Source organism: Miscanthus floridulus, chromosome 8 (assembly GCF_019320115.1).
Source record: "Miscanthus floridulus cultivar M001 chromosome 8, ASM1932011v1, whole genome shotgun sequence".
NCBI classification, from domain to species: domain Eukaryota; kingdom Viridiplantae; phylum Streptophyta; class Magnoliopsida; order Poales; family Poaceae; genus Miscanthus; species Miscanthus floridulus.
In genome coordinates this window covers 17,909,436-17,981,524 of record NC_089587.1, presented here as the reverse complement: position 1 = coordinate 17,981,524, position 72,089 = coordinate 17,909,436, and the positions used below count along the sequence as shown (strand labels likewise).

The 72,089-nt window shown below is 46.6% G+C and overlaps 1 pseudogene; it reads left to right on the top strand.

Moving 5' to 3' along the window:
- The first annotated feature begins 60,050 nt into the window (after positions 1-60,050).
- On the top strand, positions 60,051-65,345 carry LOC136475868 (cation-transporting ATPase HMA5-like; annotated as a pseudogene).
- Positions 65,346-72,089: the final 6,744 nt, after the last annotated feature.

Sequence of the window (72,089 nt, the reverse complement as noted above, 5' to 3'; positions counted from 1 at the left end):
AACATAAAGTTATTACAACCCAAGTTCAAACTGAAATAGCGGAAGCAAATAGTTTTAAAGCCACACACACACTTTTGGTTCAGATACAGTGCCAGTAGGTAGTCATCTCCAACAAAAGCATCAGATGAGAGATACGGAGTGACCATTGCCTTTGGTCCTAGTTGTCACCCATCATCGGGTACAGGCAGTTAATGCAATAGCCGTAGTACATTTGACCATCTGCAACAACAATGGGAACAACGCCCTGAGTACGAGAAGGTACTCAGCTAGACTTACCCATCTTAAACCAAAATAAAGCGATACCAAGGATTATGCAAGGCTTTCTTTAGTGGGCTAGATGACTCGTTTGTGAAAAGCATAAGCTATCATGAAGAAACTATTCTAAGTACTTTGCATCATCTTTATTATGACCTATCCATCTAGGTAAGCACCTATACTATAGCAATCACTTGATTAACCAATAACATCCAGTTACCAACTTAGATTTAGCATATCCCATACCATCCAGATAACCATCAGCGTTCCATCATAATTACTACGATGCTGTAGCTTGAGTCAAGTGCTCACTATCCTGGAGCGATGGCGATTCGAATCGATTCCTAACCAGCTGGTGATTTATTCCTCACACAAACCACACTCACCGATCAAGTGAGCTACAGATCACTAATGACACTTTCCAAGTAGCCGCGGGATAACAGTCATGGACCGCACTACCCAGGGACCGCCCAACAGCCAGGACGCACCTTAGGCTCACTCTTTGCGTCCCCGTCATACCCCCTTCAACACCAGTTTGCCAATCTGAGTTTATCCCGACTCAAATAGTGTCACCAGCTTCACAGTCGAAAGGCATTTTATTCGGCCAGCTAAATGTGAGGCATGCGTTCAACATGACAAGAGGGACGAGCAACGATCGGTCCTTAATCGACAGAGACGGAAAACTAACAGCATCCCAGAACTCTGTCTGGTTGCCTCCAACTTTTCCGTTCGGTCTCCAATTATCCATCACACATGGTTAATTCCAGGCTATCATTCTTTCCATAGCTAAATTCTTCCAGTAACCGCCTATAAATGTAGGTGACCGGAAATCACCGATCGCTACCGATCTAAGCAAGGCTAAGCAGTTATTCGATCCCCGACCTAACAGGGTAAAAAGGTAATAAGGTAGGCAAGGATAGTAATAAATGCATCAACGGTTTCAATCAACTCCTACAACTTAATGCAATAATATATAAACTCATATATAGAAAGAATTGCTTTTATAAAGTAGGAGGCTTAGAATGCTCCGGGGCTTGCCTTGTTCGAATGAACTAGGTTGACGATCCACGCACTCGGGCAAGTCCTCTCCTTGCTCCTCTTCCTTTGGCACCTCATGCGCTTGGATTTCTTATGAATCTGTCTCGGTCTGCTCTTCCTGAACTGTTACTAGCAACTCCTCTTGCGATCCTGTATGTGATGAGGACATCGCCACGCTGGCCACACCGACGCCATGGTCTTCCCCAAGTTGCAATTCGTTCCCAACTCAGCTGCCACGTCGCCCTCGGATTCAGCAGACACGTCGTCACTGTTTCGGTCATAACTTTCTCATACGACATCGAAACGGGCCGTTCTTGGATGCGTTGGAAAGGGGACAACGACGCCGTCGTTTTGGATCTGGTCCCAGATCCAGAAGGTCCGTGGATCATTCTGTGTGACCACGGCAAGGTGCTGCGTCACCTATTTGGGCCAACTTGGCCATGTATCGTGTTGGGCCTTAAGCCCAAGTTGTGGGCGCCCAACCCCTGGCCGTCCCCAACCCTAGGTCGAGTCTTAGACTATAAACACAGCCGACGCCACTGCTACACAATTGGGTTTTGTTTAGAGTTTAGTTTTCCATCGAGAAACTGAATCGTTCATTGTAACTGTGGTGACAAATCCTTTTACAGTGATCCAGGGCCCCCGTTCTTGATCTCCTCTACTGTGTCGATTAGTCCTTTAGAACCGAGTTCTTGAACCCTCTATTGATATTCGCGTCATTCATATTTGCAATATCAGATTGCGTGTTTTACCTTCTTGCTTGTGCTCTTCGATTCGCTTGCAGGAAAAGCCTTCTTGGTGAGGTCAATCAAGTTGTGCTTGGTTGATAACCAACGGAGCAGTGGTGTAACGGTTGCAGGGTTCGAATCGCGTCTGATTTGAAGCCGGATCGCCAACGTCGAGATCTCCACAAATCGAACTTACCGGCTACCTCTCGGAAGATTGGGCCTGTACTCATCAATTGGTATCAGATATTTCAGGTTTACCGCGAGGTATAATCTCGTTTGCCTTAGATTCATATTTGTTCATTACCAAGAGTCTACAAAAAGCCCAAAAATATTTCAATTTCTGGTGTCCTATCGCCCTTTGTGCCTTTGCAATTTCGTTTTAGATTCGTGTTGTTGAGTTTGTGTCCGTGGTCGAGTCTTGTTGATGGTTTAGGATTGTGTTCATGGTCGTAGTTCAATCTCCCATTGCTGTGAATTTTGTTTTCTACCGCTATACCATCCGCTGTTCCCAAACAACAAGTCGAAGCCACCACATTACTCGACTTGCCCCGCTAGCCGCCTTGTGTAACTTCTCGCCGCCGCGCAAACCCTAGACAGGTTGCCAGCCACTCTTATTTTGCCTGCATCGCAGCCCTCCTTACATCATTAGGCAAATACCTACTGCTGTTAGTCACAGTGACGATCCTGTGATCGGTGTTAGAGTTTCGGGACGCTTTGCCCTAACTGCCGCCGCCGTGTTGTGCCTCCCGGAAAACATACCTTGAGATACCTTCGGTAAAACAGGCATAACTTTTCGCTCGTTTATCCGAGAAATCTGAAATTTTTTCAGCAGCTTCTTGACACCATTTGGAGCCGACCCAAACTCGGCTTCACCCTGTTTGGTTTCATCAGAATTGCCAAAAAAATCGGGAAAATATAGAAAAAAAATTGTCAAAGTTTTTGCACGCTTTTCAGAGAACGTGCTGAATTTCTGTAGACCACATCCCACCTCAGTTGTAGGTGCCAATTTTTGTGGTTGCATCTTTTGTGATCCTTGTTTAGAGAAAAGTATATAAAAAATAGTGAAAAAAAGTAAAAAAGTTCGTTTCCTATTAGTGCCTTTTGGGAAAAAAGGAGAAATCCGGGTTGCTTGTTCTGTGAGTTCTTTTGATCGTCCTTTGTTTTCACCTTGTTGCGCTACGTCTCGTCACGTCTTAGCCAGCACCTATGATTTGTACTTTGGATCTGGATTGAACAATCATTAATCTGCATTCGTTAATTGCTAATCCTTGCTGTCATATTGTGTGCCTATCCATAGCTCCACATATTCTTCTGTCAGCACAGGTTCATCTTGCAACTATTACCCACGCTCCACAACAGATTGCTTCGCCACTTTGGTTTTGCTCCTGTTTGGCGTTGGTAAGAATACAGGCAAGACGGTGGTAAGCCGCTTGTGATTTTGCATTCCACTTTCACCACCATCACCACCACCACTTGTTTCCTTTTAGTTGATAGGGATAATACTTTGGTGTTGTCTTTTTCTATCTTCTAACCATGGCAGGAACTCCGACGGACTTCAATGAGTGCATATCCAAGGGCGAGCTTACAACGTTCATGACTGAACAACGCAATCTTATGACCGAGCTGACGCGCAACGTGAACAATCTGGTCACCCGCATTGAACAGCTTGAGCAACGCCCTCCACCTTATCGTGCTGATGATGAAGATGCAGATGCTTTTGGTGATGAAGATGCGTATGCTGACGGTGGTGGCCGTCGCCGCCTCAACTTCAATCGTCGTGGTATGGAAGGTAATAATCATGGTAATAATGATCCTTTTGCTAAAATTAAATTTAGTCTACCTCCTTTTGCTGGTAATGTTGATCCAGAGGCATATTTAGATTGGGAGCTTGCTGTTCAACAAAAAATTGATTCTCATAATGTTCCTACTGAGCATAGAGTTAGACTTGCTACTAGTGAGTTTACTAATTTTGCTTTGTTCTGGTGGAGTGATCTTTGCAATGCCAATAATGCTGCTGCTGTGCCTCAAACTTGGAATGTTTTAAAGCAACGTATGAAATCTCGTTTTGTTCCTCCTTATTACCAACGTGATTTACGTTTGAAACTACAAACTTTAAAACAAGGTGATAAAGGAGTAGAAGCATACTATCAAGAATTGCTTATTGGTTTAGCACGTTGTGGTATAAATGAAGATGATAATGATGCTAGTGCTAGATTTTTTGGTGGTTTAAACCGTGATATACAGAACATACTTGATTACAAAGAATGGCGCAATTCTTCCCAATTGTATCATCTTGCTATTAAGGTAGAACGAGAAGTACAGGGACGCAAACAACACCAGCCTTTCAGGTCTAACAATGGGAGGAATTTTCAGCAGCGTTCCGAGCCGGAGACGCCCAAGCTTCCTGTTGCACCACAGCCATCTACACCTCCATTTTCTTCCGGGGTAAGTAAATTGTCTAATGTGCAGTTTCCACAGCTGAAGAAAGGTGCCACTCCAGGTGCTTCTACTAGCTCCTCCTCGTCCAGTTCTGAAATCATTTGCCACCGATGCAAAGGCATGGGACATGTCATGAAGGAGTGCCCCAGTCGTCACGCTTTCATTGCTACCGAGGATGGATATGTAAGTGCTAGTGATGTTGAAGATGATTTAGCCCTTGCTGCTAACATTGATGCAGATCCCATCGAGGGCGATTAAGACAAGGAGGCCATCACCATTGACTCCGTGGCTGCTACCGCGGACTACCCTAGCCTTCTTGTGCAGCGTGTGTTGAGTACACGTGTGGGACATGAAGAAGAGATGAAGATCCAACGCCACAATTTGTTCCATATGTATCTCATTATGCAGGGTTGTCGTGTTCTCACTATCATTGATGGTGGGAGTTGCAACAACTTGGTGAGTTCAGATTTGGTTGACAAGCTTGGCTTGACCACACGACAACATTCGTATCCATATAAACTTCAATGGTTCAATAATAGTGGTAAGACTAAGGTAACTAAATCAGCACGCATTAGCTTTTTCACAGGCTCTTATCATGATACTGCTGATTTTGATGTTGTCCCTATGCAAGCTTGTTCCATTTTGTTAGGTCGACCATGGGAATTTGATAATGATGCTTTACACCATGGAAGAACTAATACATACACTATCATACATAAGGACACGAAAATTACATTGCTGCCTTTGTCTCCTACGGATATTATTAAACATGCTAATGAGATTAAAAATAAACCTCCAACAAATATTGCTAAAAATAATGGGATTAAGTTAAAAGGAGGTACTTTTCTTGCTACAACTTCTGCTACTGCTGAGTTATGTGATAATCCTGATGCACCATGTTATACTATGTTTTGTCAACCTTTTATGTCTGGTGCATTGCCTGCTGTCACTAACCTTTTGCAGGAGTTCGCTAATGATGGGATGGAGTCGAGGATGACTCCAATTCTAGAAGGAGGGGATGATGAGGACATCGCCAAGATGGAGTCGAGGACGACTCCAATTTGAGAAGGGGAGGATGACGAGGACATCGCCACGCTGGACACACCGACGCCATGGTCTTCCCCAAGTTGCAATTCGTTCCCAACTCAGCTGCCACGTCGCCCTCGGATTCAGCAGACACGTCATCACTGTTTCGGTCATAACTTTCTCATACGACATCGAAACAGGCCGTTCTTGGATGCGTTGGAAAGGGGACGACGACGCCGTTGTTTTGGATCTAGTCCCAGCTCCAGAAGGTCCGTGGATCATTCTGTGTGACCATGGCAAGGTGCTACATTACCTATTTGGGCCAACTTGGCCATGTATCGTGTCGGGCCTTAAGCCCAAGTTGTGGGCGCCCAACCCCTGACCGTCCCTAACCTTAGGTCGAGTCTTAGACTATAAACACAGCCGCTGCCGCTGCTACACAATTGGGTTTTGTTTAGAGTTTAGTTTTCCATCGAGAAACTGAATCGTTCATTGTAACTGTGGTGACAAATCCTTTTACAGTGATCCAGGGCCCCCGTTCTTGATCTCCTCCACTGTGTCGATTAGTCCTTTGGAACCGAGTTCTTGAACCCTCTATTGATATTCGCGTCATTCATATTTGCAATATCAGATTGCGTGTTTTACCTTCTTGCTTGTGCTCTTCGATTTGCTTGTAGGAAAAGCCTTCTTGGCGAGGTCAATCAAGTTGTGCTTGGTTGATAACCAACGGAGCAGTGATGTAACGGTTACAGGGTTCGAATCGCGTCTGATTTGAAGCCGGATCGCCAACGTCGAGATCTCCACAAATTGAACTTACCGGCTACCTCTCGGAAGATCGGGCCTGTACTCATCAGTATGATGCAGATGTATGAGTGCTCATGCATAGGTGCATTGGAGAGATGACATAAAATGATCATGATGCATGGAATGTAGATGAACATGTTTAACTTTATTGGACATAGTAGAAGTAAAGCTCTTCTACAAGGTAGCTAACATCATCCAAGAACATGTACTACTATACTACTACTACAACCACTGTACTAACATGCCAAGTCACCACAACAAGCTAAGATGCTTCAAAGATACACCAAAGCAAACATTATTAACTAAACATGCATTAAAGAAGATTATTTTATTTCATTTTAAACTAGGGCTACAACAGCAACATATATTTCTAGTGCTCATAAAATTATGAGAAAATTACAGTAGCTTCCTTAGCCAATAATTAGTCTACCATAAAATTTTCATTGCATTTGGATAAGTATAACAGCCTACACAAAAATGACAAGCTATGACATAAATATGAGCATGAAAATACTTTGTATTATGAAAAGTATCAAACAATAGATTTAATATTTTTCCTATGTTCTACACAGTAAACAATCACTGTACAAAAATTATCATACACATGTTTTATACAATTTTTGCTCTCTATCAAAATAACAAAAATCATCAATTAAAGGCACTTGAACTACACATCAATATTTCTCTATAGAACATGCATGACATATATTTTTCCTACAAAGTACATCACTAAAGAAGATTAACAAAACTAGAACCATATTTTTCTGATAATTATTCTATTTACTAGACATTTTCTAAGATAACAGCAAATACAAGAATTAAATAAAACCCTATACAAAAGTATCACAAAACTGACATGCAACTTTTTTATATTGTAGATCTACTTCTAAGAAACACAACAAAATTGGTCTCACTTGATTTGGAGCTAAAATGAGCAAACTATGGATTTTTGAAGCCTTTACAACATTTTCTAGAAATCATTTCTTAAAAACCCTTTTTGAAAACCGAGGCATAAACGCTAGATCCACCCAGATCTCTACCCAGACTTGCACCCCTGCAGCTGACAGTGGCCCCTAAGGCCGACTGGGCCCCACCTGTCAGTCGAACCGAAAACAGAGGAGATCACCGGCGGCGAGAGCTCACCGACGGTGAGGTCTCTGGCCAGCTAAGGTGACCAGCGCTGCTCCCCACCCACGCGTGAACCCAACGGTGCCCGTGGCATGGGCCAAGGAGCTCAGGAAGCCGGCCGCTACCGTGCATGGCGGAGCGGCGGCGCGGGTCGTCGCCGGTGGGGCGTCCCTGGCCACGGCATGGTGAGTGGAGGCGCTCGGGAGCCTCAGTGACGCGGTGTGGTGCTCGTGCGTGAGAAAAGAGAGTGAGAAGGAGGATGGAGGGGTGAGGTCCACGGAGCGGAGCACTCCGGCGAGGAGGAGCTCACTCCGGTGAGCGATTCACGACTGGTGAAAGCTTACCAAGGTGAACCGACACGAGCTGGCGCGAGAGGAAAATGGGAGAGAGTGAGAATGGAGCGGGAGGCTCGGACAGGGGGACTTGAAGGCGGGGCGGGGCCGGTCGGAACGGGGTAGGCCGGCGGTGCCACGCGGCGAGCTCGCCGGCGCATGGCCGCCACGCGGCTCGCGCGTCCTGGTACGGTCGGAGCGCAGGCGCGTCACGCGCAACGCACGTGAGCGGGGAGCGCACGGCGTGGGCCTGGGCCGACAAAGCGGCTGCTGGGCCAGGCCGAAGCACGCGGCGCTATGGGCCGAATCCACGAGCGGGCCAGAAGGGAGGCGGCGGCCCATTAAGGTGAAAATGTGATTTTTTCCTTTTTATTTTCTTCTCTAAATTCATTCAAATGAATTTTTGAACCTTTTCAAAGCAGTTTCAAAAGTTGGACCCAAAATAAAAGTTGCTCAGAAAAATGTACTCTACAACTTTGCCAAAAAGAGTAAGGCCAAAATCCAATTAGATTTTGAACTATAGATTTAAAGTTAATTTAAATCAAAACCCCTATTTTAGAATATTATTTTTAAAAGCAAAATTTGAGAAAACTTTGAATATACATTTTTGCTCCAAATTGCATTCTAATTACTTCTAAGTTGTCTAAGTGATCAATCAAGGTTCACACATGGCAAAAGAAATATAGCATCCAATCTATTAAAACAAAACTATGCAACATACATGTTTCATTAGCATGTTTCAATTCTATATTTCATGTCATGCTTATGAATGCATAATAATGATTATGCTCATGATTTGCAAAATGTTAATGCATGCTTAACACCGAGGTGTTACAGCCCTCCCCCCTTATAAGAATGTCGTCCCGAGATTTTGAGTTACGAACCATTTGTTATAAAAATCCTTATAAGCGTTTTGCAGATATTCTCCTATTTCCCACGTCGCATCACCATCATCGTGATGACTCCACTATATCTTATATGTTCTCACCACTTTATTCCTAGTGACTCGGTCCTTAGTGTCCAAAACTTGAACCGGTTGCTCACAGTATTCCAAGTCTGATTTGATCCGAATTCCCTGAGGTTCTATTCTCTCTTCCAGAATACGCAATCACTTCTTCAACTATGATACATGGAAGACTATAAAGATCGAACCAATCGCTTCTGGTAACTGTAACTTATAAGCCATGGGACCCTTCTTCTCGATGATCTTGTACGGTCCTACAAACCTAGGAGCGAGCTTTCTCTTTACTCCAAACCATTGTACTTTCTTCATTAGAGTAACCTTTAGATAAACATAGCCACCTACCTCAAACTCAAGCGGTCTCCTTCTCTTATCGGCATAACCCTTCTGACATGACTGTGCCACTTTCATGTTTTGTTGGATAATACGGACCTTTTTTAGCCTCGTCAACAAAATCGATTCCGTAAAACCTTCTCTCTCTAGGCTCAACCCAATTCAACGGTGTCCTACATTTCCTGCCATACAATACTTCAAATGGAGCCATCTTGATACTCTCTTAGTAACTGTTGTTGTAAGCGAACTCTGCCAAAGGTAACCATGATTCCCATGAACCCTTAGATGATAACACACAAGCTCTAAGCATATCTTCAAGAATAGCATTAACTCGCTCTGTCTGCCCATCTGTCTGTGGGTGGTAAGCTATACTACGAACCAAGCTAGTACCCAAACCTTTATGAAGATGCTCCCAAAAATGAGCAGTAAACTGTGACCCATGGTCAGACACGATAGTCTTTGGTATACCATGTAATCGAACAATCTCTGCAATGTACTTCTCAGCATACTGAGGGGGTCAAAAAGTGTTCTTGACGGGTAAAAAGTGAGCTGATTTGGTAAGGCGATCTACAATCACCCAAATCGAATCATTCCCCTTTGGTGTGGTGGGAAGACCGGTGATAAAATCCATACTTATATCATCCCATTTCCAATCTGGTATTGACAAAGGTTGCAACATTCCTACGGGTCTCATGTGAAGAGCTTTCACTCTACAACACATGTCACAACGAGCAACATATGCTGCAATCTCCTTCTTCATCTTCATCCACCAATAACAAGGTCTCAATTCTTGGTACATTTTGTTACTTCTAGGATGGATAGACAACTTAGAGTGATGAGCTTCATCCATCAATTTGTTCTTGAGCTCTCGATCTTTAGGTACAACCAGACGGTCCTTAAACCATAACACTCCTTATTCATCCACTCTAAAGTGCTTGGTCAGTTCTTTCTTCATTTTCTCCTTGGTATGGAATATTCCCTTATCTGTTTTCTGACCCTCAATGATCTTGCTCTCCAAGGTACAACTAACCTGGATATTATGCAACACAGCAGGGTGCAACAAATTGAACCCATCTTCAAACAACGGTTGCATAGCAAGAGAATGTGACTTCCTACTTAAGGCATCTGCTACTACATTTGCCTTTCCCGGATGATAGTGCACATTCAGATTATAATCCTTTATAAGCTCTAACCATCTTCTCTATCGCATATTCAACTCAGACTGAGTAAATATGTACTTGAGACTCTTATGATCTGTAAAGATATTGCACATATTCCCAAGCAAGTAGTGTCTCTAAATCTTTAAAGCATGCACAATGGCCGCAAGCTCTAAATCATGCGTAGGATAGTTAACCTCATGCTTCCTCAACTGACGTGAGGCATAAGCAATGACCCTTCCATCTTGCATCAGAACACATCCTAAACTATTCTTTGATGCATCACAAAACACATCAAACGACTTCTCTATATCCGGTTGCGCCAGAACAGGAGCAGTGGTTAGCAAATTCCACAAGGTGCAAAAAGCTGCCTCATACTCCTCTGTCCAAACGAACTTATGATCCTTCTGTAGCAAACTTGTCATTGGCTTGGCAATCTTCGAGAAGTCCAGTATAAAACAATGATAGTAATCGGCTAATCTAAGAAAACTCTGAACCTCATGAACTGTGCTTGGTGCCTTCTAATCCATAACCTCTTGTACCTTACTAGGATCCACTGAGATTCCATTCTCAGATAACACATGACCGAGAAAAGGAACTATCTTCAGCCAGAACTCACATTTACTAAACTTAGCATACAGCTGGTGATCTCTGAGTCTAGTCAAGACAATTCTTAGATGCTCTGCATGATCCTGTTCGTTCTCTGAGTATACTAGAATGTCATCAATGAACACAATCACAAACTTATCCAACTTCGGTATAAAGACCGAATTCATCAGATACATAAAGTATGCAGGAGCATTTGTCAAACCAAAGGATATGACAAGATACTCATACAAACCATATCTGGTGGAGAACACGGTCTTGGGTATATCTTGTGGTCTAATCTTGATCTGATGGTACCCTGATCTCAAATCTATCTTGGAGAACACCTTGGCTTTTGACAATTGATCAAACAAGATATCAATCCGAGGTAGAGGATACTTGTTTTTAATTGTCACCGCATTCAGTGGCCGGTAGTCCATGCACATCCGTAAGGAGTTATCCTTCTTCTTCTTCACAAACAGTATGGGACATCCACATTCCAATGAACTTGGATGAATTAAACCCTTAGTCAACAGATCTTGGAGTTGTTTCTTCAACTCGGCTAATTCATTTGGAGGCATCCGATAAGGCCTTCTTGAGATCGGTGGTGTTCCAGGGATTAACTCAATGGCAAACTCAACATCTCTGTCCGATGGAAGACCGGGTAACTCATCTGGAAACACGTCCAAAAACTCACACACTACTGGAATCTTGGCTAGAAGAGTAGTTTAGACTGCACAAGTTGTACTGGCCAGATCTATTCTCTGAGGTAAGATTACTTGAAATGTACCTTCTCCAACAGGTTCCTTGAGAGAAATGCTTCTTTCTCCAACATCAATTACTACTCCCATCTTATTCATCCAGTTCATTCCCATAATCACATCCAGAACTTGCCCTGGCATAACTATCAAGTTAAGCTTATACTGCCTGTCTATGATACTCAGGGTTACCCCCTGGATTATCTAATTAGTTAATAGATCAGCCCAAGCTGAACTTATCCGATAAGCACATTCCAATTCAACTATCTTTTGCTCATACTTTCTTGCAAATGCTTGACTTATGAATGAATGAGATGATCCAGAATCAAACAAAACGACTGCAGGATGATTGTTGATAGAAAACATACCGGTTGTCACGGGCTCTCCTTCTGGGATGTCATCAATGGTGGTGTGGTGCACACGAGCTTGGTACTGATTCTGCTGCTTCTTGGGATATGGGCAAAACTTCACAAAGTGCCCAGGTTGATTGCAGTTGAAACACGGTCCTCTTACTTGAGTAGCAACTCCAAATGAACTGCCTTGTCTAGTCTTGGCTTGTGGCACCGCCATCTTGAATGGCTTCTGATTCCTCTGAGGTTGTTGGCATTCTGATTCCTCCGTTGGGGTGGCCTAAACCTTACACTAGGGGTAGGCGGACGATACGCAGAATGATTTGCCATCGGGGCCCTTGGCTGGGACAGACCTGACTCAAAAGCCCTCTTATGAGTCTTGGATGTAGCATATACATTGTTGTTCTTTTCTTGCTTTAAGCAGTCACTAACAAAGTCATTGAAACCAGTTCTTGTGTTGGTACCCACGTGCTTCATCATCTTAGGATTCAGACCTCTTTTGAAACTAGCGATCTTTTTGGCATCGGTATTCACCATGTCAGAGGCATAGCGACTTAGATTGTTGAATGCATGTAGATACTGTGTCATAGTTTAGGTGCCTTGATTCAGTGCTAGAAATTCTCTAAACTTCATTTCTGTCAAACCAGGTGGAATGTAAACTCCACGAAAAGCCTATGTGAATTCCCTCCAAGTAATGTGGGCACTGGGAGAAAAAGTGGTGCGGTGGTGCTTCCACCATATTCCTATAGGGCCTTGTAGCTGATGAGCTGCATACTCAGTCTTCAACACTTCTGTCATCCTTAGAACATGAAACTTATCTTCCATGGTGTTTATCCACTCTTCTGCATTGGCCAGCTGCTACTCCAGCTCAACCTGTCGAGCTCTTAGAACATCTTCTGTAGACCAGGCTTCATTCCTCTGGTGGAGCACATGGATCAACATGCGCTCAACGTTCCTGTTGGCGGTGGTCAGACGCTCAACCTGCTCTCTCAGTGCACGTACGTCTCCCTCATAGACTCTAGTCCTCTAGGTCGCCTGATCCCTCTGACGAGTCAACTGAGCCATCTCTGCATTGAGCCTCTCAATCTCGGCGTCATGATCCCTCTAAAGCTGACGTCGGTCATCGTGGGCCTGACCAAGAGCACCAGACACACATCTCAGGCTACCTTCTACTCCATCAAAAGCCTTCATCACTACGAACATGGCGCTCATAGCAGGGTTATCACTATTCTATCCTTCTGTTGCACCAATCTCTAGAGATCTTCCTCTTGCTTGCTGCCATGAGTCAGTGGAGGGGTTGCCCCTCAAAAAGACTCCAACTATAGCGGCTGCCAACTCCTGAGGAAAACGATCCATGATATCCCTCAGTATCCCAAAGGTTGCCCTGTCAGCTGCTTCTTCAGCGGTCCTGCCAGTTGACTCATAACGCCAACTAGTCCACTCAGAACTGTCACCTCAGGGATGAACAATGGCCTCCATAGTAACCAAGAGACCTTCCCCCAACTGCTCATTTGTCCAGAAATAGCGGGGCTCCATTCCATCAGGATAGCCTACATAGCTGAGCACTCTCCATAAGAGTGTAGGCATCCCAAACTCTCCAAGAAACATGTGGTGCTGACGGGTACGTGGAGCAAGCTGATGGTGGGGAGCTCTGCCTCCGGTGGACTTGCGAGCGGTCTGCTTTGTGCGTGCCATCTGTAGTAAATTTTGTTTTATTACTCATGTGAGAACAAGGTTAAGTTGTCATTTTTATCAAAATGAGATAATCAACTTATAAGGGGAGGAACAATGCCATGAATGATATGTAACAACATGATGCATACACGTTTCGTACGTTCTCACAAACTTAGGAAAAATAACAATTGCTAGCGGCATAGACGGTGGCATACAACGGTCTCTCATAAACGCAGCTAATACGTACTACACGATAGCGCTGTTATGTACCTACAAAAGATCCGCTTCAGCCCAAACCCTAACAGTATGAAAAATATGCACGAAAGCAGTAAAGTAATCTACTCGCTCTACACGCATCCCCAGATACGCGTACAACGGTAGCAACAACCCGAACCATCGTCCTATCGACGGCATCGTCACCACAGGACGGAATTCCCCACACATTGGATACCTTCATACAAACACGCGTATGGCATGTAAATAATCCGGTATCATATAAGCACTTTCCTAGATCGACAGTGTATCCGATCATGCTCTAACAACTCTCACTTACCGAGGCATAGAGGCAATGGATCCATACATTACCACTCAAGTGAATGGCACTCATACAATAGCACGCCGTATGAGCAACGAAATAGAAATATGATGCAAAGACCCCCAAGTCAGTACTTAAATAAGCCACCTAGAGTCCTTAACTGGGCATACAGGATATAACCACTGGCACACTATTAAGTTTTAAAACTCAGTTTTAAACACAATTTTGGTTTTAAATACTCATGGGAACAGTAACCTGCTAAACCTTGCTCTGATACCAGCTGTAACAGAACCGACCAATTATACGAGATTAAGTAAGGAAATCTTCCGCCGAAGCAGATAATTTAGCAAACTTAAGCCCGTATAACCCGGTAGTCCGTGAAACCACGAAGGATTTCAAACCAATCGACATACAAACCAAGATCGTACAAGTTTAGCAATCACCGTCCCATGTTACATAAAGTTCACAATGACAATTGGATACATCAAAGTTTAGAATATAAAGTTATTACAATCCAAGTTCAAACTGAAATAGCGGAAGCAAATAGTTTTAAAGCCACACACACACTTTTGGTTCAGATACAGTGTCAGTAGGTAGTCATCTCCAACAAAAGCATCAGATGAGAGACACGGAGTGACCATTGCCCTTGTTCCTAGTTGTCACCCATCGCCAGGTACAGGCAGTTAATGCAATAGCCGTAGTACATTTGACCATCTGCAACAACAATGGGAACAACGCCCTGAGTACGAGAAGGTACTCAGCTAGACTTATCCGTCTTAAACCAAAATAAAGCGACACCAAGGATTATGCAAGGCTTTCTTTAGTGGGCTAGATGACTCGTTTGTGAAAAGCATAAGCTATCATGAAGAAACCATTCTAAGTACTTTGCATCATCTTTATTATGACCTATCCATCTAGGTAAGCACCTATACTATAGCAATCACTTGATTAACCAATAACATCCAGTTACCAACTTAGATTTAGCATATCCCATACCATCCAGATAACCATCAGTGTTCCATCATAATTACTACGATGTTGTAGCTCAAGTCAAGTGCTCACTATCCTGGAGCGATGGTGATTCGAATCGATTCCTAACCAACTGGTGATTTATTCCTCACACAAACCACACTCACCGATCAAGTGAGCTACAGACCACTAATGACACTTTTCAAGTAGCCGCGGGATAACAGTCATGGACCGCACTACCCAGGGACCGCCCGATAGCCAACCTAGCTTCGCGGTCGAAAGGTACTTTATTCGGCCAGCTAAATGTGAGGCATGCATTCAACATGACAAGAGGGACGAGCAACGATCGGTCCTTAATCAACACAGATGGAAAACTAACAGCACTCCAGAACCCTGTCTGGTTGCCTCCAACTTTTCCGTTCGGTCTCCAATTATTCATCACACATGGTTAATTCCAGGATATCATTCTTTCCATAGCTAAATTCTTCCAGTAACCACCTATAAATGTAGGTGACCGGAAATTACCGATCGCTACCGGTCTAAGCAAGGCTAAGCAGTTATTCGATCCCGACCTAACAGGGCAAAAAGGTAATAAGGTAGACAAGGATAGTAATAAATGCATCAACGGTTTCAATCAACTCCTACAACTTAATGCAACAATATATAAACTCATATATAGAAAGAATTGCTTTTATAAAGTAGGAGGCTTAGAATGCTCTAGGGCTTGCCTCGTTCGAACGAACTAGGTTGATGATCCACGCACTCGGGCAAGTCCTCTCCTTGCTCCTCTTCCTCTAGCACCTCCTACGCCTGGATTTCTTATGGATCTGTCCCGGTCTGCTCTTCCTGAACTGCTACTAGCAACTCCTCCTATGATCCTGTATGATGCAGATGTATGAGTGCTCATGCATAGGTACATCAGAGAGATGACATGAAATGATCATGATGCATGGAATGTAGATGAACATGTTTAACTTTATTGGACATAGTAGAAGTAAAGCTCTTCTACAAGGTAGCCAACATCATCCAAGAATATGTACTACTATACTACTACTACAACCACTGTACTAACATGCCAAGTCACCACAGCAAGCTAAGATGCTTCAAAGATACACCAAAGCAAACATTATTAACTAAACATGCATTAAAGAAGATTACTTTATTTCATTTTAAACTAGGGCTATAACAGCAACATATATTTCTAGTGCTCATAAAATTATGAGAAAATTATAGTAGCTTCCTTGGCCAATAATTAGTCTACCATAAAATTTTCGTTGCATTTGGATAAGTATAACAGCCTACACAAAAATGACAAGCTATGACATAAATATGAGCATGAAAATACTTTGTATTATGAAAAGTATCAAACAACAGATTTAATATTTTTCCTATGTTCTACACAGTAAACAATCACTACACAAAAATTATCATACACATGTTTTATACAATTTTTGCTCTCTATCAAAATAACAAAAATCATCAATTAAAGGCACTTGAACTACACATCAATATTTCTCTATAGAACATGCATGACATATATTTTTCCTACAAAGTACATCACTAAAGGAGATTAACAAAACTAGAACCATATTTTTCTGATAATTATTCTATTTACTAGACATTTTCTAAGATAACAGCAAATACAAGAATTAAATAAAACCCTATACAAAAGTATCACAAAACTGACATGCAACTTTTTTATATTGTAGATCTACTTCTAAGAAACACAACAAAATTAGTCTCACTTGATTTGGAGCTAAAATGAGCAAACTATGGATTTTTGAAGCCTTTACAACATTTTCAGGAAATCATTTCTTAAAAACCCTTTTTGAAAACCGATGCATAAACGCTAGATCCACCCGGATCTCTACCCAGACTTGCACCCCTATGGCTGACAGTGGCCCCTAAGGCCGACTGGGCCCCACCCGTCAGTCGAACCGAAAATATAGGAGATCACCGTCGACGAGAGCTCGCCGACGGTGAGGTCTCCAGCCAGCTAAGGTGACCAGCGCTGCTCCCCACCCTCGCGTGAACCCAACAGTGCCCGTGGCATGGGCCAAGGAGCTCGAGAAGCCGGCCGCTGCCGTGCATGGCGGAGCGGCGGCGCGGGTCGTCGCCGGTGGGGCATCCCCGGCCACGGCACGGTGAGTGGAGGCGCTCGAGAGCCTCAGTGATGCGGTGTGGTGCTCGTGCACGAGAAAAGAGAGCGAGAAGGAGGACGGAGGGGCGAGGTCCATAGAGCGGAGCACTTCGGTGAGGAGGAGCTCACTCCGGTGAGCGATTCACGATCGGTGAAAGCTTACCAAGGTGAACCGACACGAGCACGGGGTGTGCGAGGTGGAGGTGGAGCTCAGGGCGAGACAGAGCGGTCGATGGCGAGCTAGGTTGGCCGGGCGAGCCAACTCCGGTGAGGCGCTGGTGCGGGCGGTGGCGGAGGCGAGCGCGTGCGCTGCTGCTGGCGCGAGAGGAAAATGGGAGAGAGCGAGAATGGAGAGGGAGGCTCGGACAGGGGGACTTGAAGGCGGGGCAGGGCCGGTCGGAATGGGGTAGGCCGGTGGTGCCACGCGGCGAGCTCGCCGGCGCATGGCCACCACGCGGCTCGCGTGTCCTGGCGCGGTCAGAGCGCTGGCGCGTCACGCGTGACGCACGTGAGCGGGGAGCGTGCGGCGTGGGCCTAGGCTGGCAAAGCGGCTGCTGGGCCAGGGCAAAGCGCGCGGCGCTGCGGGCCGAATCGACGAGCGGGCCAGAAGGGAGGCGGCGGCCCATTAAGGTGAAAATGTGATTTTTTTCCTTTTTATTTTCTTCTCCAAATTCATTCAAATGAATTTTTGAACCTTTTTAAAGCAGTTTCAAAAGTTGGACCCAAAATAAAAGTTGCTCAGAAAAATGTACTCTACAACTTTGCCAAAAAGAGTAAGGCCAAAATCCAATTAGATTTTGAACTATAGATTTAAAGTTAATTTAAATCAAAAACCCTATTTTAGAAGATTATTTTTAAAAGCAAAATTTGAGAAAACTTTGAATATACATTTTTGCTCCAAATTGCATTCTAATTACTTCTAAGTTGTCTAAGTGATCAATCAAGGTTCACACATGGCAAAAGAAATATAGCATCCAATCTATTAAAACAAAACTATCCAACATACATGTTTCATTAGTATGTTTCAATTCTATATTTCATATCATGCTTATGAATGCATAATAATGATTATGCTCATGATTTGCAAAAAGTTAATGCATGCTTAACACCGAGGTGTTACATCTATCTTCCTCTTAGAACTTTAAAAACTCCAAAAATTTAGATGTTTCTCTGCTTAGGGGTATCATTGTTATTACCGACAGTCATATTCATCAAAATCTTTATCTCACTCAGTTTCTTACAAAATATGTATCTCACTCTTAATGAAGAGTACACATTCATCAACATCTTTATCTCACTCTTTGTCGGTGTTTTTGGACCATCGACGAGTAAATTTGTATTTGCGCGTCTGACTCAGATGGTATGCTCAGATGATATGAGGGTTTATACAGGTTTAGGCAGAACATCCCTATGTCTAGTTCGCTATTGCTCATGTTACCGGCACTTTGTTTGTAGTAGGGGTTACAAAGAGACGAGAGAGGGAGATGATCCTAGGTCTATGGTGGAAGGAGTGAACGGGTGTTGAGAGCTCGCTTGCCGCTCAGCCGTGTGCTCATGTCATGCTCTTGTATTCAGATCTCTCCTTTCATGGGGTGCCCTACTTTCCCTTTTATAGATGAAAGGAAAGCGTGAGTTATAGAGGAGGAAATGGAGAAGAACGAGAGAGAGAAGAAGGCACCTAGGGTTGTCGGGTCCTTCTTCTTCTTCATGTGGGTCCCACCGATTTTGTAGATGTCAATAGGGATGGCTCCATGTCGTGGCCCTGCTCATCACTAGCACCATGTGTAGGCGTCATCTGCCGGTCATGGCGTTCCACTCTGTCCTGGCGGATGTCGTGGTGAACTAACGCGCCTATCAGCGTTCATACGAGGATTAGGCAGAACAACACCGGCACGCCCGATATTGTTCTTGATGTGAATCCCTAGGTATGACTCGTCATGGCTATGAGTTACATTAAGGCGTGCCAGCCTCTTCCCTAATGTCAGAGTTTTGACCTAGGCCCATACGCTTGGGCCTAGAGTGGTTGACGGTGGTATGGGTCCCCGTCAAATGAGGTAGAAAGCCGTGTCCTCGACGTCGGGCGAGACGGAGCCTATGACCTTGGGTGAGACAAAAACCATGTTCTTAGGGTCAGGCGAGATGGAGCCCACACCTAAGGGGTAGGGCGAGATGGAGCCTACACCTAAGGGGTCGGGCGAGACAGAGCCTGTGGCCTCGAGGTTGGGCGAGACGGAGCCCGTGGCCTTGGGCGAGACGGAACCCGCATCCTTGGGGTCGGACAAAATGGAGCCTACACCCAAGGGGTTGGGTGAGATAGAGCCCATGGCCTTGGGGTCAGGCGAGATCTTTTAATATGTCTCAAGCCATTCAGAGAAGTCAGCGTGGGTGCTAACTTTCTTGCTTTGGGTATCCCTAATATCCATACCGGACAGTATCCCCTAAGCCTGCGGAGGAGTAGAATACTCCTTTGAAGGGTTTTTTTGGATGGGAGGACTCTAAAGGCCTTGGCCTTCTTTTTGAGCCCATGGCATGTCCTTGTAGGACGATGATTCCCTTTTGTCGTGATCGGTCTTCTTGGGGGCATGTAACCGTAGGATTCGAGAGGTCAGAAAGAATTTTCTTGATTTCGATCCCCTAGGATCCAATCGGTCCACGGTCATACTACGACTGCGCATTTGGTCTCCTTGTGAGTCCAACTTCCCTCGAGCCCCCGTGCGTAGTAGGGGTCCGGTCAAGGGTCGGCTCATCTTTGTGATCATCATCCCTCAAGCGTTTTTTTTGATAAACAGAGGGGCTGAGCCATGCCACGTTTTTCCTCGATGGACAAAACATGGTGCTTGGTGAGCTGTTAACGGGCTAGTTCGAGTGGGGCCCCAGCTTCCCATTCACGAGGGTCTAGCATGGGTCAGCTGGTGATCGACTCTAGACTCTTGGTGGCCAATCCATATAGTTGTTGGGTCCGTTTAGCTAGTCCCAAGGGCTCGTTGCATTTCTCCGAGGAAAAACCATGGACTAGGAACCGACCAAGACTCAAACGTGGACCGGGATGCCTACGATGCTCATGTGCCTGGGTACTAGCCGCTAGTGGGTCCATCCCTTTCTACCCCTTGCTCTAAGGGTGTCCCGGAGAGGCTGTGAATCCATCGGCGGGCCAGCCTTCGAACTCCTGGTCCTGAATAGGCCATAGGAGCATTTTTAGCTCTGTATCCCTCCTTACCTACGATGGTTCTTAGCCCATCGATCAGGCGAACCATCATCCAACGTGTCCTTCAAGGGCACTACTAGAGATAGCGTGTGCATGATCTTCAAAGGGAGGTGAGATTACATGGTGCAACGGGCGCGTGAACCTAGCCGGACAGTTTGCCTTCTCACCCCACTTCGTCCTACAAATAGCGGCCTCCCCCTTTATGTTTCTACACACCAAAACCACAGCCTTACCTTCTCCATTTATCTACCGTTGCCATTCAGATCTGCCATGATTGTTAATCCATCGCTAGAACCCTAGATCTGTAGCTTTCGCTTCTCCGCTGCTGCCTTTGCTTCTCCATAGCTGCCTCCATCCTCCATGGATTTATGGTACCGCTCCGATGTTACCCATGCACATATGGAGGGCCTCATCAAGCATGGTCTTCTCCATAGGAGGACCAGTGCAATGGAGTGGCTTGTGCCCGACTGTGAGGATGCACCGGCACCGCTCGATGGCTACGTCGTCTCCTTTGCGCCGTTCCATGAGCATGGACTCGCGGTTCCTCCCCACCTATTCTTTCAGGGTCTGCTGCACCACTATCAGATCGAGGTACAACACTTGAACCCCAATGGGATCCAACACATCACAGCCATCATCGTGATGTGTGAGGGGTACCTCGAGATCGATCCCCACTTTGAGTTGTGGAGATATTTCTTCTCTGTCTCCAAGATCAAGAAGGAGAGAGGCCAGGAGAGCCCGGTGCCGATGGGATGAATGGGCATCCACCTCCGGGGGCAACAGGTGGCCGAGTACATGCCCTGCCATCTCTCTAGATCCAACAAGGGGTGGTAGTCACATTGGTTCTACCTGAAGAACGACCCTACCGCTCCCTTGCTGGTCTTCTCTAGGCGCTTGGTCGAAGAGGTACCGCCGTCATGGCCATGGTGGCCACTCATCAAGGAGAAGAAGAGGATGCACGACCTCCTTGAGGCCATCATGTTCCTGAAGACCCACAGCCTCCGCAGGGCCAGCGTCATCAGGGGTATCACACGAGGTGGGTGGCGCCACTGATGGCGCGCGTCCTCCCACTGTATGGGATGACGCCTGACATGTAGCTTGTTGGGACGACGCTCGCCTAGGGGCTGCTCTATCACAATGAGGTCATGTAGCACATCAAGTTGGCCATAGGGGAGGCCGACGCCATGTTCCTAATCCTAGGGCATCCCATGATGTGGCCGGACACGGGCTTCATCGATCTACCGGTGGGGTTAGTTTTTTTAGACTCTATCTTGCCGCTGCCAAAGCATGTGGCCATGAGGGCGGCGAACCATGTCGTGAATGAACAAAGGAAGAAGAAGAAGGACAACGAGGAGAAGAAACGGTGATCGAAGCAGTGAGCAAAGCTACAGCAAAGGAAGCGGCCTCAAGGTTCATCGGGAGAACAGGAGGAAGAAGAAGAAGACAAGGAGGAGGAGGAGGATGGCTCTGGGTCACCCATCTTGTGGGATGATCTGGCCACCAGGGATGAGGACCCACCTTCACCATAGACGGGGCCCTTCCTATAGCATGCCATGGGGCAGGAGGGGGAGGAAGTGCCCCTGGAGCCGACAGAATCAAACCACCTGACCTCATCCGGACCTTCGACGGCGGCCTCAAAACAGGTGGAATCAGGCCACCTTGCCTTGTTTGGGCCTTCGACGATGGCCCCGGAGCCAGGGGAATCAGACCATCCTGCTCCATCTAGGCCATCTATGATGGCCCTGAAGCCGACAGAAATAGGTCACCCCGCTCCATCCGAGCACTCGGTGGCGCCTCTGGAGTTGGCGAGAGGCGGGCGTTCTAATTTGTCTGAGCTCTCTGAGCTAAGGGAGGGCTCGAAGTGGCAACATGTCGATGAGGAGCAGCCGAGGTCGAGCAAGCCAGCCCCAAAACATCCTTGCATGATGGTGTTAGGGTGAGTCAAGAGTTTTTTTGTCCTTTTGTCTTAACAAATTTTTGCCCTGAACTAACCACCATGTCCCTTGAAGCATTGGAGGACGTGGGACTCTCCTGTGGCTTGCTTTGAAAAAGATCCTCTTCCGGCAAACATGCCAGGAGCTAGCTGGTGCCGCACTGGTGGTGAGCGTGAGTGGCGTTAAGGCGGCCATGGCATCGACCGGGGAGGCACGGCCAATGCCTATGTCCATGGGAGAGTAGGCAGAGGAGGGCGCATCTAGGGTGCCCATGGTGGGTGTGGCATGGTCGGTCATGTCCTAGACGTTGTAGGCGGCACGGCTAGAGCCGTCGTTCGAGCAGGTGAATGAAAGGGGGCACACCTGAGGCATCCTTCGCGGTCTTAGTGATCGGGTAGACCTCTGTGTCTATGTCACCCACCTCCTCTATCACAAGAGGAGCCACTCTGGAGAAGCTGCCGCTGCAAGAGAGGTCGACGTGGGGATGTCTCGGTCTCTGGTCCGGGTGGCTGCCCTCAATGACATAGCAGGGGAGAGGGAATGGGGGAGTGTCCACATGGAGGTTGGGAATGTGGTTGGTGCCCTAACCACCATGCTGAGCTCGATGCGTGACATTGTTGCCCCGGTTGGCCAGGTATGATATGACCATGCTTTCGACCCTCATGTTCTCTTTCTGTGCCTCTAAGTCTTGTCTTCTTCATAGATCCTTATGGCTCATAGCTAGGAGAAGTCCCAGTTCCTTGCCGAGGAGACGCGGTGGAGTGAGGGGCTGGCCGCACAGCTCACTTTTGCCCATCAGGAGGTGGCTGAGCTTGCCCCTACGCTCGAGAGGTGGCTGACCTCCGAGTCAGGGAGAAGGATGCTCGCGATGACGCCCATGAGGCCGAGGAGAAGCTCGTGGCCCTAATCAAGAGGGTGCGCACGGACACCATGGAGGCCGAGCAGCTATGGAAGGAGCAGGATGATTTGCTCTGGGCCATAGAGGAGCTCCGCATGGGGATTGACCTAGCTTGCCAGGAGCACGCCGACGCTCTATAGCGGATCCACAACCTCGAGGATAAGCTTTAGGGGGAGAGGGACCTAAAGATTGTAGCCGAGGGCATGTCCACCAGGCTTGCCATGGAGGTCGGTCAGTGCTAAGAAGAGGTCCAGCGCCTAGAGGCCGAGGTTAGCCATGATGAGGTGTGCAGGCTTTGGGCGGATGTGAATGGTAAAACTCCGGTTTACCTTGTTGTCTTTCTCCCTAGAATCCATGGTAAGCCTTTTGATACGGTTGGTACTTGACTTGGGTAGGTCTCAATGACAAGCTCGGGGTAGTGGTGAAGAGCCATGGCCTAGAGAAGGAGCTCAGCAAGGTGAAGGACACCCTCCAGAAGGAGCATGACGAACACGATAACCTATGCGTCACCGTCTAGCTGGTCTGCAACGAGCTCGAGCTGGCCTAGGAGCAGGAGACAAGCTCGCTCGCGGTTCATGCCACCTGAATCATAGACCAGGCATGTGATATGGCAAGGAGTGTGCTTCACTTTGGTGTTCACTAATCGTTCATGATCGCCCGTTCTCATTACGAGAACATCGATCTAGCGACGATGAGCCAAGGCTTCACGCCCGTCTATACCAACATCAAGCTCAACGACATCGAGAAGGAGGTGGCCCCCTAGCGCATGACCTTTCTACCAAGATAGAAGATGAAATCATCCCCCCAAGGGGTTAGTTTAGTCAGATAGGTTAGGCGATGCATTTGTAATAAGCGGACAAGTTCCAACCCTTTTGTTTTATTTAAACAAGCTTGTTCTTTTATTTTGGTTGAACAATTTTATTCTTTCTCCCTTTTTATGTGTAAAAAGGGTTAATGTGTTTTGCCCCTTACTATTGTTTAACACTGTAGAGCTCGAGGTATGGGTGAAAAACTTTGATCACGCTAGTAAGCAAGAGTGCCATAGCCGCTAGGGCATAGATTTCTTGTAGTCCGGCCAGTTTTACTCAGCGTTCATTTCCATAGACCTTGCCTCTAGGTTTTTAACTTGAGAAAGGGTCAGGCACAGAGCGGCTGTGAACCCATCGGAGGGCTAGCCTTCGAAGTCCTAGGCCTGAATGGGCCGTAGGAGCATTTTTAGCTCCGTATCCCTCATTACCTATGACGCTTCTCGCGCCTGTCTACACCGATGCCGAACTAGACGACATCAAGAAGGAGGCGTCCCCTCTATCACAGGACTTACCTACCAAGATAGAGGATGGGATCATCCCCCCAAGAAATTAGTTAGGTAGATAAGCCAGGTGGCGAACTTGTAATAAGTGGACAAGCTCTAAATTTTGTTGTGGGCATACAAATTTTTAGCTCTTCTCCCCTTTTTGTATAAAAAGGTTAATGTGTTTCGACCCTTTCCATCATTAAGGCTATAAAGCTTGGGGTGTAGGTGAAAAAACTCTGATCACGCTGGTGAGCAAAAATGCCGTAGCCGTTGGGGCGTAGGTTTCTTAGAGTCCGACCAGTTTTACTCAACGTTTGTTTTCGCAACCCTTGCTTCTAGATCTTAACGTGAGAAAGGGTCAGGCATAGAGAATGTCTACCGGATAGATATACTCTTTAATGCGTTCCTACTCTTTTCGTAGTTAAGGCTAAAAAGCTCAGGGTGCGGCCAAAAACTCTGATCACGCTGGGAGCAAAAATGTCGTAGCCGCTGGGACATAGGTTTCTTGCGGTTTGACCAGTTTTACTCAGCATTTGTTTTCGTAACCCTTGCTTCTAGATCTTAATGTGAGAAAGGATCGGGCATAGAGAATGTCTACTGGATAGATATACTTTTTAATGTGTTCTAACTCTTTTCGTAGTTAAGGCTAAAAAGCTTGGGGTGTGGGCAAAAAACTCTAATCACGTTGGTGAGCAAAAACACCATAGCCACTGGGGCATCAGTTTCTTGCGGTCCGACCAGTTTTACTCAATGTTTGTTTCTGTAACCCTTGCTTCTAGATCTTAACATGAGAAAGGGTTGGGCATAGAGAATGTCTATCGGATAGATATGCTCTTATCAACCCTCGAGTGAGGCCTGACCCCTTGTTGTTGCTGGGGTTGGGTGTCACTAATGATTGAGAAGTCGATAGCGAAACTGATAAGAGAAAGCATGCGTAGATTAAGGGTAAAAGCGACGTAGCTGTTCGATGTTCTAGGCATTGACGAAGACTTCACCATCGATGGTCTTGAGCTTATAGGTGCCTGGTCGGAGCACCTCCATGATGATGTATGGTCCCTCCCACGATGGAGAGAGCTTGTGGTGGTTCTTGTTGCTCTAGACGAGGTGGAGCACTAGGTCCCCGATGTTGAAGGTCCGACCCCATACTCAACGGCTATGGTACCGGCACAACTGAAAGGATCTAATAATGCCTAGAGGAGGGGTGAATAGGCATATCTAAAAATTAACTGCAAATGCTAAGTACAAATTTGTTAGTCAATGTCGGAAGTCTCGGCATTAGGGTCGGAACTCTCGACGTCGTTAGAAGTTCCGGCACAAACATCAGCAGTCCCGACGCCTACATGAACTACAAAAGTAGTGCCAAATTTAACTTTGTGGATAAATAATCTTCCAACCCCACTTCCCTGTGGTTTGGTGAAGAGGTTGGGTCACTCCCTTGACTCTGTAATTCCTCCAAACTATAGATCAAGTCCAAACCCTAAAATGAAGTTCAAGAGAGAGAGAGAGACAAACAAATACAAGTAATCTCTAGCAATCACAACAACAAGCACACAAGACACAAGGATTTATCCTGAGGTTCGGTAACCCCACAAAGGAGGTCCTTCGTCCTCGTTGTTGAGGTGACCACAAAGGTCGGAGTCTATTCCAACTCCTTGCCTCTCTCAAAGTGACCACAAAGGTCACTTGAGCTTTTCACTAAGAAATCAAATGGTAATACAAACTTCCCAAGGCTCTTCCACAAGATGGAAGCTAGGGCAATGCCTAGCCGGCTAGGGGCAAAGCCCCAAGAGTAATAGATGCAAAACCAACTGGCTTGACAAAGAAATCAAGTGCTCAAGCTTGCCAAAGTGATTCTCTCACTTAATCCACTCTCCTTTCACTCAAAACCCTAAGGGAATCGAAGATTAGAGCAAAGGAGGGAGGAGAGGGGTGCCTTTGTTGCTTGGGAGCTATTGAGACGATGTTAGGTCAGCTGTGAATTAGTCCATTATGGTTAGAAGTGAAGAGAGGGCTATTTATACTCCTAGTAAAAATCTAACTATTCAGATCTACGTCGGAAGTTCCGACGTAGATCTCGAGACTTCCGACGTTAACAGAAAACACTGTTCACATAGGGTCAGAAGTTCGCACGTGAAAGACAATGTCGGAACTCCCGACAAATGTCGAGACTTCCGACGGTCGGGACTCTCGACGTACGTTGAGACTTCCAACGTGCACAGACAGCCAGCCAACCAGCAACGCCCTAGGTGTTGGGACTCCCAACATGGGTCGAGACTTCCAACTGTCGGAAGTTTCGATGTAAATCGGGACTTTCGACGAGCGTAGATAGCCGGCCAGCAGAACCTCCGGTGTCGGAACTCTTGGCTTGGGTCAGGACTTCCGACTGTCGGGAGTTTTGACTCATGTCGGGACTTCTGACGTCCACAGTCACCGCGTTGGCTAAGTGACTAGGAGTCAGAACTTCTGGCATGAGTCAGAACTCTAGCTCGTGGAGTGCTAGAGTGTCTCTCTTTTTATTTTTATTTTTATGCTTGAGCACTCTATCTTCCTCAGACTAACTAAGTTTGCATCCCTCTTTATAGTGCGGCAGATTCTAAACTCAAAAACAAAAATAAAACCTTTGGAGAGCGTTTTGAGTTCGTCCGCCTTTACAACTTCAAAAATTGAGGGATACCATTTCATCTTTATCAACTCTTTGAATCTTTCATGGGACTAATAGCTGCAACATATCTCATTAAGATCACATTAGTCCCAAATTTGGATGTCATCAATACACCAAAACCCACATAGGGGGCAAATGCACTTTCAATCTCTCCCTTTTTGGTAATTGATGACAACCAACTTAGGCTTTTATAAGAATGAAAGAATTTAAAGCTTTTGAAACACAAAATTTATGAGGAGCTCCCCCTTGATGTATGCATGAATTTGAATTTCAATTATAATCATCTATGCATGATTTGCATACATCAAGACCAAAGCTCCTCCTAAATTTTGCAATCCGTGGGGTGGAACAAATGTGTGTGAACAAATATATATCCGTGAGAAGGAATACAATATGACATGTTATTTCACACAACAAGTAAAAGAGAGTATGATGGCCAAGATTTCAAGGTAAAAACTCGAAGCATCACATGGCCATCCAAAATACATCCACCATCACAAGTAGAGACAAGCACAAGGTAATAAGATAGATAGAAAACCATTACTTGTCCTACAATCATTCATCACAAACATATATAAATAGTTGTTCATCATAAGCTAGCCACCACACGATATAGTGCATACACGTTAAAGGTTTTAAAGTCTTGAAACTAAATAACCAACTAACTTATTACAAGAGTGAGCAAAGCCTAACACTTCCCCTTTGTCAACAAGTGCCAAAAGGGTTAGACCACATGAAAAACCGTGATACGATGTGAGGTCCTGATCTTCACGACGTAGGATCAATCACCAGATAACTAGCTAAAGAATAGCTGGATAACTTGCTGCAAGCAGCGATAACTAGTGCAACCTGGCAAATAAAACTCAAAGCCAACCATCATCTTTAACCGGCAACCTAAATCGAGGATTCGCCCAACCACACTCTCAAAGAACCAACCAACATAACCTATAATCAATCAAGGCAAACCTTGAAGGGAGTAGGAGCACCAATTGGGAGCGGATGAAGCCGCCGCTTCTGTAAATCCCGCGAAGGAAATCACAAGAGCAAAGGGGTAGAGATCACTCTCAATATTTGTTAGCACACAGCTGAACAAAGGGGGGTTATGTATTTCGATTATCAAAAAAGTCCTCTTTTGCTTAGGAGTACATGGATTTTTATACTAGGAACAACCCTCCTAGATAGGTATAAACACGAAAAGGAAAAGAAAGGGTAGTCTATGTGAACAAGCATCCACGAAAAGAGTTTCTAACTAGTTTCCGCGTGGCTGTTGGTCTTCTGCACAGTCTTCAGTGTTTTGGTAATAACTCTATCTTGAAAAATCCAAATGATGTGTTGTTGGTTGCGTTGGAAAGCTAACTTTATAAGGTTTCACACCATGTATAGCATGCACCACAAAACATTGTAGAATGGTACAGTTTAATATGAGAAGTTGTACCAATATCATGTCCTGAGAAGACTGTTAACCCTCTGAGCAGTCTGCACTAAAGCTGGTCGGATCTACACTAAAACTAGTCAGATCTGGTCAGCCTTGAAGCATTAGAAACTAGATTTCACAAGCTTTCCAAAAAGTCCTCATGGACCTCCATAGCCTTCGGGAATAAAAAGTTATGATATTTTCTTCTTGACAGTTCTGTCAGTTTCAAGAGGTCTAACCAGTATATATTAAGCTGGTCAGATTTCATTAGTTAGAAATCCAAACTGGTTGGCATTAGCATCATTGGAAAGTAGACTCGACAAGCTTCCCAAAATGTGCTCATTCACCTTCATAGCTCCTGGAAATCAAAAGTTATGAATATTTCTTTCCGACTGTTCTGCAGGACTGGACTGGTTCGAGTGTGGTTCTTCTCTGTGGTCATCACCTTGTGTGTTCTTGCCATACTCTTTAGTGAACCTGAGCAACAACAACGTGCACGACTTAGGCAGTATATAATTCTCATTAATATTAAATTGAACTTCATAAAGTAGCGCGTTCACCTCTTGTTATAGCTTCTTTGCTCGACTACGTGTAATTGGGCCACCAAAGGCTTGGACTGGTGTCGATGTAGGTGATACTTGAGTTGGTGTTACTTGAATTGGAGGTTGTAACATGTTGGTTGATGACGTGGTCATATCAAACCAACAACTCATCCTCGTAGTCATCATCCTCATCTTGGTCACCATCATCATCACCATCGTCGTCTTCATCATCATCCTCCTCCATTTATTCCTCATCCTCTTCAGTAGCCTTGCCCTTGCCATGAGGGCGAGAAGCCGCATCATCTTCATATGCCACACAAGCCTCATTATATAAAGCCAATGGATCATGGGGAGGCACAAACGGCGGCGAGGGAGAAGACACATTGCCTACATGCTGTTCCAACCGATAGAGCCTCTCTTGCATATCGTGCTCACGTTGAGCACTACCACAACACTGTCCAAACATGTATATCATGAGGAACTTGAACTTGTTGGGCTTCTTACCAGAGGAGGAAGAAGAGAGGTAATGGAGACAGGGATCCCGATCTTCCGTCGGGTGATGGTAACTATCGTTATGGCAGAGAATGACACACCGATCTGGCTTCAGATAGAAAGATCAAACCCTGCAATCTTAGCACCACAGCTCCTCTGGTTATCAACCAAGTCATGGACCAGGTTGACCTCGCCAAGAAGGCTAATCCCTGCCTGCGCAACGAAGAACATAAGCAAGAACAAGAAAGAACGCAACCAAATTGCAGATGAATGATTATCTCACGAAGTTGGGGTCTCACAAACTAATGAACGGTGAAACTATTCTTGACAGAATAATCTAAGCAAAACTCGAACCCTAATGGAGGGGCGGCAGCTATTTATGAAGACTCTAGGGTCATGCAAGACCCCTAGACGCGCCCCTAATGGGCCCAAACTCGATACATGGTCCAACGGACCAAAAGACGGTGTCGCAGCACCCTGGCAGATTCTGAACACTGACTTGTTTCGTCGATTCCTGTTGATTTCAAATAGCTTTTGACGTGAAACCACTTGGATTGGCTTTCTTATCAAATTAGCTTTCCATCCATATATGGATCATCGAAAATAGAGTCCGGATGCGTCCTGGCTGACCAGTTTAAGGCAGACTGATCCTGGAGGCCGAGGCAGGCTCGAATTCTTGTTGGACTAGGCCTCCGGCTTGTGTTGGACGTCCTTGCTGGTCATCATCACCTCCACCACTTCCTCTAAGTCCTTCATGACTCTCTCCAATGTTCCTAAGCAAGATAACATCATTAGGTAGTAGTCTATTCTCAAAAGTATGAAAAGTATCGCTTAAGAACGAGCTCACCTCTAAATTGAGTTGTCGCTTTCGAGCCCGAGTCATTGGACCTTGCATGATGGTTGGAGGATCAGCGGGTACCTTTGAAGAAGTGATGTCCTCATCAAGAGGGGCTCGGCACTAGAAGAGCGAACAACAACAGCAGCAGGTAGTGAAGCACCACGACGAGAGCGAGAACCCAAAACACCTTTGCCTTTGGCTTTGGCTACATCATCCTTCATCTTCAATTCTTTTGCAGTAGTGATGGATGTCTTGTTGGAGATCTTGAGGAGATTGTGTTGAGTGTCTATGGGGAACTAGATGTCGGACACTTTCCCAATCATATGCATGATGTATGGTGCATAGGGAAGATGCTTCACCAGATCCTTAGTAGCATCATGTATCTTGTTCCAAATGTACCGGCTGATGGAAAATTTCTAAAAATCATCTCCAAAACGCTGAAGCACCTTCTGAGAATCATCACAAAGGAAGGTGGAGTCACCTCGCTTTAGATACAAAATCTATCTCAGAATGTTATTAAGGACATAGTAATAGGGCTTCAGATATACTATCTGTCCATCAGTTGTATGTCCATCAAGATACATATGTTGGTACTCCTCTAAAGCCACATCCTCATACTCAGCCAATTCAGGTGCAGTGCGGTCGGCTTGACTGAAACCAAGATGGCGAGAGAAAGCAATGAAGTCCACTTTATAATGCTTGCCTTTTGTTGTCCAATGGATAAAGTCAATAGACCTGTAGGGTCTCGCTCATGATGATAGGAAGCATAAAACTGACAGATAAGCTCATTGTTCCAATGCTTCCTAAACTCTAGCAAGTAGAACAGCCCCATTGAGCATATATCATGAACCATCTGCTCTAGCTTGGGCTCCTTGAACTTACCAAGAGAGTTGCATTAATGCACTTCATCTGAAGGACCGGTGACTCCCTCTTCTTCAAAAACTTTAGATAGATGATGGAATCATAAAAGTCATAATGGAACGGGTGCCAGAAGCGATACTCAAGCTGGAGATCCTTCTCATCCTCAGCATAAAGGTTTTTCCCCTCATGGACCTGATGTCCCTAACCCAATGACAGTAGTCAACTGGTAGAGGAGGTGTCCAGCCACTAGCAGGATTAGGAGCCATGGTGGGCTCCCGCATGATTGATGAAATGCCTGGGAAGGGAATGAGCTTAGTGACGAAGCCCAAGCCATGAGTCAGGGTGTGAATTGGTGGAGCAGCAATGGTGTGGTCGGCTCACTCAAGAGCTTCTTCTTCAGCATCAACAATCGGAACATCCCCAACATAGGCCGGAGCAGGAGGAGGAGCTACAGTAGATGATCCTTGATCATCATGGCAACGAGCAACACAGGAACCACCAGCAGTAGCACGGGGACCACCAGCACCAACACGGGGACATGCCATTTTGGTGTGGCCAGACAACTTGGGGACAGCGGTATGGTCCTGATTCTTCTTGGACCTCTTCTCCTTGTGACGCGATGGACTGCCACCATCTATGACTGTGGAAAACATGAAGGGAAACTAAGAAACAAGACAACGAGAAGTGAACGAACATCGAGAAGTGAAGAAACATGAATGGAGTGTTCACCATCGGGTCGGGAGTCCCGACCATTACCGGGAGTTCCGACAGCTGGAAGTTCTAGCCGACGTCAGGAGTTCCGATGGTCAAAACCTTCGACGGTCGCGGGGACTTCTGATGCACATGGTGATCATCCCATTCATGGGGCTTCAAATCACAACACACATTCATACAAGGAAGATAGAGGAGTAGAGAGGGAGAAAGAATAGAGGCAAATTGCAAGGTACATTGCATTAGGGTTAGGGCACCACGGTAGTACCTTGAATCGAGGAAAGAGGACAGAGAAAGATGAAATCCGTAGTCCACGAACAAATTGACGAGCACTAGCACCACCATGAATGAAATCCCCACCACCGATCCGAGGAAGAAGATCAAAGCATGGGCGGTGGAAGGGGGCGGAGAGGGTAGAAGTGCTGGTAGGACTCCTGGCAACACAACCGGAAGGGATGGGATCGGTACTCCTGGTGGCCCAGAGCAGGCCGGAGCCATAGGCGGGCAGGTAGGGCGCGATGTGGCAGCGCGAGGAGAAGCGAGGGCGGCGCGAGGAGAGGGATGGCGATAGGAGTGCGGGGATGGAGAGAATAACTACAGTAAAATAGGACCAGGCCAGGTATAAATGATGCGGTCAAACGACGCAGCGCGGTCAAAACCCAGATCTACGTCGGGACTCCCGGTGCTGGGGCCAAAACTTCCGACAGTCGGGAGTCCCGGCGCGAGTCGTGACTTCCGGTCATCGGGAGTTCCGACCTACGTCGGGACTTTCGACACAGGGAAACTAAAAAACACCTCAACTTGAGCTCACTATACCATGTGGGGCAAAAAATGATGGACACTAACATTTTCACAAGTGGCTAGATTTCATTCAATCAACACAAAGCAGTAGTCACTCATGAAAATCATAAAATAGATTTTGAAAGTGTCACACAATATTTTTCTTAATTCTTTTCTCCTAACTAGATCAAACAAAGTGTGTGTGCAAGACATCAAACCACGTTACGAGAATCATTGATATTTAGTTCACTCCTCAAAGCACAAAATCTTGCACACATGCACACGCTAAGCATAATATCGGGCCTAGATGCACAAAGGTAAAGAAAGGATACAATCATGGAGCGATATACCTTTTGATCGACGTCCTATCCTTCTTGATCAAGATCAAGATATCCATTGGTTGGCATGGGTGTCTTGATGGGCTTGGCCTTGTCCAAGTTACACTTTTTCAACATGTCGTTGGTGTACTTGGTTTGACTTATGAACGTGCCATCCTTTAGTTGCTTGATTTGAAATCCAAGGAAGAACTTCAACTCTCTCATCATGGACATCTCGAACCTATTTGTCATAATCCTACTAAATTCCTCACAAAAGGCCATATTAGTACTACCAAATATCATGTCATCGACATATATTTGGCAAACAAAGATATCATTATTGACTTTGCAAGTAAACAAAGTAGAATCGGCCTTTCCTATCTCAAAACCTTGTTTGAGTAGGAAATCCTTCAAGCAATCATACCAAGCTCTAGGGGCTTGTTTGAGCCCATTGAGCGCCTTGTCGAGCTTGTAGACGTGGTTTGGATACTTGAGGTCTTCAAAGCCTGGTGGTTGCTCTACATACACTACCTCGGATAGGGGGGCATTGAGAAATGCACTCTTCACGTCCATTTGATATAGCTTTAAATCATGATGAGCGACATAGGCAAATAGAATGCGAATTGATTCTAGCCTAGCCACCGGTGCATAGGTCTCCCCAAAATCCAAGCCTTCAATTTGAGTGAATCCTTGAGCCACTAACCTTGCCTTGTTCTTTGTTACCATGCCATGCTCATCTTGCTTCTTATGGAAGACCCACTTGGTTCCAATCACATTTTGCTTGGGCCTTTCCACCAAGGACCGGACTTCATTCTGAGTGAAGTTGTTTAACTCCTCTTGCATGGCTATCATCCAATCCAGATCATCAAGTGCCTCTTCCACCCTATGAGGTTCCAAAGGAGAAACAAACGAGTAATGGTCACAAAAACTTACCAAACGAGAACATGTAGTTACCCCTCATCGAATGCTCCCCAATATGTTATCAACGGGATGATCCCGTTGAATGGATTGATGCACTCTAGGATGTGGCACTTGAGTTGATCTTTGGATGGGGCCATCATCGTCGTCATCATGGTCATGATCGATTGGAGGATCACAACCATAAGCTTGTGGAGGGTTGATTTCACTTCTTTCTTCATTGTTGAGTTGAGGTTGAGCTTGCTCATTGTTGACACCATCTTCATGAGAATGACCTTATGCTTCATTTGATATCCCATCTTGATTATTTCTTGTTGCGGAAGCTTCACCATGTTCATTGGATGAAACATGATGAATGGTTGGATCAAGATTATCATGCACAACATGGTCTTCAGCTTTGTCTTTGACGAGCTTTACTTCACCAATGGCAAGCTTCTTGATTGCTTTGTGTGTAGCTTCTTCATTACCTACAATCTCAACATTGACTTGCTCCTTTTGAGAGCCATCGGTTTCATCAAAAGTCACATCTACCGCGATTTCAACCAAACCGGTGGTTTTATTGAAAACACGATATCCATGTTTGTTAGTACCATAACGAAGCATGAAACCTTCGTCAACCTTTGGTGCAAACTTAGAGCTTTTGGATTTCTTGTTAAGTATGAAACACTTGGATCTAAAAACTCTAACGTAGTGCACCTTAGGCTTTTTACCGGTTAGAAGTTCGTAGGTGGTCTTTTCTCTTTTCTTGTGAAGATATAAGCGGTTGATGGCATGGCATGCCGTATTGACTGCTTCCGCCCAATAGTTGGTTGGAGTCTTGTATTCATCCAACATTGCTCTTGTGGCTTCTATGTGCGTTCGGTTCTTCCTCTCCACAATACTATTTTGTTATGGAGTGTATGGAACCGAAAACTCATGCTTGATTTCTTCTTCATCGAGAAACTTTTCAATGTTGGTGTTCTTGAACTCTGTCCCATTGTCACTTCTAACTCTCTTGATTTGGACATCAAACTCATTTTAGGCTCTTCTTGCAAACTTCTTAAAGATACCTTGGACTTCACTCTTTTTACACAAAAAGAATACCCAAGTGAAACAAGAATAATCATCAACAATAACGAAACTATATTTGTTACCACCAATGCTTATATAAACGACGGATCCAAATATGTCCATGTGAAGCAACTTCAATGGCCTTTTGGTTGTCACAACATTCTTGATGGGATGTTTAGCTCCAACTTGTTTTTCCACTTGGCATGCGCTATAAATCCTATCTTTCTCAAAAGAAACATTTGTTAGTCCAAGGATGTGTTTGCCTTTTTGAAGTTTGGCCAAGTTCCTCATCTCAACATGGGCAAGTCGGCGATGCCATAACCAACCGATGCTAGATTTTGCCATTAAATAAGTATCGGGATTTACTCTATTTGATGTGAAATCAACTAGATAGAGTTTCCCTTTTAAATGACCCGTAAATGCAATAGAGGAATCCTCCCTTGTATAAACTTCCACACCCTTATCCGTAAAGAGATAATTGTAACCTATCTCACAAAGTTGTGAGACGGACAACAAATTATATCTCAACGAATTCACAAGTAAAATATTTGAAATAGAATTATCATTTGATATAGCAATTTTACCCAAACCGAGGACTTCTCCTTTTCCATTGTCACCAAACACAATATTCCCACTTTGATCGTGACTTGGTTGGAATGATGTGAACATGTCCTTCTCTCCAGTCATATGATTGGTGCATCCACTATCCAACACCCAACTTGTTCCACCGGAGGAGTATTCCTACAAAGATAAATTAAGCTTTTGTTTTAGGTACCCAAAAAGATTTGGGTCCTAGGGGGTTAGTCACATAAAACTTGGGCACCCAAACACTCCTCATAATTTCCTTTCTCTTTTGGACACCAACATACTTAACCATAATCTTGCCATCCTTGTCCCAACAACACATATAGTCACTAGCATAGCACCGTGGAAGTGGTGCTTGTGGCTTGGGGGCCTCGGATTGCTTCGTCTTGATTGTCTTGTCACTTATAGGTTGGATCTTTGGAATATAGACCTTGTTGTTGGCCTTGCATATAAGCTCATCAAGAGCAACGCCCTTGTTGAACTTCAAACAAGGCACACCATTGATCATGTTCCTTCCATTGGCCTTTCCATCATACCTATTATAGCCAATGCCTTCCTTGATTGATGGGTGCCTTGATGACTTGTATATAGCCTTGTTGGATTGCTCTTGACACTTGCACCCATTCTTCAAGATCATCTTCAACCTATGAATCTCCTTGTCTTTCCTATGTAACTCAACACGGTTAGTTGTATATGCATTCACACAATTTTATAGCATCTTTCACAACCATTGCTAGTGGAGACATTAGAGTCTCTAGTTGCCTTAAGAGAAGTTAAAGTGCTAGCCCAAAGAGTACTATAGTTTAGCTCAAGATCCAACCGAGAAATATTTCTTAGTCAATTTCCCAATTGAGTCATTGGCTAAAGACAATTCTACGGTTAACTTCTCAACCTTCATCTTTTCCTCGACGATAGATGCTTCAAGTTCAAGGTTTTTCTCTCTCTCTTGAGTGATTATATCTCCTTGCAACTCTAAGTATCTATCCCTCTTCTCTAATTTCTTTATTAGCATTTTTATTTTAGTGAAGGCATTTTTACCAAATTTCTTTATCATGGTTGCTTCAATTTATTCTATGTTCTCATCACAACTATCATACTCATCACTAGAGGGATCAGGTGTAACATGTGCCTTCTCCCCTTTTGCCATGAGGCAAGTTGGAGTGTAGTAGTCGTTGTTGATGAGGTTGGAGAAGAGCTTCGGTGGTGAAGATATGTTGGGGAAGAGTTTTGGTGATGAAGTTGAGTCGGGAAAGATCATGGTCGGTGAAGAAGAGTGGTGGATGGTGATGTTTGTGGCTCCCTTCTTCTTCTCACCATCACTTGAGTCACTATCATTTGACTCCCATTCTTCCCTAAGATGAGCTTTACCTCTCTTCTTGCCTTTGTTCTTCTTGTCTTTATCCTTGTCATGCTTGTGCTTCTTCTTCTCATTAGGACTATGAAGTGACCGGTTTGACCACATCCATAGCAAAATCTCTTTTTGAACCTTCTCTTTCCATCACCATAGGTCTTGCGGTTGCTCTTCTTCTTCATAAACTTTCTAAGATTTCTAATCACAAATGCAACATCCGCATCAAAATCTTCTTCTTCACTTGAGGAATCATCCTTCACTTTCTTCTTCTTCTCTTGACTTAAACCTTGACCTTCATGTTGTTGAGTTGCTTTAAGGGTTGCACTCTTGTTGTATCCCATTGCATTAGGATTTTGATTGTGAGCATTAATTGCATCTTCATCTAGACACTCATGATGCTTGAGTTTTGAAAGAACTTCTTGGGGTGTCATCTCATCATAACTGGGCCTTTCTATGATCACGGATGCTAGCATGTTGTTCTTGGCTCTATAGGTTCTCAACATCTTTCTAGCAACCTTGTTGTCATCCCACTCGGTGCTTCCAACAGCTCTTAAGCGGTTGACCAATGCCATAAGCCTATCAAACATGGATTGTGTTGTTTTATTTTGCAAGAACACAAATCTTTCTAATTCACCATGAAGTAACTCAATGTTGCCTTTTCTCACACTTCTATCTCCTTCAAATGACACTTTCAAAGTATCCCAAATTTGTTTTGCACTTTCTATTCTATTCACTTTTCTAAACTCGTCTGGAGCTAGGCTTGACACAAGTAATGCTATGGCTTGTGCATTTTGATGGAGGTTGTGCACTTCTTCTGAAGTTATCTCTCTATCTTCATCGGTAGGAATCATCGCACCAACATCCACAACTTCCCAAAGTCTTGCGGCAATGAGATGCATCTTCATCTTGTAAGACCAATCGGTGTATCTTGTTCCATCAAAGTGAGGTGGCTTGCCAATGTTGACGGACGAAGTATGTAGTGTTGAACCTTTTATGAGTTGTCCATAGTCAAAACTCATATTTGAATATATTCCCTTTCCATGAGCATGCTCATGGGCTCCAATATCACTAGCGGCATCTTTGCTTGCTTCATTCTTATCACTTGTTGTACCATTCTTGCCACTTCTTGCATCATCAACCTTCTTGCTCAATTCTTCCTTCATCTTGTTCATCTCATCTTGCATCTTCTTCATTTTATCTTGAAAGAACTTGACTTGAGCAGCCATCAACTCTTCAGCTATTTTCTTGGCCATCTCAGCGGCAATGGCTTGCATCTTGTTGGACTCTGACATTGTTTCTTCCTACGCGGTGAAGTGCTAAAAGAAGACCTTTCTCTGATACCAATTGAAAGGATATAACAATGCCTAGAGGGGGGTGAATAGGCGTATCTAAAAATTAACTACAAATGCTAAGTTCAAATTTGTCAGTCAATGTCAGAAGTCCCGGCGCTTGGGTCGAAACTCCCAACATCGTCAGAAGTTCCAACACAAACGTCAGCGGTCCCGACGCCTACATGAACTACACAAGCAGTGCCAAATTTAACTTTGTGAATAAATAATCTTACAACCCCACTTCCTTATGGTTTGGTGAAGAGGTTGGGTCACTCCCTTGACGCTGTAATTCCTCCAAACCATAGATCGAGTCCAACCCCTAAAATTAAGTTCAAGAGAGAGAGAGAGACAAACAAATATAAATAATCTCTAGCAATCACAACAACAAGCACATGGGACACAAAGATTTATCTCGACGTTCGGCAACCCCATAAAGGAGCTCCTATGTACTCGTTGTTGAGGTGACCATAAAGGTTGGAGTCTATTCCACCTCCTTGCCTCTCTCAAAGCGACCACAAAGGTCACTTGAGCTTTCCACTAAGAAATCAAAGGGTAATACAAACTTTCCAAGGCTCTTCCACAAGATGGAAGCTCTTGGGCAACGCCTAGCCAGCTAGGGGTAAAGCCCCAAGAGTAATAGACGCAAAACCAACCGGCTTCACGAAGAAATGAAGTGCTCAAGTTTGCCAAAGTGATTCTCTCACTTAATCCACTCTCCTTTCACTCAAAACCCTAAGAGAATCAAAGATTGGAGCAGAGGGAGGAGAGGGGCGCCTTTGTTGCTTGGGAGCTATTGGGACAAAGTTAGGTCAGCTGTGAATGAGTTTGTTATAGTTAGAAGTGAAGAGAGGGCTATTTATACTTCTAGTAAAAATCTAACCATTCAGATCTACGTCGGAAGTTCTGACGCGGATCTCAGGACTTCTGACGTTAATAGAAAACACTGTTCACATAGGGTCAGAAGTCCACACGTGAAAGACAATTTCGGAACTCCCAACAAATGTCAAGACTTTCGACGGTCAGGACTTCCGACAAGCGTGGACAACCAGCCAACCAGCAATGCCCTAGGTGTTGGGACTCCCAACAAGGGTCGAGACTTCTGACTATTGAAAGTTCTGACGTACGTCAGGACTTTTGATGAGCACAAATAGCCAGCCAACAGAACCTCAGGTGTCGAGACTCCTGGCTTGGGTCGGGACTTTCGACTGTCGGGAGTTCCAACTCATGTTGGGACTTTCAACGTCCATAGTCACCGCACAGGCTAAGTGACTAGGAGTAAGAACTTCCAGCATGAGTCGTGACTTCCGACGATCGAGAGTTCCGACACCGACACCGACAGTCACAGAAAAATATTCTACGTGCTCGTGGAGTGGTAGAGTGTCTCTCTTTTGATTTTATTTTTATACTTGAGCACTCTATCTTCCTCAGACCAACTAAGTTTGCATCCCTCTTTATAGTGCAGCGGATCCTAAACTCAAAAACAAAAATAAAACCTTTGGAGAGCATTTTGAGTTTGTCCGCCTTTACAACTTTAAGAATTGAGGGATACCATTTCATCTTTATCAACTCTTTGAATCTTTCAATGGACTAATAGCTACGACATATCTTATTAAGATCACATTAGTCCCTAATTTGGATGTCATCAATACACCAAAACTCTCATAGGGGGCAATTGCACTTTCAGCAACGCTTGCTGGTACTTGGTCGAGTGGAGGAGGGCAACGTAGCGCGCTTCATCTAGCTGGTCCATGGCATCCTCGAGGGATGCCTTGGCTCCCTATTTGTCATACGCCCTGACCCTGAACGCTCCATAATTGAGGTCGATCGGGAGGATAGGCTCGAAACCATTGACCATGAAGAATGGCATGTAGCCGATGGCCCAGCTGAGGGTCGTCCTCAGGCTCCAGAGCACCGCGGGAAGCTCCATGACCCATCGTCTACCAAACTTGTTCAACCGGTTGAAGATCCTAGGCTTGAGGCCTTGTAGTACCATGCCGTTCGCGCGCTCAACCTACCTGTTTGTGCGGGGGTGCGCCATGACGGCCCAACAGACGCGGATGTGGTATTTATCACAAAATTGAAGGAACTTTTTCTCGATGAACTGCATGCCATTGTCCATGATAAAGGAGTTCAGGACTCCAAAGCGATGGATGATGTCAAGGAAGAACAACATGGCTTGCTCAAACTTGATCGCGGAGATCGGTCGAGCCTCTATCCACTTTGTAAGCTTGTCTACGGCGATAAGCAAGTGCGTATAGCCTTTGGGCGCCCTCTTGAGAGGTCCAACCAGATCAAGCCCCTAGACCATGAATGGCCATGTGATAGGGATCATTTGGAGTGCATAGGCCAGCAGGTGGGTCTGTCGAGCGTAGTATTGACACCCTTCATTGGTGCGCACAATTTATTCAGCGTCGGCTACTGTGGTCAACCAGTAGAAGCCTTGTTGGAACACATTTCCGACCAGGGTCCTAAGTGCGGCATGGTGCTCATAGACCCCACTATGGATATCACTCAGCAACTGCTCCCCTTATTCGATGGGGATGCAGCGCTGTAGGATCTTGGTGTGGCTTCGCCTGTAGAGCTCGCCCTCAATAATGACAAAGGACTTGGCGCGACGCGCGAGACACCAAACCTCCGTTTTGTCTGATGGTAGCGCCTCACAGAGGAGGTAGTAGAGGTAAGGCGTCCTCTAGTTGGCCAGAGGGTCGGGCTCTGTCACTGGGTCCTCGTTAAGCTCCATGACTTCAGGGTTGGATAGAGCCGCCAGCTAGTTAGCCCCTAAGCCCAGGGCATGCAGCCCATCATTGGTCTATTCTGGCTCCTCATAGCAGACCGAGGGCTTGTACTGATCGATGGCGAAGACACCTGTCGGCACTGGCTCTCGGCCAGATGTCGTTTTCACCAACATGTTGGCTGCCTCATTGAGATGCCTCGGGATGTGATTGAGCTCGAGATCATCGAACTTGTCCTCTAGCTAGCGGACTTCTCAGCAATACGCGGTCATCTTGGCATTGTGGTAGCTTGATTCCTTCATGACTTGGTCGATGACCAGCAAGGAGTCGCTCTAGACATCAAGCCATCAGATACCCAACTTGATGGCGATGTGCAGGCTATTGATGAGTGCCTCATACTCGGCCATATTGTTGGAGGAGGGGAAATGGATGTGAACCATGTACCTCATGCATACCCGAGGGGCAAAACAAAGACTAGCGCCGCGTCGACGCCTTTCTTCATCAGCGATCCATCAAAGTAGATCGTCTAGTACTCTTGGTCGACGACTACTGGTGGCATTTGGATCTTGGTCCACTCTGCAATGAAATCAGCCAACACTTAGGACTTGATGGCCGTCCAAGGGGCATATGAAATGCCTTGACCCATCAGCTCGAGTGCTCACTTCATGATTCTTCTTGTAGCATCCTAGTTTTGGATGACCTCGCCAAGAGAGAAGGACATCATGACCATCACTGGATGCGACTCGAAGTAGTGATAGAACTTCCTCTTCGTGATAAGGACGGCGTACGACATTGTGAACAGCATTTTTCAGACCCCACATTTTTCAGACTGAACGGCATTGTGGCATAGCAGAACGATCCGAACAGAGTGATGAAAGATGTCGTGAGCTGGTCAGACTCTTTCATCGTGATTTAATGGTATCCAGAGCACGCATCAAGGAAGCAAAGTGTTTCACACCCTGAGGTTGAGTCGACGACTTGGTCTTTGCGTGGCAAAGGAAACGGATCCTTTGGACGTGCTTTATTGAGACCTATGTAGTCAACACACATTCTCCATTTCCCACTCTTTTTTCATACAAGAATGGGATTGGCTAACCACTTGGGGTGGTATAGTTCCTTGATGAACCCAGCCACTAAAAGCTTTGCAATCTCCTCGCCGATGGCCCTACGTTTCTCCTCATCAAAGCGACACAGGCGCTGCTTCACCAGCTTAGAGCCTGGGCTGATCTTCCAGGCGTGCTCAGCGACTTCTCTTAGAAAGCCTGGCATGTCCGAGGGTCTCCACGCATAGATGTCTCTATTGGCGCAAATGAAGTCAGTGAGCACGCTTTCCTATTTGGAGGAAAGCGTGGTGCCGATGCGCACCACTTTGCACTCGAAGCTACTAAGGTCTATGAGGACCTCGTTGGCGCCCTTTACAGGCTCGAAAGACTCGACCGATCGCTTGTGGTCGAGCGCTTCTTCGACAACCTCCTCCCTAATGGCCACAAGCTCTTTGGAGGTGACAATTGCCACAGCATGTTCACAACACTCGACCTTGCACTCATAGGCACGCTGGAAGGAGGTGCTGATGGTGATGACCCCGCATGGACCTAGCATCTTCAACTTCAGATTGGTGTAGTTAGGGATGGCCATGAACTTCACGTAGCATGGACGTCCCAGGATGGCATGGTAGGTCCCGTGGAACCCGACCACCTGTAAGTTAAGGGTCTCCATTCTATAATTGGTCGGATTCCCAAAGGTGACAGGCAGATCAATCTGCCCAAGTGGCATCGCTTGCTTTTCAGGCACAATGCCATGGAAAGGCATCCCGGTCGGTCAGATGCACGATCAGTCGATGCCCATGGTGTCGAGCGTTTTAGCGTACATGATGTTGAGGCCACTATCTTCATCCATTAGCACCTTGGTGAGCCGCTTCATGCTAATGATAGGGTTGACCATGAGCGGGTATCTTCCCGGCTATGGGACGCTTTTCTGGGTGGTTGGTCCGATCAAAGGTTATGGTGGACTCCGACCATCGGAGGAAGGAAGGCGTGGCCAGCTCGGCCGTATAGACCTCGCGGCGTGCAAGCTTCTGGCGGTGCTTGGAGTCGTAGATCACTGACCCTCCAAAGATCATGAGGCAGCCATCCAACATCAGAAATCCACTGTCCTTTCCCTCGGCGTCGTCTACAGACGGCTTGGGCTCCTTCCTATGCTCACCTTTGTTGGAGCCTTCGGACAAGAAATACTTCATGAGGACGCAGTCCTGTATAGGTGCTTTATAGGGAAAGCATAGTTCAGGCATGGCCCTTTGAGTAGCTTCTCGAAGTGGTCTAGGGTACCCTCGGTGGGCTTCTGACCCCCTTTGTTGTTGGTAGTGGCCACGAGTGAGCCCTCGTGCCGCTGCTTATTCTTCTTCTTATTGGGGCAGTTGGAGGTGCCTTCACCGACGTCCTTGTCCTGCTTTGCCTTGCTCTTGGGGAGGTCAAAAATCTCTCTAACCGCCTCCTTGCCCGAGGCATGGCTAGAGGCGATGTTGAGGAGCTCCTTGGTAGTTCATAGGCCCTTACATCCTAGCTTGTGAACCAAGGACTCGCAGATGGTCCCAAACAGGAAAGCTCCTATGACGTCGGCGTCGGCGACGTCGAGCAGCTCATTACACTATCAGGAGAAGCACCGGATATACCCACTAAGAGTTTCCCTAAACTTCTGTCGGTAGTTTTTGAGATTCCATGGGTTCTCCGGACACACGTATATGCCTTGGAAGTTTTCCACGAAGATCTCTTTTAAGTCCACCCAACTTTGAATTCGGTTGGGCGGAAGGTGTTCCAACCATGTTCGTGCCGAATTGGCCAGGAACAATGAAAGGTTGCGGATAATGAAATTGTTACTATCCGCTCCACCGGCTTAGCAAGCAAGCTGATAATCCTTGAACCACAGTCCGGGGTTTGTTTCCCTAGAGTATTTTGGGATGTTGGTCGGCGGTCGATACCGTGGTGGGAAGACGGCGTTGAGGATGTGTCGGCTAAAGGTCTGAAGTCTCGGTAAGTCGAGGCTCAGGCTTCGGTCCTCGCCGTTGTCATAGCATCCGTCATAATGAGGGTGGTAGCCATGGCTAGCCTCCTCCCTCTCATCACCACGAGCATGCCTGTGAGCATCCAGGGTGTTGCGCGCGTCATAGTGGAGGCCGAGACGCTCATGCACTGGGGCCGTGGCACGTGGCCTGCTGCCTCGCTACGCCTGGTGGACTAGCACAATCCTATCGGGTCGCTCTGAGGGCGCGCGCTGGTTGGTGTCAAGCTCGCATCATTAGGGCAGCGAGCTCTCGGCCTGTTGCGCCGCCGCATGCTCGAGTTGCGTGTGAATCTCGCGATGGGCTTGATGATCCTCAGGTGTCATGGGCTACAGAAGCCCCCGAAGCAAGGCCATCGTGGCAGCAATGTTCTGGCTTGCCCGGGTGAAGTGTGGGAGGGCTTCGTCATCCTCGATGATCCTCTGGTTCACGCCGTGGGCCACAGCGTGCCCACACCCACCGTCTTCATGGTGCTCGATCTTTCGCTCGAGCTCCATGCATTCCTGCTCAAGCTGGAGTCGTGCTTCTTCGAGCTCTTGGTGTCGTTCCCTCAGCTACTCTACTCGCAGGCGAGGTGAGGTCATCTGATGGGGTAGCCCCTCCCTCATGGATGCTTTCTATGTATCCTTTGGGGGTACCTACCATGAAACATTCTCGCGAGAGGAGATGGCTCCCCTGCTGGAGTTAGAGTCGGAGGGTAACTCCAATTCTCCTACGAGAAGGTCATGGAAATATTATGCGATGTATTCGATCATCCCCACAAACTCATCGTTCGTAGGGGATGGGGGCGGGCGCTGCGCCACAAGGTGGCCAACGTTCTCTGCAGCGTTGCGTAAGCCGAACGACAATGCTGTCGGGGCACTCTAGATGAGGTATTCTGGGGAGAGCGGCTCTCCTCCGGTAAGCTATGTCATCTGCCGGTTATGGTGTTCCACTCCATCCCGGTGGACGTTGTGGTGAACTGACGCGCCTATCAGTGTCCGTATGAGGATTAGGTAGAACAACATCAGCACGCAAGACACTGTTTTTTATGTGAAATCCCCATGTATGGTCCGTCATGGCCACAGGTTACATCAAGGCGTTCTAGCATCTTCCCTGGCGTCAGAGTTTTTACCTAGGCTCATACGCTTGGACCTAGAGTGGTTGGCGGTGGTATGGGTCCCCGTCGGACGAGATGGAAACCCGCGTCCTTGAGGTTGGGAGAGATGGAGCCCGCGACCTTGGGCGAGACAAAAACCGCATCCTTGGGGTCGGGCGAGATGGAGCCCGTACCCAAGGGGTCAGGCGAGACGGAGCTCGTGACCTCAAGGTCGAGTAAGATGGTGCCCACGGCCTCGAGGTTAGGCAAGACGGAACCCACGGCCTTGGGGTCGGGCGAGACGGAACCCGCACCAAAGGGGTCGGACGAGACGAAGCTCATGGCCTTGGGGTCAGGTGAGAGCTTTTAAAATGTCTCGAGCCATCGAGGGAAGTTAGCATGAGCGCTAACTTCCTTGCTTTGGGTATCCCTAATATCGATACCCGACACTTTTAATGAAGAGTAGTTTCTTAATTGATCTTAATTCTTACTCTTAATTCATCTCACAATTCTCCCGCTCAAAATATGACATGAACTATATTGTCATAACTTCGAGAACTATTTAGAAAACTATGAACTAGGGACACTTATGACTTACTTCATTCACATGATTATGCCATGCAAATAACATTATTTCTTGATCCGTATAGGACTACACTTTCCTTATTCTGCTTCAAGAACTCGACGATGTCTTTTATTAACTGTACTTTTGCAAGTCACGTTTGCATCTTTTTCTTGTCCTTTGATTAGTATTGACCATGATGGTGCATTTGTATTGTGCCATGGTCAATACTAGGATAGCATACGAGCTACCCAAACTTCTCTCGCTATGCGGGATACAAAAACATATGAGTCATCATAAAACTTCTCCCGCCATGCAGGATTGACTAGCATAAGTACTATGCCAAACTTCTCCCCATACGGGATAAATCTATATATAAATTACCATAACAAAAAATTTAGTCATAATGACTAAAACATTCACTTATACTTCATTTTCCAATTAAATCTTTCTGTTGATTTCAATTTAATAAAAAAAATTAGTAATCTAACAAAAAAATTGTCCTGAACTGGCTTGACTTAAGCCTTTTCATTCACATACCTCAGCATTGCAGCCTGTTGGCATGCAGCCGAGTGATCTCGTTGGTTAAAAAGAAAACTTACAAGATGCTTCTACATCAATTCTACATCACCGTTGGACAGAAAATAAAATTAATGCATAAAACTCATAAATTAACTTAAAAGACATATAACTATACTTTAAAATTAAATTCTCCCGTTGATTCAAATTTAATTAGAAGATAATCAACATCATTGCAGTGAAACACGATAATAAAATACATTCTATTAGTTCAGGAGCATTTCTTGGTCTTTATCTATTCTCTGAAAAATTGACCACGTTGGTGTAAAATTTATCAGAGATTTCAACTTCGACCTTAAACTTGTTATAATATTGTTATCATCAACGTTGGTCAGAAAATAACAATACCATAATTTAACATAAACAAATCGGACTACTCCTCTAATTTAAAATTTTCCGTTGGTTCGAAATTAATTAGAGGATAATCATAATTTAATTAGAAGATATCAATTTAATTGGAGAATAAGCATAATCATAATTTACTAAAAGTAGCTGCTCTTCAAATTAAATTCTCCTGTTGGTTCGAATTTAATTAGAAGATAACCAGTATTAAACTTTATAGTGGAAATATGAAAAAAATAATTTATCTACTTTTTAGAAGTATTTTACTATGTACTTATCTACTCTCTAAATAATTTATCCCGTTGGTTTAAAATTGAATAGAGATGAAAAACTAATCAAAATTCATCAAAATTTGCTTCTAAAAATGAATAAACATGATTCGATGTCTACTGTTTATTTTGCCCAGCCTGTTGAAATAGTACGCGGCCTAGCAGCGAAACATCGCCCGCGCTCGCGGCCTAGCGGCAGCCCAACACGGCGCGCGCGCCCGCTCCCCCGCGCCCAGGCCGCAACCTAGGCCTGGGCCGGGAGTCTCCGATCCCGCCTAGGCCGCTTTCGGCTTGATGCATTTTGAGCTGTTGATCTACATCCGACTGCAGTCTGCATGTTTCGCTCGAAATAAAAACGACGACCGTGGCATTACGCCTAAAACCCTAACTCATTTCTTCCCCGACCTTCTCTCTCTTAGCCGCACACGTAGCCGAGCAGTGAAAAGAGCAGCGGTAGCGGCACCGCTGTCGGTCCCCTCTCCGGTGCGCACGCTCGCCCTAGGTTGGGTGCGCCGCCGTCGAGCGGTCTAGGCGACGGTGTCCCATTCCCCACACGCGCCGCGGTGGGCTCGCACTAAACCCTAGATCTTCCCCTTTCTCCTTAGTGCAACCGACATCGGAGACGAAGAGTGCGGCGCTGCCATGGGTCCCCTCGCCGGAGCACGCACTCCCCAGTGGGTGAGCGCGCCGCCATCGAGCGGTCCAGTGTCGGTGTCTTGAGCCCGCGCGTCGGCGACCGAGCGTCGAGCGGTGGCTCGACCCATTCTGCCCGCGCGACGGCGGTGGCGACGCACGACGGGGGGTCCGGGTAGGTCCTCCCCTCCTTCGTCCTTACTCTAGGGTTGGGGTTAGGGTTTTGGATTGGCGTCGATCCGCTTAGCAAATCGAGTCCCCTCCTTCTGTTTTCTTATTCTGATCTACTCCAAGAGCTAGATCTACGCCTGGTTAGGCGCTCTGATACCATTGATTGATTTGATAGGACCTCTAGGTGTAGATCCAGCGGGTGAAACTTAACTTAGACAAAGAACTTGTCGATGTACCTCCCAAAGCGCAGTCGCGGCCATGGCGCCGTAGCGACGTGTCGGTGTAGGGGAAGCCATGCAGATGCCCGCTAGGTCATCGACGGTAGCAGCAGCGTAGGCGTGGACCAGTGGTGATGGTGAAGACGGTGTGGACTTTCCGTCGCTTACAACGCGCCCTTCTAGATCGGACTTGGGCTAGGAACCTCGTTGGGGCGCTGGCGGCTACGGTGAACCTCGTACCTTGCGCCCTAGCCCCCACCTTCCTCTTTATAGCGCTGCGCGACGGGGGGCCATCAGCTAGGAGAACGGTTGTGCACCCCTGATCAGGGTGCGGATCAAGGATCTAATTAGTCATTGGGCCAACTGGTGGAGATCAATCTAACATGAGCCTATTTCGATTCTTGAAAATTCCACAATAATCTAGAGCTGAGGTGGATCCAAACATGATCCAACCATGCATCCAGCTCTTATAGGCCTATCTGTTTCCGCTTATCTCACGATAGCGGTGAAAAGAATAAAAGAATCCCGCGAAACGTGTTGTAGTACCTTTGATTTTGCCAACCACATGTGAGAAAAAAAGAATCAAGAAATAACCTGCACCGTCGATTCTCTGTATCATGGCCACGGAGGCATGGTTCGGCTGCCGCATGGGAGGGTTGGAGACAGTGGTTCGTTCCAAACAAACCCATAACTCTCACAACTTCTATCAGTCTATGGAAGGTAGCTAGCTATAGATCATGCATCTAAACACTACCTAGTTAATTTTCGCGAGCGGGTTCAACCTGTTTTTCATTAAGAGGATAAGAGTTTGAAACCACCTAGTTAATGAGGATCTATCCAGGATAATTAGCCTAAGATTTATGGGAGGTCCAGTGAGAAGCCACAGTTGCACTACCGGTACCGGCTGTGTGAGTTCTGCCGTTCATCTCGATGCCATTGGCATCCGTACGCTTTGGACATGACATGTCGTCGTCCGGCGACCGGCCGGGCCCTCGCTAGCTAACACGGGAGCTCTGAAACTGTCAAGCCTCAAGAAAAGCTGTGGTGCCGGTGCGGCAACTGGATGGATATGCTGGTGCAGCACCGCATCCGCATGTGTGCCACTCGCCAGCTGCATGCCCCGCCGGCTGGCCGGCCGACCGGCCACCAGGCCGCAGCACCTAGCGGCATAGTGCGCGCATGCGCTTTGACCCTGGTCTTCGATCCATCTCCAGGCACTGCTGCCAGTAGCTGGCCGGCCAGACAAAGGCCACAGCCCACAAGTCAGGCAGCAGGCGACGATGGTGACTGCACTCTCTAACCTACTACTCCGTGGGTGCTACAGCTTTGAAGTGGAAATGATATACTCTTAATCCTACCTCCAAGAGCCTCAATGCAAACAGTACAAAAAAATTAGAAGACAGCCCCTGATTAAGGGGGTGTTTGGTTCCAGGGACTATTTTTTAGTCCCTGTCACATCGGATGTTTGGACACTAATTTGGAGTATTAAATATATTTTAATTACAAAACTAATTACATAGATGGAGACTAATTTGCGAGACGAATCTATTAAGCCTAATTAGTGCATGATTTGACAATGTGGTGCTACAGTAAATATACTCTAATGATGGATTAATTAGGCTTAATAGATTCGTCTCGTAAATTAGTCTCCATCTGTGTAATTAGTTTTGTAATTAGAATATATTTAGTACTCCAAATTAGTGTCCAAACATCCGATGTGACAGGGACTAAAAATTAGTCCCTAGAACCAAACACCCCCTAACAAAGGTGGATACAAAAGGGCCACCTTTGTTAATGGAGTTCTGTTAAGCATTATCGGAGGAGGGCGTTTTAACTACCACCTTCGTTAATGCTCCATTAATAAAGACAGTCAACTGAAGACGTCTGCCTCCATTAATGAAAGGCTATAATTACAGCCCGACCACTTCCTCTTCTTCCTTCACGAGCTCACCCATTTGTTTCGAGGGGTGAACTGCTCTATTTCTTCTAGAAAACTTCATTTTCAAGGGGAGGTTTTGATCTTGGTTTCTTTGAGGAATGTGGCCATAGGAGGTTGGTACGTGCCCTCATATCCTTTGTTTGTGCTCTTTTGCAAGTTTTTGATGCTTTTGTGTGGTGGTCTAGATCAAATTCTAATGGTGGAGTGAGGGAGAAAGAGAAGATATTTACGGTGCTAGTTAATGGCGGTCTAGATCTCGATCTAAAGATATGTGTGTGAGAGCCCGCTCTATCTAGCTAGATCTAGTTCATGTTGGTTTTGTTTGTGTCATATATAGTTCCATAAAAATTAATGACATGCACATGTATATTTTGTGCCAAATTAATTGATCTAGTGTGGATTAACAGAACCTACCACAGTAACAGTGACCATTTACCAAATCTAAAATGATGGTCTGAAAACGATTTCAATAGTAGTGAAATGCAGTTCTGTATGTGTGAGCCGTGAACATTATACATGCAATCATGCATGCATGACCTCCAGGTCGTCTACCTCCGGCCATATGGATCCTTCTTTCCAAACCGGATGCATAACTTCCCAAAGAAAAGAAAAAAGGATGCAAATGCAAGGACCTAGGACCCGGTACAAATCAAGCAACTTTTAGGTAGTGCTGAGTGCCTACCGGCCTTTTCAGATTCCTGAACCAAACTTTTGAAAGGCTTTGAGGCGAGGCAAGCAGGACAGGAGGGAGGAGACGGATCGATCGGCGAGAACAGTTAGCATCAAAGCTGCTGCCGGTGCCGGCTGCCGCTGCCCGGAATTGAAACTGTACGTAGTTAACAGTAGCATCACACGGCCATGATGGCATCTGTCCGAGTGGCGAGTGCTTTCTTCAATTCCTGTCTCGTGATCCGCCTGTCGACGACTGGAGCCCCGTCCTCCTGGTCTCCTGGAGCCCCTCGCCGCCGTACGGCTGGGCGGTGGCCTTCTGGGCCTCCGCCCTGCTCCACTGCATCTGCATGCGCGCACAGGCACAGGCGCGCACCACGCAGACGCAGGCATTCCAGCGAATCGCCGTGATGAATCCATGTACACCGAACCCAATCAGCAGAAGCCTTTCAAAGCTCCCGATCCGGACACGGACAGATGACTTTAATTATGGTATGAAAGCAGATGACATCTTCTGCTCCTAGCTCGTGGTATGAAAGCGATCATGTTTTAGATATTATGGTACACATCGAGTGTGATCTTGGTTGTTTTAATTTCCAGCCACATGCATGGACCAGCAGGGTTTCAGAGAGAGGCAGAAGATAAACTAGTAGTATTGTCGATTGACAGCACCACTGCTACGTGCTTCCTCGGTCCCAAAATAAGTATCGCTACGGTAAATTACTTAAGTTTGACTAAATTTATAAAAATTATTAGCAACATTTATATCTGCAAGTTAAAGATTCAAAATCTATCTAATAATACTAATTATGTACTATAGATATTAATATTTTCTTGCATATATTTGGTCAAAGTTAAAAGCGTTTGACTCCTTTTTTCGCGACGAAAGAATAATTATATTAGATAATAGCTGGATACATCAATATATTACAAGCACTCAGAAACTGATTTTTATCTAAATTGTACCCACGCTGAATAACTATAGGTCTCAAAACAAAACCTATATGACGTATGGATGACTGCACAGGCAAACACTCGGCAAAAAGCCCGAGAACGGATACCCAATGAACGACGGCTAACATTCATGTAGGCGGAGTTGAGAAACTTCTTCTTTCTGATATCTTTCTTCTTCTTCTTTCTGCTACCGAAGAATAAGGAAGACTGATCTGAAATTTATTTTCCCTAGTTCTTTATTGTGGCCAGATCTAACCACAATAAAACGGAGAAGAGACCGGAGAAAATTATTCCATGGCGGCGACACCATCACTGCCTTGATGTCGCCGTCCGGAAATAAAAGTTTCGATGCCGTTATACCGGTGAAGATGCTGACGCCGTAGTTGTTGCCCTCATCTTCAATGGAGCCGTCATGGAGAAAACGATTTCACCATGCCCTCTCACCGTCGCTGGAGAGAAGGAGAAGGAGATAAATCCCTAAAACCAAAAAACTTGGCATGAAGAGACCCTAACCCTAAGGACTCGATCTACTGAAAAAACTTATTAAAAACGATAGATCCCCACTTCCTCTAGCCTCCGACGATATGCCGGAGGGGGGAGGGAGGGGGGCCAGCGGTGGTTGAGGCGGGGAGTGGCGGCGGCGGCGGTGGCGACGTGGCTCGAGTCGTGTGGCTGTGCGAGTCGCCCTCAACCCATTCAGGTGATATTGTGGTGTGTTTGACTCCTTGAGAACTGAGAATGACACTTATTGAGTAAGTAGCATTTTTCAACAAAACTTAAACTGAAGAGCGGAACTAGTAGGTATATAGGAAGTGCATGACCGGAGTATGTGGCATGTTTATTTTATGGGTTTTTTTAAACTTTTCTGTTGGTATATAGGAAGTGCATGACAGAGAATCTTACTCTTACTAATTAGAGGCCCCAATGGAGACATCATATTAACTCTCATCAGACGCGCTAGAAAAAAGATAAATCCTAGAAATTCTCACGATAATCATCCGCGTGTAGGGCCCACAGGATTGACAAAGAGCGGGAGGAAGCTACCTAGTATATTCGGCTCCTCTTTTTTCTTGTCTCTTCTCTCAGCGTGAATCAAAGAGCTTCTTCGGTGGAGCAGGAGGGAGGGGGGGTAAAGATGACAACGGGGCCCCGATACCCGATACCCGACGAGGATTTGATCCATTAGGGGATGGGGATGGGACAAAATCAGTACCCGCGGGGTTCTTAACGGGCAAAAAATGATCCCCATTGGGTAAAGCGGGTAAGATAACGTTCTGCTAGTACCCGTCCCTGTTACCCGTCGGGGAACCCCGGCAATTTAGCAGCGTACGCGAATATAGGCCCAAAGAAGCCCAATAGGAAATTTGGCCCAAGTATTAGCATTCATATATATATATACTGCCCCAAAAACCCTAGGTTTTATTCCCTCCCCATCCTCAGCCGCCGCACGCTCTCGCGCTCAAGTCTTATCCAGCTGCCGGCCGCCATCTCCCTCTGTCTCTCGCTCCTCTTGGCCACTCCCGCAGGCCACCGCCACCGGCGCGTGATTCGCGCCGTCGCGCGCACGAGCGCTACCGTGCGTCTGCGCTGGCCATCTACCGAAGCCCCCAGCCGAAGTCTTCTGCCCCTTCGCGTGCAACATGCCCTGTGCCTGTGCTCCCAGCGCCGACGCAGGAGACCAGCCGTGATTGGGCATCTGCTTGTACTTTGGTCTGCAAGGAAGATGATCTTGCGTCTCCAGTTTCTTAACCTGATTGGGGACAATGGGAGGTGGATCTTGCCTGACACAAGAATACATCTCATCCTGACACAAGCGCTAGTAGATTTGTGAGATTTTTTCTTTGCGTTTTGTTTGCAAATTTGGTATGCAAGGGAGTTGTGATTTGTCAACTAAGCGAGTTTATTTCATGTTGCTGTAAGATCCGTTTTTTTGTCCATATTTCTTTGTTTTTTGTCCACATTTCTTCTTCTGGATTGTTGATTCAAGTGCTTGTACTCGGGCACCAAGGAGGATATGTACTCGGGTACAGGGTACCCGGCGGGTACGTTTTCCCCTGTTGGGGACGGGGATGGGTAAAATCTATCCCCGAGACCGGGGACGGGGACGGGGACGGGGAGCGGGACAATCTTGCAATCTTGCTGTGCCGGGGATGAGAACGTTCTCCTGATACCTATCGGGGATGTGCCCGTTGCCATCTTTAGGTGGGTGGGGGGGGGGGGGCGTTTGGTCGCTGCTCATGCGGAGCCACTCGCGAAGCACTACCAAACACACCTTTGGTCAGCATGCAATCTCCAGCAGGGTCTCAGAGACGAGCAGAAAAAAAAATAGTCGTATTGTCGATTGACAGCACGCATGTACTGCGCGAGCTCAAGCTGGATCAAGGTAACAGTGTTACGTGCTCTACAGTAAATAGAACTACAGTACACTTTAGACGGGCCTCTGGCCGGTAAGGTTGGCCGGCAGCACTACTCATAATTTCATACAGTACAGCAACAACGGTTGGCACTCGGCAGTGATGCACTGGCGCATGCATGTTTGCTGCTGCAACACATGCCACGTCCAATCTAGATCTTATTTGGATGTGCATATATATATATATATATCTTAATCTACATGTGTTGAAGTGGATTAGAGTGGAATTAAACTAAATTTCTCCAACACATGCGAATTGGAGTAGATACGTATGCATGCAAACAAGGACCAGTGCCGGCCCTAAGGGTGGGGCAGGAGGTGCGACGACCGAGGGCCCTCACGGGATGGGGCCCAAGCCCAAGTATATAATACTCCGTACCCTTTAGCTATAATTCATTAGGATTTATGATTAATGAGCAAAAGGAGTCGTCGGCCCCTTTCTTTCCAGAAGGCAAGGAGCCGAGCCGTCAACACCCGCACACGCGAACATAGCGATCGCGAGTCGCGACTTCTGAACTTCTGGCGAGACGGCGAGATGTGAGACTGTGAGAGACGCAGCGCCGGTCACTAGTTCACCACGCGATCACCAGCGCAGATCACCGAGACACCGACGCCCGAGTTCCAGTCTTCCAGAAGCCAGACGACGACGGCGACCAGGCAGCTGAGGCAGGGCTCGACGAAGACGACGACATCTGATCTTGGTTATTGCCTTCTGCCATTTTTGTGATTTGTGAATCTTGGTTCTGAATAAGTTCATATCCAAATTGTCTAGGCCCTAGGTTTTTTTTCGTTGTTCAATTTTTATCTAGTACTTTATACTCATATAGTCATGTTTTCTTGTAATTTAGGTCAGGTGTTATAATTTTAGAATGTTACCTAAGAAACATTTATCGAGAGGTACCGTCACGACGAGTTCGTTAGAGGGTCCTCAAAATCCTAGGACTGGCACTGCCAAGGACCCATTTGGATCCATATCCATTGCTGAGCCTGAGCGGTTGTCTATATGTCGTCGTGCACGGAGAAATGGTGCACTTGATCAATGAACGGGGGGTGCTGCTAGCTGGAGCTGGGCACGCGGCGCGGACGGTTGGTAGTGGATCGTGGAAACTCTCGGTGATGATCTGATCTCTTCCGGTTGTGCTTCGTGCATGGGAGACAGGCACATGGACTGCCAATGGTTGGGGAACAGGGCAACTAGCCCCTATCGCCCTATAGCTACGCCTAGTCGTATAGCTAGCTTCTTCTCCCTCTCGAGCGTCCATGGCTGTGGCGGGGCGCCACCATTCCACGCCATCGAGCTCCCAAGTCCAAGGTCCGGAGGTCCCAAGCCCCATGCATGATTGACCGGGACAGTGGCCAATGAGGGAGGTTATGGCGAGAAGGGAGCCCTGCCTCTGCCTCTGCCTCTGAAACTGAACTCAGTGTAGTACATGTTCGTTCCATGTGAGGAGTTGCAGAAGGTGAGGTACGGTGCCGCCTATCTATCAGTGTGCTCCTCATATCTACGAGTATGCATCCTATCTTGTGAGTTGTGACGTGGCGGCACAGCGCATCGTACAATTCCGGCTTTCGATTTTTCTAATTCCACCCGTCTCTGCTCGTTACGAATTGATCGACGAAGCTCGCTATTTCATCGCCCGAACTGCACGATTTTGTACATGGTGTATTATTTTTCTGTTCCGTCTGTGTGTTTTGCCCCACACGTGTATTGCATGATTTGTTCTAGGCGTCATTTTTCCTCAACTGCATATATAAGGTCCTCTTTCCACCTAATAAACAAATAATTCTTATTTGTTACCCTGTCTATATGATAGGAGAGTTGTAGTTGCTATTGGCGGGCTATCTGTTCGTCAAAATGAAAAAAAGGATGGTTAGGACTTTTAAGAGGAGGGGGTGGATGAGGTGCACAACAGCAGAGCAGGGCCTTACGGTGCAGAGAGGGTATATCTATTTTACTATTTATATTTTTTTGTTTGAGGAATGAAACACATACCTAGTATTGATTGGAACGATGTTCTGGATATCTGTTCATCAAAATGAAAAAAGGATGGTCAAGACTTTTAAGAGGAGAGGGTGGATGAGGTGCACAACAGCAGAGCAGGGCCTTACGGTGCAGATAGGTTATATCTATTTATATTGTTTGTTTGAGGAATGAAACACGTACCTAGTATTGATTGGAACGATGTTCAGAGGACAAGGAACATGTTCTGTCCTAATAATGCAATGCAACTGCCGATATTCTTTTAACGATTTAGATGCGTTTTAGGCTAGTTCTGAAACGTTGATCTTGCGGCATGTGGGTTGATCGTTGGATTCGGTATAAGGACTACAGTTTGGCTCCGGCACACGAGAGATGCCATTGGGGAAGATGAAGATGAAAACATCTAGATAGAATATTATGTATTTTTTATTTTAGTTTTTTTCATTTGTAATTTGGAGACGTGTTGTGCCAACATTTAATATAAGTCCCCTTCACTTAAAAAAATGCAACCAATAGAAACTTGTTATAAGGAACGAGAGGGGCATGTACGACGGGTATAAAATTCCGGTAATGATACCGTACGGACGTCTGTCCCGTCCCCGCACGACTCGACGCGCCTCGCCTTATTCGTCGGCTCGACTCCCTCCCCATCCCATCTCGTGGCCGTGCACCCAGTTCTCTCGCTCTGCTCGCCCTCTCCTCCTCCCGCTCCTCCACTCTCTCTCTGCTGGCACGCAGCGCTCGCGCGCCACGCCCCTCCCTCCCTCCGCGACCTCCATACCACCAGAGACGGCGGCAGCTTCCGCGCGAGCTGCCCCTCCCTCCCTCCCTCCCTCCGCAACCTCCATGCCACCGGAGAGGAGGCAACGACGGCGACTTTCGGCGAGCCGCACTCCCTCGCTCTGCGACCTCCATGCCACCGGAGAGGAGGGCGATGGTGATGGCTTCCGATGAGGTAGGTGGGTTCTTTTCTGAATTTGAGCCCTCCTACTCCTTCTCCTTTGGATCTAACCTCTCCTCCTCCTCCTCCTCCTCCTCCTCCTTCTCTTCTTCCTCCTCCTCCTCCTCCTCTAGATCTGGATCTGAGGGACGCGGCGATGGCTAGGGTTTCGACGAGCTCTATTGCAGTAGACTTGTTTTGCTGTTGCAACAAGTAATATTTCTTTATTGCATTAGTCTTTTTTCTGATGTTGTATCTCGCATTGCGCTTTTGTTTCTGTTGTTACAGTAGCGTCGTTTTGCTGTTGCAACAAGTATTTTTTCTTCGTTGCATTTGTCTTTTTTCTGATGTCGCATCTCGCATTGCCCTTTTGTTTTTGTTGTTGCAGCAGCGTTGTTTTGTTGTTGCAACAAGTATTTTTTCTTTGTTGCATTAGTCTTTTTTCCGATGTTGCATCTCGCATTACGCTTTGTTTCTGTTGTTGCAGTAGTTTTGGTTTGCTGTTGCAACAAGTAATTTTTCTTTGTTGCATTAGTCTTTTTTCTGATGTTGCACCTCGTGTTGTAGTAGCTTTGTTGTGGTGTTGTAGTCGCTTTTGTTCTGATGTTGCAGTAGACTTGTTCTGATGTTTCACCTCGCATCACGTTTTGTTTGATGTTGCAAAATAATTTTCTGATGGGAGCGCGATGAGGATGTGACACACCTAGCGTGGGGGAACGGGTGATGCGGGGGGCGAGTGGGTTCCGTTCTATTCCTGCAGGGGGGTTGGGCGGTGAAGAGAAGTGAGCGGGCGGTGAAGAGAAGTGAGCGGCTGGAGCGAGGGATAGGGCGGTGAAGAGAAGTGAGCGGCTAGGGTGGGCGGGTTTGTTTTTTTTAACAAGGGCGGGCGGATTTAGGTGTCTTGGTGCGAAGGGCCTGGTGTTCGGATGCCTCTCGCGCGCATGACGTCCGGACGCTAGAGCACTGATAAAATTTCGACCGACCAGAGTTCCGCGTGTGGGGAGTGCAAAGGCAGTTGGCCCACGTCGAGGAGTAGCCCAGCCCAACTAGTCCTTCGCGCGGTCCTGCTAGTCTGTTCGCTGCAGCAACGTTCCAACGTCTGCGGTGCGGGCCTTGCGAGAGCTGCTTCTTCGTCTAGTGCTAGCCCATCATGAGCCCAGCATACGAATACACGCACACGAGGCAGAGGCACCGCACATACCGCATCAAAGGTCGATCCTGCGTCATCACGTGTCCCCATCGCCCAACATTTCACGCAATTTCTTAAATTAAAAAAGGACATGTATCTCAATTTTTTTGAACGTATATAAATAAAATATATAATGGATAAACATCTCAATCGCACGCGATGCCCTCGTGGTCTCAAGTAGAGCCGGGACGGGCCGTGCCATTCGAGGGCGGATCATGGCACGATTTTTTTTGACACGACATGAAGCACGGCACGGTACAAAATGTTTTGGGTCGTGCCAGCACACGACACGCATATGAGGGTACGACAGCCGTGTCTACCATCTCGGCACGGCGGGCTACGTGGCCCCGCCCGTATTTTGGGCCGTGCTTGGGTCAGCATGGCACAAAAATGGCGCGTAGACAATTCTACGACTATGCAATGCAATTTTCTAGTATTTACTATACTATCTCTCCTCTAATTCTCGAATAGATTATGAAAATAATTAAAACTTTCATAAAAATAGTACACACAAATATATATATTTTATATCACGAGCGGAAAAAAAGAAAACTACTAGATATATTTTGAGGGTCGAGCTTGGCCGGCACGACTTAAAGACGTGCCAACATGCTACGGGCCGTGTTTGAGCTGAAGAAAAGATTTACTGTGCCACTGCCTCCCGTACCCAGAGAATGTGACCCGAAGCGGCACGAAGCACGAGAGGGCCGTGCTGTGCTGTGCCGGCCCGGCCTGGCTCAAGTCCCACCTCTGGTCTCAAGGAAACAGCCTCACACAGATCCGGGGACCGTCGTTGTACGTGATCTGCTGACCGCTGCCCAAAACCAAAAGGCCACCATGGACACGGCATGGCCGGCCCAGAGGACTTGCAACCCGCGCGTGAGGCGAGGCAAGGCGAGGCGAGGCGTGAACATGCTCGGCCGCCCCCGGCGCGCGTGAGATGGAAACAACGTATCCGTCCGCACCTGCCAGGCTGCCACATCGTTTTCAGATCTCAGTGTGCTTGCACGGTTGCACCAAGAATGTTTTGTTTCTTCTCGGAGACTCGGACTGACCGTGCCGCCGCGTCGGCCGGCTCCCCGTGAGTCCCAAATCTCTTTTCCCTTGTACTCCACGCCGTTGGGAGATTATATTGACCAAGTCGACATCTCGCTCTCAATTGTCCATACAACCAGCGTGAACGAACGAATAAATGAATGTAAATATACCATCCTTAAAAATAAATTCAAGAAGATACAAGTCTCTAAAAAATATTAAGACTCTGTTACAAATTGTAAGTTGTCCTGATTTTTCTAAATATATTTTTTATACATCTAAATATAAACTAAATCTAGATAAATAGTAAAAATTGTTTGAGTATTTAGAAAAGTCATAATAACCTATAATTTAAAACAAAGGGAGTATTTTTGTAAACGAAAAAGTGTTTGTGGCACATACCATCTCAATATGGCCGTTTTTGTCTTATGAAACAATCTACTCTATCCACTTATCGAGAAGTTAAACACTATCGATTTTGACCAAATATATATAAGAAAAAATATTAATATTTATAGTACATAATTAGTATTATTAAATAAGTCATTAATACATTTTTATAATAAATATTTTGGAAGATACAAATGTTACTAATACTTTCTATAAATCTAGCTAAATTAAAAAATGTTCGATCACCACGAGTACGGTGGCGGTACATGTTTCAAAAATCTTGTTAAGTCCATGCATTTGAAATTTTGAATACGAATCGGCGTGACAAATAAGGGAAAGAAAAAGGACGTTCTTCCAAGTGTAAATGCCCCGTCCACGACGCCGCCTACCTACTACCTACCAATTCTTCAGGATCAAGTCAATCCCGCAGCATTTGCAGAAACCCCCTTGGAATTCACGCTCAAATTGGAATAACCCCCTAGGCAAGTCGTCTCCTCCCACATCATTGCGCGTCCCACCTCCCCTGCCCCACGATTTCCGCGCTCCCCTCCCGTCTTCCGAACATTTCCCCCCGCCTCCCCGTCGCCGACGCCCATGGCCCACCTCCAGCTCACGGCGCTCGCCGGCGGCGCCGACGACGAGATGGAGGAGGTCGCGCTGCTGGGCTCCTACGACGAGGAGGCCGGGGTGGGGACGGAGGGGGAGGACCAGGCGGAGGCCGGCATGCGCCGGGTGCAGGTGCGCGTCACCGGCATGACGTGCTCCGCGTGCACGGGCGCCGTCGAGGCCGCGCTCTCTGCCCGCCGCGGCGTGCGCCGCGCCGCCGTGTCGCTGCTCCAGAACCGTGCCCACGTCGTCTTCGACCCCGCGCTCGCCAAGGTCCGTCGGCTGGCCCCGTGATCCCTCCCCTCTCCTTCCTCCGTCCATCCCGCGCGCCCTCTCGATGGATAGTTTTTTTCTTCCTAGCTCTGTGCGCTACAAATTCTGTGCAGTTCTGGCGCTGTGTTGCGTTGCGCTGGGGAATTGAGGAGCTTGGGGCGGGAAATTGAACTGCGGCCTGTTGGTTAGGGTGGTTAGTATAGGAGATGTACATGTCTGCTTAGCTCCTCTTCATTTAGAGGAACTTCAGAAGTACTCCGTACGTAACTCGGTAACCGTTTGAATTTCTTCTGTCTTTTCTTCTGGTTGAAGCTGGTTCATTGAATTCGGTGGACCTGCAGATAGGTGTCGATTTTTATTTTTATTAGTTGATGTTGTTGGAGAAATGTTTCCTGTGTTTGGAAGCTTTATCAGTGGGATCGATGCCCATGTAAATCGCAGCCCCTCTTAACAGGGATGCTGAGAGATTTTTGAAATTTCGATTGACAATTCCCTAGGAGAGTTTAATGTGATTAACTAATATTATAGCAGGCAGCAAGCAATCTCCAGCTAAAATAGATGTTTGTCATTTTAAATAGAGCCACTATTTGACACGTTGCTAGTCTGCAACCATTACCTAGCAACTCATTTCCTTTTACTTTGTCTCTGCAAGGGCCCCAACAGGAAGTTTTCTACTCAAGATTTATTTGTCCCTTTTTTAATGTTTAAAGCTTGTTGTATGCAGGACGATGACATTGTAGAAGCAATAGAAGATGCTGGGTTCGAAGCAGAAATTCTTCCCGACTCTACTGTTTCTCAGCCAAAATCGCAGAAGACTTTGTCAGGCCAATTTAGGATAGGGGGAATGACTTGCGCTGCATGTGTGAACTCGGTTGAGGGGATCTTAAAAAAATTGCCAGGTGTAAAAAGAGCAGTTGTTGCATTAGCAACCTCATTGGGCGAAGTTGAATATGATCCTTCTGCCATTAGCAAAGATGAAATTGTTCAGGCCATTGAGGATGCTGGTTTTGATGCTGTGCTGTTGCGAAGTAGCGAGCAAGACAAGGTCTTATTAAGTGTCACGGGGTTGCATTTTGAGGGAGATGTAGATGTATTGCATGATATCCTGAAAAAAATGGAAGGGTTGCGACAGTTTGGTGTAAATTTTGCAAACTCAGAAGTTGACATTGTATTTGACCCTGAAGTAGTTGGTTTGAGACAGATTGTAGATACCATCGAGATGGAAAGCAACAATAGACTGAAAGCACATGTACAGAATCCATATATACGAGCTGCTTCAAATGATGCACAGGAGGCCTCTAAGACGCTTCATCTTCTTCGCTTTAGTTTATTCCTAAGTGTAAGTTTAGTTTCCCCTGCTATCCTAAAGATTTAATTATGTAGCTTTGATGATATGTTTATTTCGAATTTTCGATGCTATACATACTGTTTGACAGTGTGTGTTACTTGCGTACTGACTCTCCGCTCATTTCCTTGCACCAGATTCCTGTATTTTTCATCCGCATGGTATGCCCTCGCATACCTCTGATTAGTTCATTCCTACTCATGCACTTTGGGCCATTTCGTATAGGAGATCTGTTGAAGTGGATTCTGGTGACCATGGTACAGTCTGTTGTTGGCAAACGATTCTATGTTGCAGCTTATAGGGCCCTAAGACATGGCTCTACAAATATGGATGTCTTAGTTGTTATTGGCACTACTGCTTCATATGTCTACTCTGTTTGTGCACTTCTTTATGGGGCATTCACTGGATTTCATCCTCCAATATATTTTGAGACGAGTGCAATGATAATTACATTTGTGCTATTTGGGAAGTATCTTGAGGTGCTTGCAAAAGGAAAGACATCAGATGCTATCAAGAAGCTTGTAGAGCTTGCTCCTGCTACAGCTCTTCTACTTCTGAAGGACAAAGGTATCTGATCCGAACTATGCAACCACTGCAGTAATAACAATTAGCAGTTCTAGAAAGCTTATAGAAGTAATCTTCATATGGTAAACCTTAATCTTCTTCTTGGTGGTGCATTCCATCTTAACTGGTTGCTTAGAGTAGCCTTCTGCACATAGTCTTTAGGGCATTTTCTCTTTCTTTTTTCTGTTAGTTGTACACATAAACTCAGAATATTTTCCTCAAATACAGAGGGAAAATATTCAGGAGAGAAGGAAATTGACGCGTCGTTGGTACAACCTGGTGATGCCTTAAAAGTGCTTCCTGGTTCAAAGGTTCCTGCAGATGGTATCGTCATTTGGGGTACAAGTCATGTCAATGAGAGTATGGTAACTGGTGAATCTGTACCAATCTCCAAGGAAGTATCCAGTCTAGTAATTGGAGGCACAATGAACTTGCATGGTACTCTTCATATACAAGCGACTAAAGTAGGATCTGGGACAGTTTTGAGCCAGATAATTTCTCTTGTTGAAACTGCCTAGATGTCTAAGGCCCCTATTCAGAAGTTTGCTGATTATGTAAGTACACTTATCAATTCCTTAGCTTATAAAAATAGTCTCTTAACTCCATATTGTAATCTTAAATCTGCAAAGCATTGTTTTGGGCAACTTAAATCTGCTATGTTGCTATTATTGGTTAAACATTGACTCTGCCTTTTCTATTTAAAGTGTCTTGTAGAGAAAATTAAATCATTTATGGCAGACTTTACATTTGTTTGATGGTTACCTGGCATGACCCGGTTGATTTTTTTTCATCTTCTTCTAAATTCTTATAGAGCACCTTTCTTACATTCATATTTTTTTTGTTAAAAAATCTTGGATATACCAGAGCACACATGACATAAATCCTTGATATGCAGTGGCCTTTTGCTTTATTATGAACACCTATAATTGCATGCCCCTTTTGTGCTGACATTACCTCATTTCAGGTAGCTAGCATTTTCGTTCCTATTGTCATCACCCTGTCCTTCTTGACATTTCTTGCATGGTAAGTTTCAACATCTCTGGGGTCAGTATTGTGGGTATAAATTTATTTTTTAAGTTTCTGACTCGTGCATTATTGACTTTCTAGGTTTCTATGTGGATGGTTGGGAGCATATCCAAACTCATGGTCTGCTGAAAGTAGCAATTGCTTTGTTTTCTCCCTCATGTTCTCCATATCTGTTGTGGTGATTGCTTGTCCATGTGCTCTTGGTCTGGCAACCCCAACTGCTGTTATGGTAGCAACTGGAGTTGGGGCTAGTCACGGAGTACTTGTAAAGGGCGGAGATGCCCTGGAGAGAGCTCAGAATGTGAAATATGTTATTTTCGACAAGACCGGAACACTGACCCAAGGAAAGGCTACTGTAACAACAGCAAAGATTTTTTCAGGAATGGATCTGGGGGACTTTCTCACATTGGTAGCATCTGCAGAGGTGAGGTGAACAAAAAGGAAAAAAAACTGTACTCTTGCATTACTTTCCTATGATGCTTCCAGCAAAGTGCCAAGCTGTAACTGCTAAACTTATTTTGGTTTTTGTAATTTAGGCAAGCAGCGAGCATCCACTTGCAAAAGCTATCTTGGATTATGCATTTCATTTCCATTTCTTCGGCAAACTTCCCCCAGCAAAAGACAACATTAATGGAAGAAAAGAAGAGATACTTTCTCAGCGGCTTCTTGAAGTCGCGGACTTTTCTGCCCTGCCTGGCAAAGGGATTCAATGTTGGATCAATGGGAAGAAAATTTTGGTGAGTTGAAGAATATAGCTTTGCTTTTACTTTGCCCCTTCAAATAATTGGAGTATGGACTTGATTTATAACAAGTAAATATGACATGTTGATGCTTAAATACTTATGCAGGTAGGGAATCGAGCATTGATAACTGAAAATGGGGTAAACATTCCTGAAGAAGCTGAATGTTTCTTGGTAGACATGGAGCTGAATGCAAAAACTGGTATTCTCGTAGCATACGATGGTGACTTCATTGGCTTGATTATGATAACCGATCCTTTGAAAAGGGAGGCTGCTGTGGTTATACAAGGTCTAAAAAAGATGGGTGTTCATCCAGTTATGGTCACTGGGGACAACTGGAGGACTGCACGAGCAGTTGCAAAGGAGGTCAGTTTTAGTTGCCAACAGTAGTTTAAGCAACTTACACCAGAACATTTATTAACGTGCTGGTATGAAATGTGAAATCCTGAAATTATGGGTTTCTGCAGGTTGGCATTGACGACGTGAGAGCCGAGGTTATGCCAGCCGGAAAAGCCGATGTAATCCGCTCTCTGCAAAAGGATGGCAGTGTTGTCGCAATGGTCGGAGATGGCATCAATGACTCACCTGCCCTGGCTGCCGCTGATGTCGGTATGGCCATCGGTGCAGGTACTGACATTGCTATTGAGGCGGCTGACTATGTGCTCGTTCGGAACAACCTGGAGGATGTGATCACAGCTATTGACCTCTCAAGGAAGACATTCAGCCGGATCCGGTGGAACTACTTCTTTGCCATGGCGTACAACGTGATCGCCATCCCCGTGGCTGCTGGCGCGCTGTTTCCCTTCACCGGGCTCCAGATGCCACCTTGGCTGGCTGGCGCGTGCATGGCATTCTCGTCCGTCAGCGTGGTGTGTTCGTCGCTGCTGCTGAGGAGGTATAGGAAACCGAGGCTCACCACCGTGCTTCAGATAACAGTGGAATAGTTTTTTTTTTTTTTGGCATTTTGTTGTATCACTTCATCGTAGAGAAATAGAAATTGTCCCCGACAACGTGAATGTTGGTGTGGTGCAGTTTTGAGGGTCAAATACTTGTACTTGTACATATCTAACAGTTTGCAATTGCAACCGAGTTGTACATGTTAACTGCGGGAGGATTTCAGGTGCTTAAGGGCCAATTTAGTGTGTTTGGTAGGGCTTTGAGCCGTGAAAAAAAAGTTGTGAGCTGTGCTACGAGCTTTTGTGCCGTGGAAAAACTATAAAGCTGTTTGGGTGGAACAAGCATAAAATATAATTTTCTCTATATTCCTTAAAACGGTTGTGAACAACTCTTTATTCTCACCCATTTCAAAAAGCAGGAATGCGTAACTCAAAAGCCAAAATTAGAGTTCAAGTGCTTCTAAAACTATACAACACGAAAGCATGCCTACTTCGACCTCTTCTCCTCGCGCACCTGTAGTTGGAGGGACTTCAGCAACGTGCACCGCACAGGGTCCTTCCTTATGGTTTATGGGTGTCGCGAAGGGAGGTTGATGTTGCTTCTTCCGCAGCACCAGGGGCCTGCATCGTATCTGCCCCCGTCACATGATGACTTGGGTCAGACCCCTTGGGCCCCTTTGTAGCTTAAGCGGTCTTTGTCGCCGTATACATGTAATCGCCACGGGACGCACCTGTATGTCAATGAAACGACTTGTATCATTGTCATGTTTGAGTCGTGTTTGGGTCGTCGAGTTCCCTGTGGGGGATGAGTTGCACAACTCTGGTCTCCGAGGCCAAGAGCGCCGCGCGCGCTCGTGCTGCCAGCAGGTGAGTATGTAAGAGCCCCAAGTTTTTGGTCGACCGATCATTGGTCTCAGGCCCCGTGGGGGTGACTTACGGTTTCTCGACCAAGCCACCGGCTTGGTTCCCGAGCTCGGTCGCCCGGGTTTGGGGGCTCACTGCCTCCCTTCTCTGGGTCACCGGGAGCGGCTCCAGATCACCAATCCTAGTGACAACAGACACGGGGACAACAATGTTCTCCAATAGAATATTGTAGTGACAACATCTAGTGGAAAGTACAATGTCACTAAAATATCACGATGAAGGCCTGCATGCATCGCACGGGGCCGCAGAAGCCAGCAACATTGTGAAACCACTACAATATCATGATGAAGGCCTCACCAAATGCCATCAAGTGGAAAGAAGACAACCACAAGGATCTATGGAATTGGTGGAAATTTCTCTCAAATTTGCATGTGTGATTATATAACTAACAACATTACATAGACATTCAACTCATGGGCCAGGAAGGAGAAAGCACAACTTGTCATCCAACTGATTGACAAAGTCAGGAAGATGATAATGGGGAAGTTTGACATCAGGAAGGGGTTAGCCAACAAGTTGCATGATACGATCGTACCCCAAAGGAGGAAGGACCTCAATGCCAGGAGAAAAAATTCCTAAGTATGCCATTCACAAAGGCCACAATAACACTGCAGAGATCCAGGGGAACACAAAGGAGTTGAAGATATAGATGTACATTCTTGAAATTCGAGATCCGTATTTTTTAAATGGACTCAAAAGGAGACACTTCCTGTACTAAAGTTGTTATGCTCGACCGGATCTAAAACTTTATAGTTTGTTGTTTACAGATAAAATATTTAATACAAGTTTTTTAAAGTTAACTTAAAAATATAGCATTCTATTTTCAGTCACAAGTGGACGTGTGGTATAGCCGTACAAAGAGAACGTGGAATTCACCAACCAACCGCCCACTTATATAAAAAAAATATATTGCCTTCAAATTTGCAGTGAATTTTATTAACATTCATGTCTTCAACTAAGTTTATTAGGAAAATATATTTGAAACTACCATTTTTATATAATTTTGATAAAGTTTAATTTTTTTATTTTCTAAAATGTGAAAATTACAATTGTTTAAGACACAAGGAGTAGTGCATAGAAGTTAGGTCGAATCAATTTGTTTTAACAGTGCTTCGATTTTATTTAGCTCTTGTTTAGTTCCAAAAATTTTTTCTAAAAAGTGCTACAGTATCCATCACATCGAATCTTGTGATGCGTGCATAGAGCATTAAATGTAGACGAAAAAAAACTAATTGCACTGTTTGGTTGGAAATTGCGAGACGAACGTTTTGAGCCTAATTAGTCCATGATTGAACACTAATTACCAAATAAAAACGAAAGTGCTACAGTAACCCAGATTTCAAAATTCAGCCAACTAAACACGCGCTTATTTGTACATATTCTTGTAGTATTGACGGACGAGTCTGGAGTAGTACTGTAAAAGCGTCTTTTGACAGCTATATAAACAGACTGATAAGCCGGTTAAAATTAATTTATTATAAGAAAAAAATATTATTTTATAGCTGATAAGTTAACGAGAGCCATAAGTTTAAGCGAAAAGGACGAGAGCCATAAGTTTAAGCGAAAAGGACGAGAGCCATAAATAACTTCTGACTACTGGCTTCTTTTTTTTTTTTTTGACAACAAGACTACAGGCTTCATCCATTCATACCAGCGCTGGTTGCTACTTGCTAGACCTACGGGCTAGGGGCATGCTGCAATACTTTTGGGGGCTCCAGGGCTATGGATCGAACATGCATGCAGGGGATGCATTAACCAGAGCTCACGTCAACTCCCACGGCGCTCCAGGCCTCGATGATCTTTTGTCCAACGGCGCTCCTAGCGTCCGAACACCCGGATTCACGGGCGCATCCGGACACACCTCGGGTCCTGTCCAAGGTGCTGTTTAGTTCTCTTCCATTTTATAAAATTTTTCAAGATTTTCTGTCATATCGAATCTTTAACGCATGCATGAAGCATTAAATATAAATAAAAAATAAAACTAATTACACAGTTGAGACGAAATTCACGAGACGAATCTTTTAAGCCTAATTAGACTATGATTGGACATTAATTGTCAAATAACAAGAAAAGTGTTACAGTACCATTTCCCAAAAAATTCCGCGAACTAAACAAGCCCCAAATGTCCCGCCCCCTACGCATGAAATCATGTTCGCCGCCCCCACAGAACAGTAGACTCGTTTTAATTCTGACCAAAACAACGGAACACCTAGCCCCTCGGGTCCGTCCGACTCGGGCGTCACTCGCTAGTCGATGGCATGGAAGGTTCCATGGAATCCGACCACCTCGAAGGTGAGGGTCTCCGTCATACAATTGGACGGATCCCCGAAGATGACGGGCAGATCGATCTGCCCAAGTGGAACGGCCTGCTTTCTAGGCACGATGCCGTGGAAAAGGCGCTCCGGTCGGTCAGATGCTCGATCGGTCGATGCCCATGGCATCGAGTGTTTCGGCGTACATGATGTTGAGGCCGCTGCCTCCATCCATCAGTACCTTGGTGAGCCGCTTCGTGCCGATGATCGGGTCAACCACGAGCGGGTATCTCCCCGGTTGCGGGATGCTCTCCGGGTGGTCGTTGCGATCAAAGGTTATGGCGGACTTCGACCATCGGAGGAAGGCAGGTGCATCCGGCTCAGCCGTATAGACCTCGCGGTGCGCAAGCTTCTGGCGGTGCTTGGAGTCATAGGTCGCCGACCCTCCGAAGATCATGAGGCAGCCGTCTAGTGTCGGAAAGCTGCCGTCATTCCCCTCGGCGACGTCTGCGGCCGGCTTGGGGTCCCCCCTATGCTCCCCCTTATTGGAGCCTCCTTACAAGAACCGCTTCATAAGGCCACAGTCCTTGTAGAGATGCTTGATGGGGAAGGCTTGGTTCGGGCATGGCCCTTCGAGTAGCTACTCGAAGTGGTTCGGGGTACCCTCTGCGGGCTTCCAACCCTCCTTACGGTCGGCGGTGGCCACGAGCGAGCCCTCACGCCACTGCTTGTTCTTCTTCTTGCTGGGGCGGTTGGAGGCGCCTTTGCCGACGTCCTCGTCCTGCTTCGCCTTGCCCTTGAGGCGATCAATGATCGCCCCGACCGCCTCCTCGCCCGACGTCGGCGTCGGCGACGTTAGGCAGCTTGTTGCACTACCGGGAGAAGCACCGAATGTACCCACGAAGATCTCTTTCAGGTCCGCCCAACTTTGGATTCTATTAGGCGGAAGGTGTTCCAACCATGTTTGTGCTGAATCGGCCAGGAACAATGGAAGGTTGCAGATAACGAAATCGTCATTATCTGCTCCACCGGCTTGGCAAGCAAGCCGATAATCCTCGAGCCATAGTCTGGGGTTCGTTTCCCCGGAGTACCTAGGGATGTTGGTCGGTGGTCGGTACCGTGGTGGAAAGGCGGTGTTGAGGATGTGTCGGCCGAAGGCCTAAGGTCCCAAAAGGCCGAGGCTCGAGCTTCAGTCTTCGCCGCTGTTGTAGCATCCGCCACGACGAGGGTGGTAGCCATGGCTAGCCCCCTCCCTTGCATCGCCACGGGCACGCCTGCGAGCATCAAGGGTGTCGCGAGCATCACGGTGGCGGCCAAGACGCTCATGGACCAGGGCCGTGGTGCGCGGCCTACCGCCTTACGGCGCCTAGTGAACTGATTCGTCCTTGTCAGGTCGCTCCAAGGGCGTGCGCTGGCGGACGTCGAGCTCGTGTCATTGGGACAGTAAGCTCTCGGCCTGCTACGTCGCCGTACGCTCGAGTAGCGTGTGAATCTCGCGATGGACCCGACGATCCTCGAGCGTCGCGGGCCTCGGAAGCCCCCGGAGCAAGGCCGCCGTAGCAGCGATGTTCTGGCTTGCCCGAGCGAAGTGTGGGAGCGCTTCATCGTATCGAAATTCGGTTATCAAAGTGCCACTAGGGGCTCTAATTCATTGCATATGCATTTAGGATCTAGTGGAGTGCTAACACCCTTGAAAATGTTTGTGAAAATATGCTAACACATGTGCACATGGTGATACACTTGGTGGTTGGCACATTTGAGCAAGGGTGAATAAGATAGAGTCGAAGAGGAGGTAGTCGCGCTGGTTACAGAGTGACCGGACGCGTCTGGTATGATGACCAGACACGTCTGGTATTCAGCGACAGACTCAGCGACCGGATGCGTCCGGTCGCCACACCGGACACGTCCGGTATGACTCAGAAAAATAGTGTTCCGCAGTGAAGTCGATCGGACGCTGGCAGCGTCCGGTCCGGTGTGACCGGACGCGTCCGGTCGTCCATGTGTGCTTACTGTACTCGACCGGACGCTGAGGGTCAGCGTCCGATCAGTCTCTACCAGACACGTCCGGTCGGCCCTGGTGGCTTACTGGACTCGACCGGACTCGACGGTGGAGCGTCTGGTCAATTGAGTGTCTGCGTCCGGTGTGAGCGTCCGGTCATCGGCAGTATGCGCGGCAACGACTATGATGATTTGAACCGGACACGTGGCAGTCTGGGGCTACCGGACATGTCCAGTATGCCGACCGAACGCGTCCGGTATTCATGACCGAAGCGTCCGGTGCTGCGTCCGGTCGGCCCGCGATTTGCCCAGTAAAGGGGTATAACGGCTCTATTTGATGGGGGCTCTATTTATAGCCCCATGGCCGGCTCAAGGGATAACTTTTTGCACATTTTCATTGACATAGCAACCTTGTGAGCTTAGCCAAAGCCCTCCCACTCATCTCCATCATTGATCCATCATCATTGTGGGATTGGGAGAGAATCCAAGGCATTGCTTGAGTGATTGTATCTAGTAGCACTTGGTATTCGTGTTGCGCTGCGGATTTCGCTTGTTTCTCTTGGTGGTTGCCACCACCTAGACGGTTGGAGTAGCGGTGGAGGATCGGCACGAGTTGGTGATTCTTCGTGGCCGCCTTCGGTGATTGTGAGGGGAGTTGTACCTTCCCCGGCGGAGTGCCGAAAGGTAACTCTAGTAAATTGCTCGTGTCATTAATTTACCTCACTTGTGGGTCAGTTCTTGCGGTGTCCTATCGTGTGGACGAGGTTTGTGAAACACCTCTTAGCCGCCGAACCACCAAGTGTTGGTCGACACAACGGGGACGTAGCGTGTTGGCAAGCACGTGAACCTCGGGAGAAAATCGATTGTCTCTTGTCATTTGTATTCTCCCGGTGATTGGTTTGATCTTCATCTTGTGATTGGTTCATCCCCTACATGGCGGTATAATCACCCTACTTGATTACATTCTTGCAAACTAGTTGATACAAGCTCTTTAGTGTAACTAGAATTGAGAGCTTGCTTGATTATTTACATTCATCTAGTTGTGCTCTTTAGAGTAGCAAGTTTGTGTGCCTAAGTAATCATTGCAACTAGAATTGTTGGATAGGTGGCTTGCAACCCTTGTAGAGCTAGAGCAAGTTTGTATTACGTTATTTGTCATACTAATCAAATTGCTCTAGTTGATTTATAGATTTTTAAATAGGCTATTCACCCCCCTCTAGCCATACTAGGACCTTTCACACCGGTATGTCCCGATGCTGTTCCTGATGTGAATCCCTAGACATGGCTCGTCATGGCCATTGGTTACATCGGGACGTGTCGGTCTCTTCCTTGGCGTCAGAGTTTTGACCCAGGCCCATGCGCTTGGACTTGAATGGTTGGCGGCGGTATAGGACCCCATCGGGCGAGACAGAGCCTGCACCTGAGGGGTCGGGCGAGGCGGAGATCGCGGCCTCGGGGTCGGGCGAGGTGGAGCCTGTCCCCAGAGGTCGGGCGAGGCGGAGCCTGCGACCTCGGGGTCGGGCGAGGCGGAGCCTGTGACCTCAGGGTCAGGCGAGGCGGAGCCTGCCCCCAGAGGTTGAGCGAGGCGGAGCCCTCCCCCAGAGGTCGGGCGAGACGGAGCCCGCGGCCTCGGTGTCGGGAGAGGCGGGGCCCGCGGCCAGAGGTCGAGCGAGGCAGAGACCGCTGCCTCATGGTCGGGTGAGACGGAGCCCACAACCTCGGTGTCGGGCGAGGTGGAGCCCCCTAGGGGTCGGGCGAGGCGGAGCCCACGACCTCGATGTCTAGCAAGGCAGAGCCCTCCCCCAGGGGTCGGCGCGAGGCGGAGTCCACGGCCTTGGTGTCGGGCGAAGCAGAGCCCGCGACCTCGGTGTCGGGCGAGGCGGATCCCTCCCCCAGAGGTCGGGCGAGGCAGAGCTTAAGC